The sequence below is a fragment of the Oryza glaberrima genome, chromosome 11 (genome assembly GCF_000147395.1).
Source record: "Oryza glaberrima chromosome 11, OglaRS2, whole genome shotgun sequence".
Lineage (NCBI taxonomy): Eukaryota > Viridiplantae > Streptophyta > Magnoliopsida > Poales > Poaceae > Oryza > Oryza glaberrima.
The window spans coordinates 20,385,270-20,450,547 of record NC_068336.1 but is presented as its reverse complement, the minus strand read 5'-3'; the positions used below and the strand labels follow the sequence as shown (position 1 = coordinate 20,450,547).

Sequence of the window (65,278 nt, the reverse complement as noted above, 5' to 3'; positions counted from 1 at the left end):
GAGGATTGGAGGTGGTGGCGGTGGAAGGGCAACTGGTATAGGTATATGCTGATCTCAATTAACTTTAAAACATATCGATAAAATTGGTACAAACTCATCCAAATCAAGACGGATGGACAGGAAATTTTAGCTAAGTAGAAAAAATACCCGTGCATTGCAACGGGTAAAGACTATATTAATCTTATTATTGTTCATTGTGAAATTCATTGTAAGAATTCACTTGGATATATATATTTTTCTAGAAAATCATGTCAAGTTAACATGCGAGTTTATTTTAAAGAGATTTCTTATATGACTCCTTCTGTATTTGTAAAAGTGAATGAACTTAAAACTCGACTAAAATGCAGATCTATATTTCCAATAGCGAACGAACTTAAAAACTGACTCATACACAGATGACTTACTAAAATATCGATAAAAATATCTTTAATTTTTGTAATAGTAGAGATTTGCCGAGGTCAAAAGGGGTCAGAGTTTTAATTTAGGAGCCCCTTCGATCATTTTCTTTTTACCAAAAAATATGATTTGGAATGAGGGATTCAAAGTAGAGTTATTCTAAGTAATAATAGGTGTAAAATGGTTTTGATAAAGTAGGCCAGATTTGGCTTAGGAGTGGCCCATTGACGCTTTAAATCACACTAGTGCAAGTAATAATATGTGTAAAAAGGAGATGAATGTGGGAATGAAGAGCTCCTTCCTTAGCCAAGTAGGCAAACTGCTGTTTTTGCTTGGTTGTTACATGGAAAATACATATTCTATCATCTGAACCGTGGTTTTGGAGTAGATTGAAAAGTGTTTGATACATCTAAGCAGATTAAAATCGATTTTGCGTACGCAAGTGGATGACGGATGAAAAAAAACTTTTGGAAACCTTACGTATTTTTTTTAGGTATATAGATATAGATATAGATTTCGTTGTAGTTTTTTCGAGATATGATACGTTCTTTTAAGGTAATGGAAATGCTATATATCCTCGGCCTGATCGATACGAGATTTACAGTGTGGTTCACCGCTTTACTGGTAATTTAAGATATTTGCACTAGTCCCGAATTAGATCATAACGACTGTTTGCAATTACCTGTAAGATGCAGATATATGTTGGAACTCGATCTAACAAAGGCAGCTTGTCTGATGCAATTTTTCTTTTTTCACATATTGTTTATGACAGGACTTGGATCAGTGCACCCCCAATTTCTTTATTTTCGTTCCTCCCTAATACCATGCACAGAAACACACTGCACTAATGAAGCGAGTAATTTATCAGGGAAATTTAACTATTTGCCACTTCAAATACCACTTCTATAGTTCTTCTCTATAACCACTGTGATTGTATCGATGCTATAGGACTTATTTCATCTGCATTTTTTCTCAGTTCTTGCAATCTTCTTAAAGACACAGAAGTGATAATCTCTACCTGTTATTTCCGTCCTGTAGACAATGTTGTGCTGAAGATATTTCTGTTAACCCAGAACACCAATCTCTCTAGGAACATGAAGGTAAACGCCTTTTGCTTCAGTGTCTACTGTCACTGTTTGAGTATAGAACAAAATGATTGACATTTAAAACCACCATACCATGTTCATCTGTGTCACAACTTTGGTTTGTTTTTTTGGGAATCAGGTACTTCACCATTGAATCTTGCAAACTTACGTACCAAGTCCTTTAATTTATACACCATGAACAAAAATTCCAGATCAGATAAATTGGACAAAAATTCCACGGTGGCGATGGCACATTTAGCTTTGCCCGTCGACTTACCACATGATGTGAGCACAAGAATATATTTTCCTAGGCCATAAGATGCCTCACACTCCATCTCTTGGCAACTCGATCGCTCCTTCTTGAGCATGAGTAGGAGCAGAAGGGGCTCATAGCACAAGCAGGAGCAGCGAGAGGTGCCAAGAAATGGGGAGGGAGGAATATGGTAAAATGGGGAAGAATTCATTTGTGTTTTCTAAACTAACACGCATTGACAACTTTGCACTAAATATAGGTGGTACGGTAAGACCGACCAATATTTATTCTCTAGAACCCAAAATAAGTAATAATGTTACATTAGTTCCAAAATAAATACCAAAGTAAAAAAGGTACATATTTTTAAACGATAATATTAAATGACAATGACAGGACAATCAAACCCACACCGTGCGTGCGTGATTTTTTCTAGTTTTATAGGAGTTTCTATGAGAGCCGTGTAAAATCTCACGCCCAAAGCCCTAAATCTAATTATTTTTCACCCTGAGTTTTCCATATCACTCATTTAACCTGCTTCTGCATATTCCACATAGCTTTACTCCACGGTAGCAATGGCACATTAGTTTTATGCATTGGCGTACCACATGACGTGAGCACAAAAATATATTTTCCTAGTCTATAAGATGCCTCGCATTCCATCTCTTGGCTACTCGAGCGCTCCTTCTTGAGCATGAGCATGAGAAAACGGGGCTCAGAGCGCAAGCAGGAGCAGCGAGAGGAGCCAATAAATGGGGAGGGAGGGATATGGTAAAATGGGGGAAGAATTAATTTGTGTTGTCTGTAGCAAATAACGGTCAAAACTAACACGCATTGCCACTGTGTACTAAAAATAGGTGGTATGGTAAGACCAACAAATATTTAATATCTAGAACCCAAAATAAGTAATAATGTAACATACATTTTAAAATAAATATCAAAGCACTAAAAGATACATTTTTTAAACGATTATATTACATGACAATAGCAACACAATCAAAACCACACCAACGTGCGTGCGCGATGCACTCTAGTTTTATAGGAGTTTCTACGAGAGCGGTGCAAAATCCCATGCCCAAAGCCCTAAATTTGATTATTTTTTACCCTGTGTTTTTTATATCACTCATTTAACCCACTTCTGCTCATTCCACACAGGTTTACTCTACAGTGGCGATGGTACATTTAGCTTTACCCGTGAACGTACCACATAACGTGAGCACAAATAAATATTTTCCTAGTCCATAAGATGCCTCACACTCCATCTCTTGGCTACTCTAGCGCTCCTTCTTGAGCATGAGTAGGAGCAGAAGGGGCTCATAGCACAAGCAGGAGCAGCGAGAGGTGCCAAGAAATGGGGAGGGAGGAATATGGTAAAATGGGGAAGAATTCATTTGTGTTTTCTGCAGCAAGTCAACGGTCAAAACTAACACACATTGCCACCGTGTACTAAGAATAGGTGGTATGGTAAGACCAACTAATATTTAATCTCTAGAATCTAAAATAAGTAAAAATGTTACATTAGTTCCAAAATAAATACCAAAGTACAAAAATATACAATTCTTTAAATGATAAGATTACAGGACAATAACAACACAATCAAAACTGCACCAACGTGTGTGCGCAATAGGAGTTTATATGAAAGCCATGCGTAATCCCGCGCCTATAGCCCTAAATCCTATTATTTTCCACCCCGAGTTTTTCATATCACTAGTTTAACATACTTTCACCCATTCGACGTAGCTTTACTCTACAGTGGCAATGGCACATTTAGCTTTACCCGTTGACGTATCACATGACGTGACAAAAAAAAATATTTTCCTAGTCCACAAGATGTCTCGTACTCCATCTCTTAGCTACTCGAGCGGTCCTTATTGAGCACGAGCAGAAGGGGCTCAGAGCACAAGGAGGAGCAACAAGAGGAGCCATGAAATGGGTTGGGAGCGATATGGTAAAATGGGAAAAAATTATTTGTTTTTTTTAGCAACTCGACGGTTAAAACTAACAAGCATTGTCACCGTGTACCTAAAATAGGTGGTCTGGTAAGACCAACAAATATTTAATCTCTAGAATAGAAAATAAGCAATAATGTAACTATTAGTTCCAAAATAAATACCAAAGTACTAAAAGATACTATAAATTTTTTAAACGATAAGATTACATGACAAGAACAGGATAATCAAACCCGCAACAGCGTGCGTGCGGGATGTACTCTAGTTTTAAAGGAGTTTCTACGAGAGCCATGCAAAATCCTGCGCCTAAAGCCTTAAATTTTAAATTCTTTATAACCCTGAGTTTTTCGTATCACTCGTTTAACCCACTTTTGCCCATTCCACATAGCTTTACTCCATGGTAGCAATGGCACTTTAGCTTTACCCGTTGACATACCACATTATGTGAGCACAAGAAACTATTTTCCCACTTCATAAGATGTCTCGCACTCCATCTCTTGGCTACTCCAGTGCTCCTCCTTGAGCACGAGCATGAGCAGTTGGGGCTCAGAGCACAAGCAGGAGCAGTGAGAGGAGGCCAAGAAATGGGGAGGGAGGGACATGGTAAAATGGGAAATGATTTATTTGTGGCTTTTGTAGCAAGTCAACGGTCAAAACTAACGGGCATGTCTACCATGTACTTAAAAATAGGTGGTGCGGTAAGACCGACAAATATTTAATCCGTAGAATCCAAAATAAGTAATAAGTAATAACGTAAGTGCTAGTTCCAAAATAAATACCAAAGTATCAAAAGATACATTTTATTAAAGACAAGATACATGAAAATAACAGCACAATCAAACCCGCAACAATGTGTGGGTTATAGTCTAGTTTTGTACGAGTTTCTACGAGAGCCATGCAAGATTCCGCGCCTAAAGTCCTAGACCCTAAACCCGCAAAAAATCACTCTGGCTGAACCTGTAGAACGCGGTCCAAGGCCGCCCTCGCCTCCTCCGTCTCCGGGTCATCGTCGCCGGCGACCACCTCCAGGATGTGGATCACCGCCAAGCTGTGGTCCTCGGCGAGCGTGAACTCGCCTCCTCGGAGCATCAGCTTGGCGCGGAGCTTCAGCAGCTGTGCCCTAGAATGTGCAAGCTCATGGTACAGAGCTGGGTTCTCATCGAGGCCGCCGCTCGCGACGTACCTGCTCTCCTCGCCGCGGACGACGTTGCTGGACTCCACGAGCAGGTCGGTGACGGCGGCGTACGCCGAGTGCGCAACCACGCCTCGCGCGGCGAGCGGCACGGCGATGCGCGTGACGAACTGGGGCAGCTCCTTCGTCGGCAGGTTGGCGGCGATGGCCGGCGCGATCTTGAACACCGACATGCACGCCGCCCACGCGTGTTCGTCGTGCACCTCCGCGGCGGTGATGGCGCGGACGGTGGAACGCGCCGCCGCCTCGCCGGAGCCGACGGCCTTGCGGCCGAAGAGCCTGAACACCCGGTGCACGGAGACGCACGGCGCCGGCTGCGTCGTGCACCGCCGCGCGATCCCGAGCCGCAGCAGCGCCACCAGCGCCTCCGGCTCGGCGGCGGCGGCGGCGGCGCGGCGGCGGGAGGAGGAGTCTTTGTCCAGCGCTCGCCGGGATGATGAGCAGGAGAGGCGCAGCGCGAGCTTCATCTGCTTCCACAGCGGCCTCTTGGGCTCGCCGCCCATGGCCGCCGCCAGCAAGGCCACCGGGATCGGCGACGGAGCGAAGAAGCTGCTGGTCTCGACCATCCTCACCGCCGCCTCGCCGAGGCCGTCCTTCTCCTCGTCCAGGAGCGCGAAGCACACGTCGAGCAGCTGCACCATGCCCGGGTTGTCCCGCAGCGCGGGCGCGTCGTTCTCCTCCCACGTCGGCGCGCGGTACGGCGCGTCGTTCATGGCTTGCCGGAGCTCCGCCGGGCTGACGGCGAGCTCGGAGAGGACCGCGCCGACGAGCGCGAGGGCGAGAGGGATGCTACCTACCTTCTGCTGGATCGCCCTGAGGGCAATGGTATCCTCCTCGCCGTGGAACGCGAGAGCCCCGTTCCTCGTCATCAGCAGCATGGCCTCCGGCGACTCCATGCTCGGCGCCAGCGAGAACGTCCTGACCCTCTGCAGCCGGCGCAGCCGCGTCGTCGTGATGATGACATGGCTGCGCGCGGCGGCGCCGGCGACGGCGCCGGGCAGGAGGTCCTGCACGTCGCGGCTGTCCCACCAGTCCGTCTCGCTCTCGAGGTTGTCGATAGCGAGGAGGTAGGGGATCTCGCGCGTGAGCTCCTTCCGGATCTTGGCAATGGCGTCGCTCTCCAAGCCGCGAAAGATCCACTCCTTCTCGGCCTTCTTGCTGCCGCTGCTGCGCCGGTCTCCGGCGGCGATGAGGGACAGGTCGTCGCCGACGGCGAGGCCGAGCTGGTCGGCGAGCTTGAGGTAGCCCATGCGTAGGTACCTCGCCTCGCCGCGCACCCACAGCACCTTCTTGTACTCCATGGCGTGGCGGTGCGCGTACTCCAGCACAAGCTCCGTCTTCCCGGCGCCCGACGCGCCGGAGATGCACACGACGCCGTTCATGAACGCCGGCTCGCCGCCGAACACCTCGACCTCGACCAGATGCATCGGCCTCTTCCCGAACAGGACGGCCTCGAGATCGAGCAGCTCGCTCTCCCTCCCGACGAAGCGCTCGTTGCGGGCGAAGGGAAGCTCCGGGTGCGCCGCCGCCGCCGCGCGCCATGACCGGACGGCGTCCGTCACCGCGCGCCGCCCAAGCCTCGACCCGACGATCTCGAGGAGATCGATCAGGCGGTGCCTCTGGCTCGCGGCGTCCACCTCCACGGCCGGATCAGCACGGGACAGCGCGCCAACCGCCTCCCTCCAGTCCCGCTCGCCGCCGTCGTAGACCTTCCACAGGTGGCCGCCGAACCTCCCCCACAGATCGCCGCGCTTCTCCACGACGTCCTCCGCGCGGCAGTCGCCCTTCCCGAGCCCGACGAACACCGGCACGAGCCTCCCCTTCTCCACGAACGCACGGATCTCGTCGACGCAGTAGGGGTTCCCGAGCGACGCCGGGGTGACGACCACGACGCCCGCCACCGCGGCGTCCATCGCGGCGCTCGCCGCCGCGTGCGACGGCGCGTCGCGGCACCGCCGCCGGTCCGCCGCCACGCAGCGCACGCCGAGCGCCTCCATCTCGGCGCACAGCCACGCCACGAACCGCTCCACCTCCGCCGCCGCGCCACCACCACCGCCGCCGCCGTACCCGACGTACACGTCGCACCCCCGCGCCCTCGCCAGCGCCGACGACGGCGCCACCACCACCTCCTCCTCCGCCTCCTCACCATCACCTACCCCGAAAGAGAACCCGGCACGCCGCGTCGGGATCTCCGGCGGCGCAGGGGCATCCAAGATCCGGATCCCTTTCTCCTTCTTGCTCGAGGACGACGCCGCGAAGCCTTGGAGGCCACCATTAATCCTCTTATCCCGCGCCGCCATCGCCGCCGCGCGATCTCTTGCCCGAAATCGCTCGACCAAATCTTGGGAGGGGATCGAGACGATCTCTCCACCAATCCAAGGAAAGGAATAATCGATGGAACTGGACGAGCACTTGAGATTATCTCACGCCGCCATCAAGGCTTTCCCAAAACGAGAGGCGACGCTGAAGCGGGAGGTTTTAAATGTACTAGGAACAGGGTTTACAATTTCGCTTTCGGTCAAAATTTCAGTGCTATACCGCAATTTGGAAATTTTCGGTACTTTTGGGCCGAAATTATATAAAGGTTTAACAAATTTCGACTGAATTTGGATAAATTTTGACCTTATTCACAAAAAATTGAGAAAATTAGAAAATTTCGGACGAGATAATGGCTTGCCGGTGGGGTCTAAAATTTCGAACCGGCATTGCAATCACTGACTAGGAATTCTTTTTTTTTTGTGTCCGTTTCTACTCGATCTGAGCCGTCCGTTTCAGCAACAACGGACACAACAAATCCACGAGGGATGGTGCAGCACGTACAGGTTTGTGAGACGCTGCGTGGTGGGGCCAGGGCCATGGAGGGTCAACTTTGATTTACCGTTTTTTTTTTGACAACTCACCAAGGAAGATACAAACTTGATTTAAGCAAATTCATTTCACTAGCATATTTAATTTTACGTTAGTATTTCTCTACTACTTAAATGATGAGCTGATTACAGATTGTTCCATGAAGATAAGTATGTGTGTTCTATGTATGACCTTTTTTTGGAAGAAAAAATGGTTACATCATCTAGACATGGATATACATCCATGGATGATATAGTTAGTTTGATATGCTTTCTATTTTAGTTTTATATTCTCAAGATAATTGTTTTAATATATATTTTTTCAATTGGTATATATACTTATCAGGCGTAATGCATGAGAACAATGGTAAGGATTGACAAATGGACCCATACTCCCTATAATTTGATTCAATTTTGCATGCAAAATTATAAGAAGGTGCATATAGACATCATATTAGCTGTATTTATTTTATATGCTTACTGTTTAATTAAGTGATTCAATACACTTTTGTCCAATTCTCAACAAAAAACAAAAATGCATAAAGTCAGTACTGACACACTCAATATGTAAACAACTCATCATTTAAGTAGTGGGAAAATAGTAACGTAATTTTTAATATACTATTGAAATAAATTACTGAAATCATATTTGTATCTATCTTGGTGAGCTGTCCCCAAAAAAAAAAGGGAAACCAAGTTAACCATCCATGGCCTAGGTCGGGAAAACCTGATGTAGCGTTTTTATGAAAGTGGATTTTTGTCTATCAAGGAGACATACTCTCGTTTTATACACATGTCGTTCAAAAAGTTATCAAAATTTTTTTAAAAAATTGTCAAGATAGATCAATTTATGATATATCTTTTCACAAACATGCGAGTTAAAATTTGACATATACAATTCGAAACAAAAAATAACAAATTTGACCGTGAATTACGCATTCACTTTATAGTCAAATTTGTTATTTTTGTTTTTACTTGTATAAGCTGAATTTGAATTTACATGTTTGTGAAGTGACATATCATATATTGATCTATCCTGTTAAGTTTTTTCAATTTTTTTTTGACTTTTTAAGTGATATGTAAAAATGAGAGGATATCCCTTTAAGGATGATTTGAGTTTTCTCGTTTCCTTTTCTTTTCAGCTATATCTAATCCAATAGTTGGGTCGGTCGAGTAGTAATCAACTTCTGATAATTGGAAAGCTACTCTTGATGGGCCTTATTCCTGTACAGGGTCCCGCCCCACTTCCCCACTGTTACCCTCACATTTTCTCAAAGGTTCCGCGGGTCAAAAATTGGATCTATTCTTAATTAATCTGTAAGGTGGGTTCCTGGATAGAGATTTTGCCACCCCTAGCACACTCACCCAGCGTCTTCATCTCAGTGCACAGCCACATCACATATTTGGTTTACTTTTTAACATGATAATCGAAACATTAAATGGAACACATATATGCGGAAGTCTAGCTGGGGTTTGCCCAAGAGGAAAATCAACTAGTTAGAAGCACCTACCTAATATGCAGTCATGCAGGCAACGTGAGATCATATTCCAATTTACCAGCAGAGGCCATGTAACCATAAACAATTAATCCATCGAATTAGTGTGGCGCCAACAATTGAACCATTAGTTAATGTCTTTACTGCATCAGGAACTAAGTGCATGCAGTACTGCCTCATCTGTTTAACCACAAAGTAATTGGGCCAACATTAGGTTCCGAGATTAACACATTATGAAATACAAGATTTATACATGTTTCTGCCTTTCTGAGCTTTGATCGTCTAGAAAAAGTTAGACCGTTCAATGCTGAGCCAAATTTATTTGACCAACCTAGCTTAATTAATTAGTTAGGCCTAAACTCGGCTGACATTTGTTTATTTTACCATGTTCGAAATAAAATTGTTGTTGTTTTAATTTCGGAAAAGATTATTTTCAGTTACTAATTAGTTCTAAATTTCATGAGTTCCCTAATTGGGTTTTTTTTTCAAAAAACAAGAAACCATGCTAATCCTATCTTACTGTAAAGTTATAACCCACGAATTTTAAAACTCAACATACAAACATGCCACATCATCATCCACTAGCAATAACTATATAAAAAACTTATGCATGCATGCAACATTATCTGTAATTCATTGAATTCTACAAATCAACACCCAATCATCTTTCTTCATATTATTCTTCATAATATTTTAAACATATATATATATCCATCATTTTTATAATATTCAACATATATTCATCCATATAATCAAAGTGTGGGATATCATATTTCATCTACAATCTCATATAGAGTATGTCTACTAAATTTATTTCTCTTTAAACATAGTTTGACAAATCAGTTTTATTTGTTGTTAATAACTAATTTAATTTTTTAGCTCGATTATTAAAAAATATTAAAAGTTGCTTAGTAATTTCTGTAGTAATACGCGGGGAATCATTTTAATTAAGGTGGGCCAACCATATGCCTCTCTGGCCGGATATACCCATATATTCGTGAAAAGTAAAATTCGTGTAGTACCGGCTAGGCCAAGCCGTGAGTGCAATTTTCGCGAGAATGCCTAATGGGCACTAATTAATGTATAGTACTCCATATGGTCATATATGGCCGTTTCCTCTTCACTGATGGACAAAGGTTAAGCAAATATCTATCTATCTATCTATCTATCTATCTATCTATCTATACTAATTATACTAATTAGATATTTTTTAGGAGCTCATATATCAACTAGAAAAATCTAGCAGTTGATTAGAATGATCGTAATATCACAACCGTAGATTGTATTGATGCATTCAAAATTATTTAGTTTCTATTTTTCCTATCCAGTTACGTACATGAAGAAATGGTTAAATCTGGTACGGTTTTAGTGAATGGGAAATTATCTCTGTTGAATAGATGTACGGTTTAAGCAATCAATAGAATCTTATACGGTTTACTGACCGGACTGGAAATTTTCTCTAACTGTGCTTGTTTTTCTTATCCAGTCACATATATTAATCGCTAATCGGTAGTAGAATCCTATACGGTATACTGAAATTGGAAACATACAAAGGTAGAGGTAGAGACTACCATCTTATAATAGTTGAGATAATAAGAGCTCTCATCATTAATGCACCAAAACATTTTTTTATTTACCATTTTTTATCTTCTCCACCCACATGCAATAAATTTTCGTTAAAAAATGTTAAGAGTTACTTTGTTGTCATGTGTAGTAATAATGTTTCTCTTTCCTCTTATTTCTCTCTTCTATGTTACCAAATTTATTTACATGATAACAGAGTGAGTCTATTATTAAAGTACATGCCCTAACAGAATAGATGTACAACCTGATTGATGTGCGAGCTGGTAGATTATATCCATAGTCATAGATCATTTATTTGAGGTAAATCCTTAACCTTTATCTAGAAAACAAACTATTTCTTGATTAGGTGATTGTGATGGTATTATCAAAATTTTATATCATATTGAGAAATCATCTTGAATAAAACATATTGTTGTAAATTCTATGGGCTCTTCAGTTTATTATATTAATTTTTGCATTTGACATAGACTATTGTCCAGATTATTGTTACGAATTATCTATTTTATTATAGGGATAAATTAAATATTTGAGAAAGGAACTTTAGAAATATCTTATAAAAATGGTCAAGCAATGTAGTGGAATAATGTTTTTTGAGAAAACATATTTTTAGAGGCGTTGACCAGAATTAGCTAAAATAACACCAATAAAACAAATATGGATATCTTTCTGAAAAAGAATAATTCCAAAATTTGGGCATTAGATAAATATATTGTATCATTTTGATTTTGAAATTATTAGTAAGTTGTAATTTATATAGACATTTTTAAATCTAAGCAACTATAATTTATAAAATAACCAATCTATTCAGTATATTATTAAATTTTAAATGTTTGTAATCTAAACAATAGCCCATGCAACACTAGTAGATTAATCCTAGAAAAGGTAAGGTACATAAATAGTAATCTCTATAACTATCAATTTCAACATATAATAAAATGTATAAAACACACAAGGAAAGTAAACACAAAGTTCTGAATTATTTTCCTCACTAACCATATGTAGCAAACACATATGGCTAGATCTGTTGTTTTTAACAAAAAAATGACCTCCTGGTCAGTATAAATAAGAGTAGATCTAAAAAGATTAGACCTTTATGTACCACCCACTAATCTAGATAACACGAAGAAACTTGAAAAGGCACATAAAAAAAGTAGTGGAAGAAGAAGATAAACAAAAGGATCTGAAGTACTCACCTTTTTTTTTCATAACTTCTCCAGTGGATGATCTTTAGACCAAGTTGATTCCTAACGTGAAACCCCTAGCCGTACCAATAATCATCTCAAACAAGACTGGATTGAAAAGAAAAGCATCAGATCCAAATGAACTCAACAAATTCCATAAGCGAAAAACGGGGGCAACAAGATTTAGAGATGAACAAGTATTACTTATTGATGTCGCCATGGCCGAGCTCACTCCAGCATCTGCTCCAAACATGCAAGGAGATAAAGGGGAACAAAACCCTAGAGGTAAAAAAGTCTTCATCCTTTTCTTTTGCAGCCACCGCAACTTCGAGCTAACCCTTTTCTTTTTTGCTCTTAGGACAGTATATATCTTGGGTTGACAACAGGGCGGGTCGGATCCAAGTTGGACAAGATTGGGGCGCCGGCATGGTAGCAGTAGAGGAGAGGGTCTTGGAGCGTCGATGAGAAAGGAAGATGGAGAGGGGCGGTGGCGGCCGGTCGGAGAGGGGGTGACTGCGAGGCCAGTGGGTTGCACAAGTGCTAATGGCCTGACGGCGCTGGCGGCTAGGAGGTTGGGAAGGATTTGATCTAGGGTTCACACCCTTCTATTTATAACTAGAACACCTAGGGTTTGGCCTGTAGAAATGGGCTTTCATAAGCAATTGTTGATGGGCCTTATATCCTAGGGACTGTAGTTAACCTATGGGTGAAAACTGTTACTCATTTGATTGGGCCCCACCTCGATGGACTAGCAAGTTGGAAATTGCACTTGCCCATGGGCCCATAGGGTGGGTATTCGGGAGGTCCGTGGCCCCTATGGAGATTCTGCCACCCTTCTATGTAGCCAGCCTGACATGCAAATAGTGATGGGATGAGTTTAGATGCTCATTGGACTTACAAGTTAGAAGTATATAGTGTTGAGAATTTTTGTGATCTCTAGTTGCAATATTCAAACAAGACCATATGCAACAAGACCATATGTTCTAGGAGATGCTTGTTGCATATGGTCTTGTTTGGCACATCTCTATCCAAGATTTTTTAGAGCTAGGTATTTCTAACTGCACATATTTATAAATCTGGATCCGCGATTACATTGAAAGCATTTGGATGAATCATTTTTTCTCCTATTTTAAGTGAAATATAAAATTTAAATTACTATAATTTAACAAACAAATTTCAAATCCAACATGGATGTAATATTTGGACTATGCCAAACAAGACCTATATATATGCTTATAGTGTGAAAATACCATAGAAATGGTCGTTTATTTAGAGGTGTGAGAAAAATGTGTTTAACATATTGTCGACGAACTATACCCAAAGACAATATTTGCAGGGTATGGGGATCGTTTGAACCAAGGTATACTCAAGATCAGATCAAACAGACAAAGGATAATGATTTATATTGGTTCATGTCCTCAAGATGAGTAATAACCATACTTCTGTTTATATGTATTATGGATAGGAATACCACAATACCACACAAAGTATAATGACACAAAGTATAATGGGGAACATGACGACTTGATGAATCTGTCGACTAGAAGCTGACGAGAACGACTTAACAAGATCTATTCGGCGAATAAGGCGCTGGCTTCCTCCGGATTACTTCTAAATGTGGCTTTGGCTATGGCTTATAATTCGATGCTTCTTGCTGGATGAGAGGGGGGCTTCTATTTAATACGTTGGTCATCTTCTTATCCAAGTAGAACTTGGAGAGACAAACCTTATCTCCCCCGACTAGACTCTTACACATTCCAGTCCAGGAAGATAATTTCCATCTTTATTTGCCTTATTTCCTTTAATTATAGAATACCTTCTCGTATACTATTAGATATATGGTATTGTCGTATTACATTAAACCATGTATAAACCATGTACAGAAGGTATGTTTTATCAACGGACACATATACCATGGTAAGGACTGTTAAAATTGTGGCGATAACCGCTCTGTTTTATTTTACTAAGCTGGTGTGCATTGATTGATAAAGCGGTTAAGTAGTATTTTTTAAGAAACTTCTAGAAAATTTATATGTATTTTTCCCGTTTTCACTGTTAACCGCGGTACGTGAATTATATATGTTGGCAACCAAATTTAGCACTGGGATATATTTATCGCAAGTTCAGTTCAGATTTGGAAAAGACCCAAGCCTTTTGCACAGGGCTAGACCGACTGGCGGCATGGGACCGAACCGATATACACTAGTAATACTAGATCCTTCTATCTGTGACGGGCTCTAATATGCCTAGAAATAGCGGGCCGTCACAAGAAAGTCATCTCAATCGGGCCAAAAAGTACCCGATTGAGATATGGTCGCACAGACATATTAGATGGGTATAAAACTTAAGCCCGTCACGGATGACACCTATCAGTGACGGGCCGTAGTTTAGGCCCGATTGAGATAACATTCCATATCTCAAACGGGCCTAAAGATGTGGCCCGTCACAGATGACCATCTGTGACGGGCGCCAACTTTAGGCCCGATTGAGATAACATTCCATATCTTAAACGGGCCTCAAGTTGTGGCCCGTCACAGATGACCATCATCCGTGACGTGCACCAACTTGAGGCCCGTTTGAGATAGCAACTAGGGCCGTCACAGATGACTCATCAGTGACAGGCTATATACTTAATCTCTATCGGGCATTAACTAAAGCCCGTCACCGATGACTATTTTTTTATTTTTCATATGATGTTTATATTTGTAAGTTGAACTATAGCAAAATAATTAAGTGAAGTATAATAATTCATTTTATTAGTCAAAATAATTTTACGGGTAGTAAATGATTTCAAATGGAAAAAATGTCAACAACAAAGTTGTATAACTTATCCAGATTTACAACTTTTAGTTTGGCCATTTTTCTATATAACATTTTTTTTGAACAGTTTGAATTTGAATTTGAAAATATAACAAATTCAAACAACATTTTCAAATACTAAATGATTTCAATTGAAAAAGTCATCAACAACAAAGTTGAATAACTCATCAAGATCTAAAACTTTTATTTTTGTTATTTCTTCATCCGACGAAATGTTAGTAATATTATTCATAAATTTTACATATATGTGTTATAGTTTATAAAACCAGATAAGAGATATGTCAATTTTATGAATAATGTTACTATCACTTTGTCGTATGAAGAAATGACCAAAATAAAAGTTTTAGATCTTGATGAGTTATTCAACTTTGTTGTTGATGACTTTTTCAATTGATATCATTTAGTATTTGAAAATGTTGTTTGAAGTTGTCATATTTTCAAATTCAAATTCAAATGGTTCAAAAAATGTTATATTGAAAAATGACCAAAATAAAAGTTATAGATCTTGATGAGTTATACAACTTTGTTGTTTATGACTTTTTCAGTTGAAGCCGTTCACTGGTCTAAAATTCTATTTGAACTTTTAAAACTTTGAATTTCGAATTTCAAATTGTTTAAATAGAGTTATATGGAGAAATGACCAAAATAAAAATTTTGCACCTCGATGAGTTCTACAACTTTGGTTTTGGTGACATTTCCATTTGAAATCATTTAATAACCCCCAATTTGACATCCTGGCCTAGGGCCTAATAAGATTAATAGAATACTTATATCAACAAGTTACAACTACTTTTCCGGAAGCCAATCTCCAAAGAACTTTGATGTTAAGCGTGCTCTGGCCTAGATGCCTGAGACTAGCCAAAAAATAAAATTTATTTATTTTTGGATTATACTCATTAACTTAGGCCCGATTGAGATGAGGGACATCTGTGACGGGCCATAGTTAATGCTGTCATCTGTGACGGGCTATAGTTAATGCCCGTCACAGATAAGGATCATCTGTGACGGGCGCTAGTTGTGGCCCGATTGAGATAGGTCATCCGTGACGGGCTATAGTTTGACTGGTCGTCTGGGTCAAAGCTATCGGTAACGGGCTTTAATTAGGGCCCGATTGAGATAGATTCATCCGTGACGGCCGTTTGCCCGATTGAGATAACTCTTCACATCTGTGACTTCTAGCCTGTGACAGACGTCGTGCCCGATTGAGATGGGGTTTACCACTCGATTGAGATGATGGTATCCCTTCTAGTGATAGGATCTGATGATCGGTCCAACCCAGACCCAGTCAAGTCCAATTAAGATTGTTCTCATGTTTTCTTGCTTGCAGCATGCCTAAGAGTACCCAAGACAAATCCCTATCCAATAATTTAAAGTTTTGTAAAATAAAAAAAAATCGATCCAATGATGACCCAAAATCAGAATTCCCATCTCCAGGTTTCTATCTCTCTACAAGTAAAGAAGCCCTCGTCAAAAATTTCCAGCCTGCAACTTCATCTTGCGGGGTTGTCCGTCGCCGCCGCCTCTAGCTACCCAACCGTCGGACACATCTCTCATGTAGTCGGCAGAGAGTCTTCCGTGGCGACCTACGCCGATGCGACAACGCACGGCTAGTATATGTTGCTATTGCTTCCTGGTTTAATTTTGTTGTTGGCTTGTTGTTGCCGCTGCTATGTGCTGAGGGAAAATAATAGTGCTCCGTTATGTTGTTGCTGCTGTTCCTAGTTCTCCATTCTGTGTAAAAAATGGCGGCGTCCTGACAGATGCCGAGCGCATTTCGGACGAAACCTACAGCGGAAATTAATGATTAATGGTGCTGCTGCTGATGATGCTGCTGCTAAAATCGCACCATTGTTGTCTAACAAGAATGCCAGGAATAAATAGATGGTTCTTGGCATGCAAATTTTGTATGTTAGTTTACCCTTTATTTTTTTGACATTGTATTGGTTCTCTATTTGTAGGTGCCAGTCAAATCTGTGTACCTGATCTGCTGCTGGTAGTGCTTATGCTGCTGACCGCTGAGTTGCTAACAAGTTTCTAGAGCTACTAATCTTCTGCTTGCTGGTTGGTGTTGATAGTTATTTTGCTAATGGCTAGAGCTGATTGCTGTTGCCGAGCTTTGATCACGTTGAGTGGAGACCGGAGAGGCGCGACACTGCGATCATCACAGGTCGCGTGGGCAAGCTCGATCGCAAGAGGGAGAAGGAAACAGATTTCAGTTGTAATTTTGTTGTATGGGACCCCACTTTTTTTTAATAAATGTTAAGAGTCAACTCCATGTTTCCCTTTTCTCCCCCCCCTCTCTTTTCTACATCACTAATTTTACTTGCATGATAACGAAGAGAGATCGTTATTACACATCATTGTACATGCCCCCTAAACAATATTTAAAGGATAGAATTTAAGGATACCGTTGGTGATGTTTAGGATACTGTTGTTGGCATTTGGAAGGAGTAAAACCAATGCATCTTCTGAAACAAGGAGCTAACGATGGTGGTCCTAATCCCGAAGATAAAGGAAGAGGTAAAATCTTGAGCTACGGCGGGAGCCAAACGCCTAGCAGAGATGTTACTTTAGTCCCCGACCGTTTTTTTTAAAAAATATTACTTTCTTTTCCTGACTTGTAAATTTGCCCTTCTATATTCAATGAATAGGCAAGCTTTGCCTTTCGCTCAAAGAAAAAAGTTTAAGTCTGAGATTTTTTTTAAGTCCAAATAATTGATTTGTAGGCCTATTATTTTACGTTTGGTCGGAAAATGCGTCAGTGATAATAACTCGGGTCAAATGTTTGGTCAATTCGTTCAAATCCCCTTTCATCATCCGGAGCAAAATTTATCTCCTCTCGTCGAGGCCATCATTGCCGGTGAGGCAACTGTAGTGGCCGGCCGAGGCGACCTCCCCGGCGGCGCGATGGGCACGAATGGGCAGCTACTCTCCGGTGACCTCCCGTGTGTCTCCACTACGGCAAGAGCTCGGGAGCGGCGATCATCGCGACGTACGTCGAACTGAGGTGACGAGGTGACTCGCCGGTGACCCTCGCCGTCGTCCCTCCAACGGTGGCGATCATCAACAAGGTGGGGGTTCATGAGCAAGCATCCTCCTCTTTTTCGATTTATGCAGAATCTGTCATTTTATTTCAAAAAGTCAGAAATTTCGATGAACCCAAGAGGTTTTTCCCTATCCCGGAGTTTTGAAGGCTGCTATAAATTGGACGTCCGATCTATTGCAAAAAATCAGACACCCACATCAGCATGACGTCATCATGCATGCATGCATGTAAAACTACTTTGAACTATTTTTTCTCTTAAATTATTTATCCAAATTATGACCCGATTACACAATTAAATTCGTTGCAATTAAATCTTCAAAATAAGACCACACATTGATATATTCCGATGAAAAAAATATTTAGCTTATTTTTGAATTATTTTTAAATGGTGCACGCTGTTGCACCAAATATATCAAAATTGTTTCACTAGGTAGATCGAAAATGTTTCAATCGTTTTAATCGGGCGCTATTTCACCTTATATGAAAACAATGTTTCAAAAAATAGTGAAAGGATTTTCAAGTCACTGCAACATTTGATCCATACAAAGTGAAACATTATAAGTACACTAGATCAAATATTTTTTGGTAGAAAAAAATAAAACGAATTCCCTTAATAGAGGGTTTCCATAATATGTGCATGATTTGCTACAAAGAATGTTTCAATTCAGTGCATTAGAGAAACTATTTTGGTGGAACAAAGAATAAAACGAATTCCCTTAATAGAGGGTTTCTATAATATACGGGTGATTTGTTGCAAAAGAATGTTTCAATTCACTGCAACATTAGGTCATGCATAGTGAAACATTGTACGTACACTAGGTGAAATATTTTTAGAGGAACAAAAAAATGAAACGGATTCCCTTAGTACAGGGTTTCCAAAATATGTTGGTGATTTGTTGCAACGGAATATGTGGTGGGGACACGTGGCAAGTGTGCAGGGCGACACGCGTCGTGGGGGGTGGGGGGAACGCCCGATTTTTTTTCTCCCTCCGGGCGCCCAATTTTCAGCATTTCTGCGGAGTTTTAGAGGGGAGGCCTACGCGTCGGACGCCCGATGCTGGGGGGGGGGATTGGGCGTTGACGTCAGCATGACGTCAGCGTCCGATTTACGTGCAAAACTACTTTAAACTGATTTTTCTCTTAAATTACTTATCTAAATCATGATCCGATTGCACCATTAAATTCGTTGCAATTAAATCTTTAAAACAAGACCAAACATGGATATATTCCGATGAAAATTTTTTTTAGCTTATTATTGAATTATTTTTAAATGTTGCATGATGTTCCACCAGGTATATCGGAATTGTTTCACTAAATAAACCGAAAATGTTTCACTCGTTTAAATCGGGTGTTGTTTTAGCTTATATAAAAATAATGTTTCAGCAAATAGCAAAAGAATATTTCAGTTCACTGCAACATTTGATTTATATATAGTGAAACATTATAAGTACAGTAGGTGAAACATTTTTCGGTGGAACAAAAAATAAACCAAATTCCCTTAATAGGGGGTTTCCAAAATATGTGGGTTTTTTTGTTGCAATAGAATGTTTCGTTCACTGCAACGTTAGATGTACACATAGTTAAACATTGTGAGTAACTAGGTGAAATATTTTTGGTGGAAAAAAAATAAACCAAATTCCCCTAATATAGGGTTTCTAAAATATGTGGGTGATTTGTTGCAATGGAGTTGTGTGTGTGAAAGTGGCAGGTGGGGGCAGGGGAGACATGTGGGTGTGCCCCATGGGGGAGACACGGGCGAGCGTCCGATTTAACGCACCCGCGCCGGTCGACCGAGAACTAGCATTCTCGAGTTTTAGATGGAATTTCAGCGAGAATGCTTCTCATCGGGCATCCGGGCCGACGCAAAAAATCGGACGGTAGTAACGGTGCCTCTTCACCCGAGACAATAGAAGTCCTCACGTGCATGCAGGGAACTAGTACACGTCAGGACACGTCAAGTGCATGCATCCATGCATATTCAAATATTCAAAATTTAAATACATGTTTCTCTACAATTATTTATCCAACCTACGATTTAATTATACCATTAGATTCGTTATAATTAAATCTTTATATAAAGATCTTATATGGTTATATCCGATCACACCGTTGTATTCGTTGCAATTAAATTTTTACAACAAGACCACACATGATTATATTTCGATAAAAAAATATTTTAGCTTTTCTATTGATATTTTTTTTAATATTGCATATGATCTCTTTTGATGTTTCAACCAGTAGTTTTACGATATTTCTGCTAGTGTACTTGCGATGTTTCACTATGTACGGATCAAATGTTGCAGTGGATTTTGATATTATGGAATGCGCGGTTGCAACAAATCACCCACATATTTTGGAAACCCCCTCTTAAGTGAATTTGGTTTATTTTTTGTTCCACCAAAAATGTTTCACCTAGTGTACTCACAATATTTCCCTATATATAAATCTAATGTTGCAGTGAACTGAAATATTCCATTGCAACAAAAAAAACCCACATATTTTAGAAACCCCTATTAAGGGAATTCGTTTCATTTTTTGTTCCACCAAAAAATATTTCACCTAGTGTACTTATAATGTTGTTGCAGTGAAATGAAACATTCTTTCGCTATTTGCTGAAACATTATTTTTATATAAGGTGAAACAACACCCGATTTAAACGAGTGAAACATTTTCGGTTTATTTAGTGAAACAATTCCGATATACCTGGTGGAACATCGTGCAACATTTAAAAATAATTCAATAATAAGCTAAAAAAATTTTATCGGAATATATCCATGTGTGGTTTTGTTTTGAAAATTTAATTGCAACGAATTTAATGGTGCAATCGAATCATGATTTGGATAAGTAATTTAAGAGAAAAATCAGTTTAAAGTAGTTTTTGCACGTAAATCGGGTGCTGACGTCATGCTGACGTCAGCGCCCGATTTTCCCCAAAACATCGGACGTCCGAGCCAGAGTTGCCTCTGAATTTCAGATTGTTTTTTTATTCAGAGTCCGATTCTTATCCTTTTGTTCGGCCTTATCTTTTTCTTAGCCCAGCCTATTCTTTCTTCCCCTTTTCAAGGCCATCGGAGGCTTGTTTGCAGCCTAGCCGGACCTCTTTTTTATTTTGGGCCGAATGAAATTCAGCCCAAAAGAAATAATTAGTCCCAAAAATTTGATAGCACGATTTTCATTTCAAAATTGATCCGGGAGTATATAAGTTTAGACCACAACTTGATTTTTGGTTTGAGATGCATTTAGATTTGATTGGAGGATTAGAATGAATATATGACGAATTTGAATCGCATTTGATTAGGATCGATTGAGATTACCAAATGAACTCCAAATCCAAGAAGAAAACTTATTGCATATCTTAAAATTAAATTTTCTTAAAAACCCACAACTAAGTAAATTACAGAGAATAGACTATCGCAGACAGTTCTATTTTCAAACTGCAGATGCAAGAGTTCACAGAAAATTCAAGACATGACCCAGAAATACTCGAGAGCATTAGTTGGATCCGGCGTACTGGATATCTAAATCTAAACAAGCCTATGATCAAAACAGAAAATCTAAACAAGCCTAAATAAGTCTGTTCTGACCACTGCATTTCAAGCACATGTCTTGACTCTGAAATCTGAATTCTTCCACCGAACAGAGCCTCACCTGTGTAATTCGTTGGATCTCATCAGATCACACATAATATTCTAATACAGAGCTACACATGTTTACTGGTTATTGACCATGTACAGTGCGTCCTTGAACACGTGAGTGGTAGGTATAAAAAGAATCAACTACTACGGAGAAAATCAGGCAGCAAAAATGGGCGAAAAAACGAGGCTTCAATTCTGAGCTAGATTATCATACCAAACCAACCAAAGAATGCATAGACAAAGGGGTCAAAACATATGCAACAACCAGAATGGATTCACATGCAAATGAGCCTTTTATGTCCAGAAAATAGCTCATTTGGAGGAGAGAATCGTAGGAGCGCCGCAGAATCTTTCCCTTGTTTGTGTGTCTACGACCAGTGAAGGCAGCAGCTAGCTTCTTTTGAGGTACCTTCTGTGCCTCTGCTTGGGGAACCTGTTCAGTAGCAGCATCAGGCCAACATTGCTCCCACACAAACCGATTGGGTACCTGCAATTGATGCCCAGTGCCAATGGTGGTTAGGTATTAAAAAAAACACTACCGAGAGATTAACCAACCGAGCAAGATAGGGCAACTCACTTGACGCTACATGATTTCCTCCGCCAGCTAAACACAGAGGCAATCCACTGGATGAAACATCAAATAAGCAAATCAGCAAAGAAAATACAGTGTGAGAGTAACATTTTAATATTAATGTCTTCTAGAAGCAATGCATGGTTCCAAAGATGGAAACAAAATGTAAATTTTAAGATTGTTCTAACTTAACTGATATGCCCTTCCTTTTTCTTATTCATCCACCCCTCCCAATCTCAGGCAGGTGGGATACTTTGTATAAAAAAATGGGCATAAATTGACTAAATTATTTTTTTACGAAGTACAATCATACTGAAATTTGCACAACTGTCAGGCACTGTCATAGACATGGCAGGCTCTAGCGCATATTGTCGGTCAAACCTTATCCTTATTAGTTAATTTTCAGCCATGATCCAGTTCTGACAGACCCATGTTGATTAAGTAAGGTCACATGCTTTCCTTCACATTTGGTAGCACACTTGGCCTCAAACTATAGTAAACACAGAACAACAGAATAAATTGAAAGAATAAAGAATCATCGTCTAGTCAGGTGATGGAACTTGATTCCTCGTTCTCAAAGCAATTCAGACTGTACTTTCTTCCAGGTGTTCGGTACTAAGGTAGAATAAAGAAACATTGTCGCAAAACAGCAACAACCGGCTATCTCATCAAACTGGAAATTTGCTTGCAAGGAATAGTTATTCATTTTTGACAGACAGCCATTTATGGTGGGTTATATCACTAGTATTTCATCAAATATCCTTTGGTGAAAGAAACAAGTAGGAAGCAATATTTCATAAATCTTGCACACAACTCAGGTGAAATAAGGAGCGTGAAAAACCACTGTTGACCATTGCATGATGCCCTAACTCACAATTTAGCAGCTTTAGTGTACTACTTCAAGGAACAGACAGAAACCTTATGACTACATAAGTACGTATAATGACTTAAGACATTAAGTTCATTAATTTTTTTGTAGCCCCCTTTAGTTTAGTAGCAATTGGATTATGAAAAGCATACCATGCACCAAATGACCATTTGACACCTAACTAAAGTTACACGGACATACGCAGCTAAAAGGGTTTTCCTTTCAGTGCATGATAATTATTGACTGAGATGAGACAACAAAAGGTAAAAACAAAAAGAAGGATAGTTAACTAACATTATAGTCACAGTCAATGAGTATTATAATAATGTCATTCAACAATACCATAGAGTTCTGATATGATATTCGGGCACCTATCACAATTATTATCAGAATGAAAATAAAATATGCAATGATCTGCAAAATTCAGTTTATCGCAGTTTTAACAGATAGTGTTTTAACATAATATGACAAAAAGGTTAAGCTAGCAAAATTGTTAAGGATGCTTCAGGTAAAATGCAATCGAGCTAATGATACAAACCTATATATTATATAATTCAATAAAGTAGTGCATTCAATGAGCAATTATCAAGCAAGAACACTCCATTTGTGACCAAATTCAAGCATAATAAGATACACTACTGACTCCTGCATGTCTAAATTATTATCTCACTATGTAAAGCTAGTATTAATTATTAAAACAAACAAAAAATGATTCTGTGATTCTTCCTCAAGAAATCAAACTCAGTATCAGCCCTAGAAGAACAAGATTGCACAAAGTTACCTTAATCACCGCGACGACAAAGAATTTCGCAAAGAAACTCTGCCTCTTCACCACCTTCCTCTGTGCCATAACCACTGGTTGTGGTGGCGACCGCACCTTAAATGGAATTACTTGCAATGGTGCTGCCTCCTTGCAGAGCTTCTGCGCGATTTCCTTGAGCAGTACAACCTGCTGCTTCTCAGATCCCATCGACATGATGGCATGCCGCATCGACTCCCGGTCTGCCTCCAGAGCCTGCAGTCTTGCACTGAGCTTCTGTATTTCCTCCTCCTCAGCCCGAGTACCAATCGTACCCCTGTGGCTCATTTCGCCACCAATTGGTGTTCCAAAGTAGCAAGGATTTTCAGGCTCAGCCACAGGCACAACGTGCACGGCATCCACAGTGTACACCCGGTGACAGTCATCTTCTTGGTCTGACGCCTCCCGGTCCACGACGAGAGGGAATTCATCATCCATGGCAATGCCACTGTCATCTGGAAACAAGTTTGTGCTGGATGAAGAGATGACTCCCTTATCGGCGGCCGAGGCTCGGCCAGGCATTCTGTTGAGCAGGTGGTGGGTGCGCGGGGTGCCCACATCGGAGGAGGCAGGTTGCTCGTCGCAGTTTATGGGAGGGTAGTCCTCGTCGAAGGGGTGGTGTTCGTCGTCGTCGTCGTCGTTGTACTGGTGAGCCTCGGCGGCGGAGGAGGTGAGCGATGGCAACGGGGAGTTGAAGCCGAGGTGGAGGAGGCGGAAGCGGCAGGCCCTGAGCTGCGCGGAGAGGGACCGGACGGTGGCGTCCCGCTGCTCGACGGCGTCGCGGAGCGCGGCGACCTCGGCGGCGTCGTGCGAGAACCGCTCCTCGGCGTAGCGCCTGAACTGGCGCGCCTCCATCATGGCCTCCGACTTCTCCTGCTGCAGGCGGAGGATCATCGACATGGCCTCGCAGGCGGCCCCCGCCGCGGCGCCCCGCTCGGCCTCCAGCTCCGCCTGCAGCTCCGCGATCCCGTGCTGCTGCCTCGCCACCGCCTCCCGCAGCGCCGCCGCCTCGTCCCCGGCCCCAACCCTCGCCACGGAAAGCGCACCCTCCGCCGGCAGCCTCCGCTTGTGCATCGCGACGCGCGCTGGCGGCCCGCCGCCTCCGCACAGCGGGCACGCCTCGTCCCCGGACAAGTCAGCCATCGCGGCGGCGGCGGCGGCGGCGGCGCCACGGCCGCGCGCATCCGCGGCCACAGCCTCCGGCGAAGAATCGAACACCCACCACACACGGGGGGGGCGGTCAAACCGAGGAGAGGACGGCCGCGAAAGGCGCCCTGGATTTCACGGAGGTGGAGGGGCGGCCGCGCTGGCTGGGTGAGGTGGTCCGCGGCGTGCGTCTGCGCGCGCGTCCTGCGGCGCCCGCGTCGTGCCAGCGAGGGCGGGCAGGGGGGCAGCGCAAGGCGGGTCGCGTGGGCGTGGGCGCGGCGCGGGATATTTGGGCGCGCGGCGAGGGCGAGGTTTGGTGTGGCGGCGAGGGGGAGGAGGAGGAGGAGACGGAGACAAGGAGGTGGGGTTGGGTGGGGCCAACCGTTGGTTGGAAATTGGACGGACGGGGGTAGCGAGGGGGGGGGGGGGGGGCGTGGGGCGCGATGTGATGTGTTTTTTTTATTTATTGAGACGTCGTTGTTTGGGTACATATGTACGGTTCAAATTTTTGGAAGAGGGTGATTGAGGTGTGAGTTTGAATTTTGAGTTTTTTGGAGAGGGGGAACGCCGAACGCGCGAGGGGAATTTTGGGGTTATTAAGCTGATTGGATTGGTTGTCTTTGTCTGATTTGATCAGTGAAGAGGATGTCTACGGTTTATCATCCTTGAAGGATTGTAGGCTGTGTTAGACTGCTAGTAGAAGGATCAACCACGGTAGATGTCCGGGAAAGGAAGAGGTAATAACACAAACTGTTCTTTCTTTTTTCTTTTGTCATCCTTTTTATTGCCCTTAAACTTAATTTTTTATTGACAGAATGTTTTTCTTAATTCTTATCCCGTATATCATCTTGCTCGTCACATCTGTTTTATACTATCTTTTTCAGTTTTCACTTATGGTACACCATTGGCCCTCAAGCTCCAAAGCCTTCTCTTTAGCACTAGTCGTCCTACAACGGGCCGGTATACTATACAAACAAATGGAATAGGAGATTCCACAAGAGATTTATTATGAGATGATGTGTTGAAGTAAAAAAAACTGTGTAATGGACTCATCAACATAACCTAACGTTATACGGAGTACAAAGGAGTAGCTCTAGACCAAACTATACGTAGATAGATCACAAGACATGAGAATGAGGTAAGAGGTACGATAACATGGCAATGCATGGTGAAGAGCTTACAAAACTATGTAAGCTATAGTAATTAATTAAGTATTAATTACTTTTAAACTTGAAAAGGGATTAATATGATTTTTAAAGCAACTTTTCTATAGAAACCTTTTTTTTCAAAAAACAAACCGTTCAGCGGTTCGAGAAACTTGTGCGTGACCTTCTCTTTGTTCAACTCTTAAATGCAGCCTAAGGGCATACTCCCTCCATCCAAAAAAAGACAAACCCTAGATTCCGTGCCCAATGTTTGACCGTCCGTCTTATTTGAAAAAATTATGAAAAAAATTAAAAAGACAAGTCACGCATAAAATATTAATCATGTTTTATCATCTAACAACAATGAAAATACGAATTATAAAAAAAATTTATATAAGACGGACAGTCAAAGTTGGACACGGAAACCTAGAGTTTGGATTTTTTTGGGACGGAGGGAGTATATCTTTCGCTTTGGTCCGATCGTTTGGTCATTATTGATGGTTTCTTTCTTAATAGTATTGAAAGCAAAACGACCTGAACAAAAGTAGCACCACTGCTTGGTCAAATTTGATGGTTCGTGGATGACGTAAGTAAAACAGACCAGTTGTTTGCTGATATTTTTTGAAAAATTCTAAACTCTATCGAGACAACATGCAGCCATTCATAGATACGTAATTATGGGCGGGCCCAGCTTAATTAATTCATTGGTATTTCGATGAATACCAGGAATTTTGATAAAAATAATTTAGATAATACACAGGAAATAATGCATATGTGTATAAAAAATTAAAAAAGAGACCATACCGGCCATTGCCAAGAGTTAGTATTAAATATATTATACCATGAGTACTATGTGCTATTATACATATCGATATTAGGTTTTTAAGCTGTCGAAAGAATTATTTTTACCCCTTAACATTTTGAATACACACTCTTAAATTTCGTCGAAAGGATCTTTTTTATCCTTTCACATTTTGAATACACACACTTGAATTTCTTAGCCCGCTCTTGCGGTCAGCGCATAGAGTCAATTTTCCCATTATTAAAAAAAACACTTAGAGTCAACGGCTAGCTGCCCCCGTGTTCCACTAGATGAGCCTTTGTTTTTTACTTGTGTTTGATCCGTTTTCCTTCTAATTGTGTGCTTGATTTATGCATTTGGCTATCCTTATGTGGATAGATATCGCATTTCTGTTGTACAATTTCAATGCATCTAATTTTTTTTTCGGTCCAATTCTCCTTGTGACATTTTGCTGCGTATTTTTCAACCCCGTCCAGCGCTCACCAGATGCCTTTCTCGCGAGGTTACCAGCGATGGCGCAGCTTGTTGGTGCCACGTCCTCACCAGCCACAAGAACATGGGAAGAGGGTGAGAAGGGAGAAGATAGAGGGATAACATTAGGTGGGGTCAAGATCCTCCACTTTTTATAGTCATGTGAGTCTCTGCACAGAGAAATTCTTGAAATTTTCACTAATATTATAGCGGGGTATCGATGCAATTTTCTTATCTAAATACGAGTATAAACCAAGGCCTAAACCATCCTATTCTAGTCTAGGTTAAATTTATGCTAGTATAGTGAAAACTCGAAATGTATATATAATGGGCACCTATTCTAGTCTAGGTTAAATTTATGCTAGGTTCACCTTCATGTGAAAGAAGTAAGCTTCCATGTAGGTAGTGTTTTAGGGACGGTTTTTAACTATTTGCCCTCTTAGATTTAGTGTTTAATTATTTTGTCATCCATGTGCCAATGACATGTGGATCTTCACGTGTCAATAACATATGGGTCTGGTGGGTGGCAAATAATTAATGTTTCGGCCTTTCATGGTGGGCATGGTGTTCACCGGAATTTACTGAATTATTTTATTTCAGATTTGCTAGACCTCGCTCCCGCAAACCATGCATGCTAGCCACTTATCTTTCTAGAAGATTAGACAAGTTACATTTCGGTTACACCTGAATTATAATATAGTTACATTTGAAATATTTTAGAGAAATTTTCTTTTGACAGTTTTATAGGTAGTCCCATTTTATTTTAATTTATTGCATAAACAAACTTATGACCCATACTGAATTATCACATTACACGAGAAGAGAAATGTTGCTAATTAAGGAGTATGTGTCCCCTTGCTTGCCCTTGTTGTATAGTATAGTGCTTGATCAGATGGAGGCGCTGTTGGGGATGCCCTTGCCGGTGACCCCGGTGTTGGCCTCCGCGTCGCCGGAGGCATAAGGGAAGAGCAAATTGTAGGGGATGTTGACCGGCCCTGTCCTGTTCTTGAATCCACTGCCCTTGTCGTTCTTGGCCACGATGTTCTTCTCCACCTCCAAGAGCCGTTCACGGAAGCGGTCGAACGCGTTCATGGCATCCAGGTCGGACGTCCAGTTCGGCGAGTCGCGCTGCCCGAGGTAGACCTCGTCATCGGAATGGCTAGATAGGAGCTCGACGAGGGCAATGCCAGCTATGGACAGGTCCTGCTTAGTGATGGTGAGAAGGAATTCCTTCTCCGGGTGGAGCTCCAGCTCCCTGTACAAGTCGGTGCCCGGCTTCGGCATCGGCCGCCGACTCACCGACGGCCGGTTCGGGACGTAGCTGGCGTACATGTACTGGCCGAAGTTGACGGCCGCGTGCAGCGCCGAGGCGATCCAGATGATGGTGGCGCATGACTGGACAAGCTCGGCCACCGTCTTCATCTCCGGCCACCATTTGTGGTCCTTGAGGTCTACGTGTCCTTCCTCGCGCACATCTTTCCACCACGACTGCAGCTCGGCGTCGCCCTGGACCGCGGCATCGTCCGCGTAGTAGATGGCACAATAGTCGCGGACCCAAGTCTCGATTGCCGACCAGATGGCGAGCCCATCGACGGCGTACGGGTAGTCCTTGATCAGCAGCTCCAGCTCGCTATTGGAGCGGCGCTTGGCGACGCCCCTCTTGATGAGGTCCTCCGGGAGCGCCTGCTCGGTGAAGTTCCAGTTCCTGTACACCTCCGATGTCATGGAGAGCCCATACTTGCCGAGGAAGACGGTGTTCTCGGAGCTACCACCGGCGTTGATCAGACTCTGGCGGCCGAGGGCGTTGATAAACAAGTTGTCACGATAGTGCGGGTGGAGGAGCTTGTGGATAGGGTGCGCCACGCTGAGCTGCCGGTGCGTGGCAATGGCGAACGGCTCCATCACCGCGTGCGTGTTGAGCCAGTGGCTGACGAGCTGGTGCCACGAGTAGTCATTGACGGTGACGTAGGCCTTGGCAAGCTGCCAGATATGTGGCCCTCCACGCCGTCTGACGCCGGCGTGTAGACCTCGCCGACGGACGAGATGAGTGTGCTGCCGGCCTCAAAGCGAGGTAGGCTGAGCTCGATTGCTGCAGGCTGGAGAGTGCCATCGTTGCGGGTGGAAGAGCAGTGTCCTCGTCGCGTAGACGAAAGTGTCGGGTTGATGGTTGGCATCGAGCAGGTACGGCATGAAGTGGTCGTGGTGGTCGAGGATGAAGAGGCGGCCGTCGGCTAGCGCCTGCTCGACGGTGAGGCCCTCGACCTCGAGGCACTTCTCGACGTGTGCCGCTGTGATCCTGCTGTTCTGGTTGTGATACTTGCTTGTGTCTAGCTTGCTCTTGGGCGGGAACTCGGTTTCCCCGAGCCGGCGGATGACGACCGGGTTGGTGCCGGCGAGCATCTCGCGCGCAAACTCTTCGTCTGTTTGCCATGCCGTCTTGTCCTCCCTGATGACCGCCGGCATGGGGAACTTGAGGATGAACTCGCTGTCGGGGGTGAGGACTTGCTGGAGCAACTTGAAGGGGATTATGCCGAGCAATGGTTGGAGGAAAGTGTTGAGCCATCCGGGCAGGTTGATGGAGTCCTCGTCGTAGAGGCTTAGCACGTCGGCGAAGCTGTCGAACTCGAAGGGGGTCTGCTGGTCGGCGTGCAAGAGAAAGGTGGCGTACTTTTGCATGATATAGAGCTTGAGGTTGTTGGTGTCGAAGTAGGCCTTCTTGCGGTCGTTGAACACCTCGTCGCGGGGCACGTAGAAATGGTTGGTTAGGGGGAAGCCGACGTTGCGGCTCTCGGAGTCCGGGTCGGTGTTGGTCCGCCTCCGGCCGGTGCGGCAGCGGCGAGGGTAAGGGTGCTCGTCGGAGCCACCCAGCACGGGGCGCGGGTTGCCACTGTCTGGCTCGCCGAGGTCGTTGTAGACGTCGTAGCGGTAGACACGGTCATGGTCCTTGTACGGGCCCGGATTGTCGTCGCCTCTCAGGTTCCGGAGCTCTTCCTCCCTATACGGCACCAGCGGCGCCGGCATTTGGTTTGGCAGGTATGGCTGTGCAAGTACATGTATGTCAGTTGGAAATTGCTTAAAGTTCTCGTGAATTTTTTAGGTAAAAAACTTTCAAATGTAATAACACTATAATTACATTGTAACTATAGTGTAATTACCTAATATATTGACGTGCAATCCTTTTGCGTGTTCAAGAAAAAAACTATAGTGTAATTACACCACATCTATATGTAACTATATTGTTACCTCTACATAACTTGAGTATAAAGTTGCATATATTTTTTAAACACTTATATATGTCCCAACTAGTTGGGTGGCCTGCGCAATTGCGCGGCTAGCACCTAAACAAAACATATATTTTTTACTATGATTTTACTTAAAATTTATTAAATAGCTATCTTATTGTCTTAAGACTTCGAAAGACCAAACCTTATCATCCCTGTATTTCTAATTATATAGTTTTTAAAAGTCACACCAGCTACTACCCCTTATGTCATCTCCTTCTTTATTTACTTGCTTGATCTACCGCTATTTCTATTCATTCTTCTTGTAACCTTTAAAAATTAGATTTTATAGTTTTTAAAGTTTATAGTCACGTTGGGTTTCGTTTTTATAATTTCTAGATGTCTCGTCAAACGTTGCCATTGTACTCCTCTACGGCCCGTCCACCGTCTCTTCTCTTTATTGTCATTGAGATTTAAAATTCGAACATAATTATTGTTTGGGTTCATTTTTACTTCCTACTTTTCAAGAAGTCTCGCCAAACCGTCAGCGGCTTTGCCATTGTACTCCTCTACGGCTCGCCTGCTCCCTCCCTTCTTTTTTTACTTTTTAGAAGTTTCGAACCTTTAAAAATTAGACCTTGTAGTTTTTAGAGTTTATTGTTTTGTTGGGCTCCATTTTTTATAACTTTTAGAAGTCCCGTCAAACGATATCACTATGTTCCTCTATAGCCCATTTGCCGCCTACTTTTTATTGTCATTGTGATTCTAAAAATCGAACATAACTATCGTTGAATTTCATTTTTTATTTTCTAGAAGACCCGTCAACCATCGGCGGCTCTGCAACTATACTCCTATACACCCTGCCCGCTCCTTCTTCTTTTTATTGTCATTGATTATCAATGGTTTTTTTTAACTTTATAGAAGTCCCGGCAACTGCCTTGTTTGTTTGTTTCACGGCCTGCCTGTCGTCCCTCCTTTTAATTGTCATTAGGATTCTATTTGGTGTTTTATTAACAGTTTTTATATGTCGTATCAACCGCCACCACTCTACTCCTTTATAAGCCCGTGACTTAATTTATCTGGTCATGTGTGTTTTAGATGGTCTTTTCTCTCAATAGTCGTTATTTTTATCACAAATTTGAGTTATTTATAAATTATATTCCTAATTGAAATCTTATTTTTCTTTTTATAATTTCAGAATTTTTTTCCAAATTTTAATTAATACCGTATTGTGTTCTTTTAATATTTTTATTTTCAATTTCAGTTGTATCAAAATTTTATTTCTACTTGAACTCTCTTTTAATTTTTTCTAATTTTGAATATTATTTTATTTTTTATTCTGAATTTTAATTAATCTCGTATTGGATTCTTATATGAATTCTTCTTTCAATATTGCTTATTTTCAATTCCGAATTTTAGCTAATTTTAAATTGTATTCCTACTTGAACTCTTCTTTTTTTTCTAATTTCAGACTTTATTTTTATTTATATTCCGAATTTTAATTAATCTCGTATTGGGTTCTTATATGGACTCTTCTTTTAATATTTTTTATTTTTAATTCCGAATTTCGGCTATTTTAAAATTGTATTCCTACTTGGACTATCATTTTATTTTTCTAATTTTAGATTTATTTTATTTTTATTTCGACTTTTGATTAATCTCGTATTGGGTTCTTGTATGGAAACTTCTTTCAATATTGCTTATTTTTAATTCCGAATTTCAGCTATTTTTAAATTGTATTTCTACTTGAACTCTCATTTTCTTTTCTAATTTTAGATTTTACTTTATTTTTATTCTGAATTTTGATTAATCTCGTATTGGGTTCTTATATGGACTCTTCTTTTAATATTTCTTATTTTTAATTCCGAATTTCAGTTATTTTTAAATTGTATTCCTACCTGGATTATCCTTTTCTTTTTCTAATTTTAGATTTTATTTTATTTTTATTTCGAATTTTGATTATTCTCGTATTGGGTACTTATATGGAAACTTCTTTCAATATTTCTTATTTTTAATTACGAATTTCAGCTATTTTTATATTGTATTTCTACTTGGAATCTCCTTTTCTTTTTTTCCTTTTCTCTGATTAATGTGAAAATTTCTAGCCTTCACAGCGAACGTGGTGCCTCCTTTCAAAGCTGTTTTAATAATATAATAGATAGATTGAACTGAATTAACTCTCTCAACCACAAAATTACTAGAAAGCCCTTTTCAATTTTCTATAAAATTTGTAATTTTGCCCGTCTATATACTGCCGGTATAGAAATATATTGAATTGTAAAAGTATACTGTTACATATAGTTTTGATCATTAATTTATATTATATTATTTAATCATATATAACGTTTGTAAACAACTTAACCCACGATCATATAAACAATTAAAGTGCCAAATCCGACGTTGTCATTTCAAAATCACAAAAATCGGTATACCAGTGACGACGTACGGACAATTCTCGATCAAAATTCACAAAGTACATAAAACATGACCGGTAGAATATTTCAAGACGAGCTTACTTGGTTACTGAAGAAGACACGGGTGAGATGGTCGTATATCTCGTCGGGGTAAACCCACGACTCAGCGGTGAAGACGATGGTTCCATAGCCCGGTACAATGTCGAGGGTGATGGTGTTGACGAAGAACTCGTCGCAATAGTTCTTGACGATGACCGCTCCGGGGACACCCTGTTTCTTCATGTCCCAGATGAACTCGAAGCTGAATGTGGAGGCCTCGTAGGGAGTTGGGTGTAGCTCCGAGTTGATATGGACGCATGCCTCCTGGCCCAACATCCCCCTGTTGCCATTGTCTAAAATGTGTGTACCATTGCTAGTGCGTTATACTCTCTTTGTCCATATATATAAGGGATTGTAGGTTTAAAATAGAGTTGAAAAATGAGTTGAAAGAATGTTGGTTTTTTTTATAAAAGAAATGATTATATTGTAGTGATGAGCTGAGCATATATATATTAACTGATCAAACATAACCACCGATCGGATCGAGTTAAAGTACTAAATTTGACATGAGTGCTCATGTTTCCCTGGGATATAGACGATGGTCTTGTTTGGATCCTCCGGGCTATTAAATAGTCCTCTGAAATCTTACTATTTAGGAGTATTAAACGTAGATTACCGATAAAACCGATTCCATAACCCCTAGACTATTTTGCGAGACGAATCTAATGATGTATATTAATCAATAATTAGCGGCTAATTACTGTAGCATCAATGTAGCAAATCTTGGATTAATATACCTCGTTAGATTCGTCTCGCAAAATAGCATAGGGGTTATGGAATGTGTTTTATCAGTAATCTACGTTTAATACTTCTAAATAAAAAGATTCCGGAGGGCTATTTTAATAGCCCTCCGGATCCAAACAGGGCCGATATGGATGCGTTCGGTGGTAAAATGTATATATTTGCGCTATGTATGTGTTGGCAACTTTTTTGACAAGTTGATAAGCACGATCGCAGCACCTTAAGCCTTGCGGTGATCCTAGAGTCGCCAACCACCTCGATCTAGCAAAGAGCTAAACTTAGATGAGTTTTGATAACTAAACCAGCTAGCGGAGCCGATTTCTAGATAACTACCCGTCTCGTGAGCAAAACGGAAGGTTTTCAGGACAAATCCCCAAAGAGATGTCGCACTCTCGCAGCAGCGGCGGACGGTTTACGGCGCAAACCGACAAAGATGGACAAACTAAGAGAAAACTAAAAGCAATATGAAAAACGATTCGATTGATTGATTGTAGATTGGTTTTTTACAATGAACTGGCCATGTCCCTTATATAGGGGTTGGACTTGCCCTCTATAGGCCCTCCTCCACGTCCAACTCGGGGTAGAAAACAAAGGAAACCCGAAACATGCCTTCCCGAGTAAGGAAACCTCGAGACCCGACGAAACACAGTCGGACTTGGACCTGCCGGTCAGACCGGCCACACACCACCGGTCTGACTGGCCCTCAACCGGCGGTCTGACAGCCCAACACACGGCGGTCAGACCAGCCCACTCGGAGGAAACCGGTAGACTTCCAAATTTTGGCAATATTTCCTATTTTAATCCTAGGTGCCAAATTTGGGTGTAAACACATGCACCCCCTGCCTTTTTGATGAACAACGTGAATCTAAAAGCATAGAACATGTTTTTGGTCTTAGGACGATAACCCAATTACCGGCCATAGTACTTCCTAAGCGTCTTGCCAAACGCTCGGAAAGTATTTCTTCAAGTATTTCCGTTGATTGCTCGCTGAAAACGCTCTCCTTGAAGTGTCTCCAAAAAGTATGCGTTCCCTCGAACAATGCCGCACACTCGGTAAGGACCTTCCCAACTAGGAGACCACTTACCGAACTCCTTGGATCGAGTACCCAAAGGCAAAATTGTCTTCCAAACCAAGTCTCCAACTTGAAACAATTTTGCTTTCACCCTCTTGTTGTACGCCTTAGCCACCCTCTTCTTCTCTTTCTTTATTTCTTATAATGCCTTCAAGCGCTTGTCGATGACTTTACCAAGGTTGTCTCCCATCAACATCTTGTAATCTTCACTTGACAAATCATCTTGCTTGATATAACGAAGAGAGCCAAGATTTACCTCCACCGGTAAAACGGCTTCTTGACCATAAGCCAACTCAAAAGGAGTGACTTTAGTGGCACCATGTTTAGATATCCTATGTGCCCACAATGCTTCAGAAAGCACCTCATGCCACCTCTTTGGGTATTCCTCAATCTTCTTCTTCACCAACTTCAACAATGTCTTATTACTCGACTCGGCTTGTCCATTAGCCTGAGCGTAGTAAGGAGAAGAACTCAACAGTTTAATACCATAAGATTCGGTAAAACTCTTCACTTCCTTAGACATAAAAGAAGCACCTTGATCCATAGTTAATGTTTGCGGAATACCGAATCTATGAATAATATGCTTCAAAATAAAGTCAATTACCTCCGTATGAGTCATATTCTTCAAAGGCACGACTTTGGCCCACTTGGTGAAGTAATCTGTAGCAACTAGCACGAACCTATGCCCCTTTGATGACGAAGGATAAATTTGACCAATGAAATCCAAAGCCCATCCTCGGAACGGCCATGGTTTGATTATAGGATTCAACACGGCGGCGGGCGCCAATTGAACATTGCTGAACCGTTGACAAGCCTCGCATCCTCTATAATATTTGAAGCAATCATCAATCATCTTTGGCCAATAGAACCCCGCTCTTCTAAGCAACCAATTCATCTTGTGGGCCGATTGATGAGTTCCACAAATTCCTTCATGTACCTCTCCCATAGCCACTTTAGATTGATCTTCATCTAAGCACTTCAACAAGACACCATCTATGTTTCGGCGATACAAATCTCCATCAAGCAATGTATATTTGAATGCTTGCCGCCGAATTTTCCGATCAACCTTAAGCGTGGGATCTTTCAAATATTGAATCAAAGGAATCCTCCAATCCTCTTCTGTATCCTGGGCACAAACGTCTGAATTCACAATTAATTCGGCCTCCAAATTGATTGAAACGTGCCCCCCAGCATTCTGCCCAGAACCGGTCAGACCGACCACGCAGGGCCGGTTAGACCGCTCGGGGTCGCCAGTCCGACCGGTGGCATGCGGCCGGTCAGACCGCTCCTGGTCACTGGTCAGACCGGCCGTGCAATGCCGGTCGGACCGCCCCTGGCCTCCAATTTTGCCAATTTCACACAAAGATTTAAAATCAAGCACCGGCTCTTCCAATATAAAAAATAATCCCCTCTTCACATTATAGCCAGATGCTTGTTGTGCCAAGTCATTTGCTCTAGAATTATCACGCCTAGCAATATGCCTAATAGCAAAATTATCAAAATTGGCAATAATATCCAAACATGAATCGAGGTACTTATTTAGTGATCCGTCCAAGCATTTATATACCCCGGCGACTTGTTGCACCACCAATTCCGAATCACCAAAAGCCTCCACGTACTTAGCTCCAACCATCTCCATAACTTGTAAGCCGAACAATAAAGCATTGTATTCAGCTTGATTATTTGTGCAATAATATTCCAAACGAAGCGATGCTTCGTAACACATGCCATTAGGTGAAAACAAAACTACCCTTATGCCTTGACCTTCTGTAGACCCCCGATTTTGGAAATCGGAAATCTTCTGTGTTTATCCGTACCAATCCCTGGATCAGTAGTTGGTACACACATACATAGTTGGATCACAACATATCACGAATGAATTCAGGCTAAAAGAGTTAAATACTTACATTAGGGCCAGGTAGGCCAACAACTATCAGAGAACAACAGCGGAAGACAAAATAATATAAGGGCCCGGTTAACATGCCACAGGCAGTCGACTGGGGAACGAGACCTAGAACAAGACCGCACTCCGATCATCTTGTTGGATACGCAAGCGTACCGACAAGGGCTTCTTTTCAACACTCCCCTAAAAGATATATAAATAGCAAGGGTGAGTACCAACCGTACTCAGCAAGCCACCACAACAACAATGCATATGATAGAGGGTATTCAAGGAATGGCTTCAGGTTCTTTTGCATAAAGCTGCGTTTTGCAAATATTTTCACAAGCCTAAGACCTATCATAGACTGATCAAATTTTAGTTCCAGTGTTCACATTAAACAACGACGGTTCTGTCCACCATCCATTGTGATCCCAAGGATAGCTTCCCGCCATTGAGTCGTCATGGTTTTCTGAGAACGTCCACCTTCCCTCCTCTCAGGAAGTGGCTCCATCAGTATAAAAATCATCATGCAATATCACATCCCACACAAGTTAAGAATTTAGAGTCTAGCCAAGTGTAATACATGTCCCGGTGCTCATTAACCGCGAGCACGGCTATTCGAATAGATTTGGTTTACTCACACTGCAGTGGATGTACACTTTACCCGCACTCCGCGACTGCCCAACACATGAGCCTCGTCCCAACACATGAGACGCGTCACGGCAAAGCTTTTCGATAACCTCGCATTGGCAGTACCCGCTCCATGAACTTAAATCCTCATGCACTCTAGGCGTCCATGTTTCTAGCAGTGAGAGGAGTTCTGGCGCTCCCGGGAAAGAGAAGTCTCACACACATATTAAATTATGGTTCAAGTTAAGTTCTCTCTCTCACACACTCATGGCAGTCCTACCAATGGCGACACAGATGTAGGGCACGCCTCTCGACCCTACCTCAACGGCTGTCCCACCGTAGCGCACCTGCCTCACTCAGGGGTGAACCATCTATGCAGGGATACTGCCTCCGCTCGGCTATCTAATCTGCTAGGTCTATACCCATACGAGAAGTGCGGTTGTACGGGGGTCGTTTCATGCTTAACTTCATGGCTCGGTCCTTAATTGACCGGGGACGGTACTAGCCTTTTCCAGATACCACCCAAATCCTCCGTCCGCCCCAGTCGAAAACAGTTGTTTAATTTTATTTCTCCTTTCACAAATCATGTCATCAACATCATGGCAATGTGGCGCTCATGTCTCCACATGCCGCATCTCAATTACCTTCCCAAAGGTAATTACCCAAGCATATAGCATTTGATAAATATGAGTATGCATGATTCTAAAATAGCATTTCTAAGCAATTGTCATAGTTGACTAGGGACTCATACGTAAACACGGTTACAAAGATTTAAGGGTAAACAATAATCAAGGCATGGCATAATCACAAGTGGGATGTTTATCATTGCATGCAATTTTATTTGTAAACAAAACAGTTTCGCAATTGGGATCAACATGTTCAATGAATAGTGATGACTTGCCTTGCTCAGGATAATCCTTATTATTGATATAATCTTGATCAACCTTCACCTCCTGGAAGTTGCAGACGTTGCCTCACGACTAACCGATACACAAGGTCTATAATACGCGAGAAAAACCAATATTCAAACAACAATCAAATATGCGCAACAAAATGTACTATTCGTGTTTGCTAATGGATCCCAATCATGCTAAGGCTAAAGTTTCTTAATCTTTCTATTGTCATCGTGGCCTATTTAGGAGTTAACCAACATAGCATTTATGGGATACATATATATTTGGCTAATCGGTGGTTTAGTCTATCAAATGGCTATGGAAGGGTTATGGCTATGTATGCATCTATCTAAATAGGACGGTTATATACTAGAGGTTCTGTTGTTAGATGGATTTAGGATCAATCAAACAATTACAGTGAATTATTTGTATTATTATTTTATTGATGGAAGCTTTACTTTAATTATGAACATATTTTACTTGCCATTATAAATTATAGAAGGGCTAATAATTATCCATGCTCTATATGTTAAATTCGGGAAGTTTATAATATTATAGTTACAGATTATCTCTTAATGAACAATCTGGAGTTACAATTGAACTATGAACATATTAGGTCAAGATTTATAATTAGTACTTATCTACTATTCATGTTTGTTACATACTCCCCAGTTTAATATATGAAAAAGATAAATTAATTGTATAACTATAATGGGATGTGCAATATATGTGTGCAACAACGTATAAAGTTTTGGTCACTTACTGTACATGAGCTTATTTAGAAAGTGTACTACCCAATGCTCCAAGTGATTCCTGAATATATTGTAGTTTAATTATACATTAGCTAGTTTCTATGAGTGATATTGTATATGTGATGCGACAAGTTTAAGCACTAGTTCTATTGGGTTACTAATAAGTGGTAATCAATTTAGGCATATATATGCTATTCTATATGGTATTGCATCGATTAATTTACTTAGTGATCCCTCCACATCTAGCTCTGTTATTATTCTCCTAAACAGGTTAAAGATTCATCTATGTGTGTTTATATTTTAGTTACACAATCATAAGGCTACACTTGATTTAAATAACCTATAAGCCATGGATTTAATTATATGGCCATCGAATATTAAATAAGTACTAGTATTTTCCTATACATCCATTCATTTGAGACATCACATAAAATTAGTTTGTGTGGTTGTTACAGTGGCAAGACATGTTAGAGACAAATATTATTACATCCACTCTACTGTACAATACTAAGCATATTTTTAAGTTGACTATTATGCATCATCTTGATATTAATTATTTAATATTTATAAATATATTTTATCAAATAGTGAATTATATATCATTGGAAAGCTTATGAATTTAGATGAATTTAGGTTCAAGTTTCACTCAAATCGGAGCTGAAATGAATAAGTTATGCTAGTATAAAGATTCAAATTTGAATTAATTCTAATAATTGCGAAATGGTACTGTTCCTAATTCATTTATTTATAATACAACCTTATCCACAAGCTATAGTGACTGACAGGTGGGGTCAAGGTCTTGATTTTCTTTTCTACAGAATTATTTTTCTAAGGGAAATTGGATGGAATTAATGACAGGTGGGGCCCACTCTAACCTCTCTCCTCCATTCTCTTTTCTCTCTCTCTTCTCTGTTTTCTCCTCTCTCTCTCACGGCCTCGGCTAGAACCGGCGGGCAGCACGGCGCGACGGCAAGCGGTGGGGGAGGGGGAGGCTCACCGGTTCGGCGGCGGGGTCGACGGAGCCGCGGCGGCGAGGTCGACGGCGGAGCACGGCGCGGCGACGAGGCACATCGCGGCGGCGGGGCGCGTCGGCTCAGCGGCGGCGGCGGCGGCTTTCAACGAGGCGGCAACGCCGGGGATGGGAAAGAGAGGGAAAAGGGAGGGGAGGTGGTGGGGGTAGTGTGGGGAGCAATGGGCAGCCGGGGAGGGGCTTATATAGGCGCGGGGGGGGGGGGGGGGGTGGCCGGCTTTAAACGACGACGGGACGGCGCGGCGGCGGAGGGGCTCGGGGCGGCGCGGGGCTCGGCGCGCGGTGAGGGCGACGGGCGACGCGACGACGACGGCGGAGCGTCGACGGGACGGCGACGCGGCGATGGGACGGCGCGGCGCGGCACGGGGCTCGGCGCGCGGCGATGGCGACAGGGCGGCGCGGGGCTCGAGACGATGGCGACACGACGGACGCGACGCGCGGGCGCAGGACGGCGTGACAGCGGCGGCGCGCGGCGCGAGGCAGTGACGGCGACGGCGCGCGGCGCGGCAGCGGCGACGCGACGGGCATGCGGCGCGGCGTGGGGCACGGGCGCGGGGCGGCGTGGCAGCAGCGGCGCGCGGCGCGAGGCAGTGACGGCGACGGCAGCGCGGGGCAGGGACGGCGATGGCGACGTCGGCGCGGTGGCAGGCGACAGGGAGAGAGGGAAAGAGGAGGGGCTGGGTTAGGGGACCACGTCGAACACCTGGCGGCCGATGAATAGTGTCTTTTCCTATTTAATCCCCATTTTAGCCTATTTCTTGTGTAAATTTGATTATATAATTCCTAGATTTTGTATAAATGAAGTTTACCCAATATTTGTGTCATTCCAACCAATGGATTTATTCTAGATTAATATTACTCATATTTTATTTATATAATTTATTTGAATTTTTAATTAGGGTTAATTCTTATTATTATTATATATTTTTCAAAGTTTTCCTATTTTTCTTCTTTTAGGGTTTTTGTTGATTTATAAATTGAGAAAAGTTGCAAATTAAATTTGTATTTACTCCTAAGCATTTGGGTGACCGTATTAAGTGTTCAAATGTGAATTTGCCCAAAATTTAATATTGTCCAATATTTAAGGTTCATTAAAGATTCTATAATTTTCTAATGAGACCGTTATTAACACAATAGCACATTAGCTCAATTTATTTATATGTTAGTTTATTTTATATGGAGGGGTTTAATATATCAAATTTCAATCCCTAAATGCAATTAGAAACTTGGTGCAATATCGATCTACATATCGAATTAAATACTCCCGTAATTCTATTATATATACAGAGAGCTCAGTTTATTTGAATGATCATCATTTCATGTGTACTCATATTATGGCACCCACCTACATTATTCAAATATTTTAATATTTGATAAAATAGGTTAATAATAACTTTTCTTTTATTTGATTTTAATATCTTGTGCATAATTATTTGTAGGATTAAATATATTCCCGTAAATCATATCTATTGCTTAAATGTAGTTCTTTTCTTTACTTTCTTGGTGATCATTTACGGTTTGGCAAGCAATAGCAATCATAACAACCAGCATGATGCAAAAGTTTTAAAAAGTTCGAAATTTTCGTGATTTTCATTGTCTTGAATTTTCAGGATGTTACACCTTCTTTGCAAGAAGAACCATCAAAATAAATTTCCAAGGTATAACTTCAAGTAAGCAAACCTCCCCCTCATAAGCAATATCTATATAATGGTCTACTATAAAATCACATACAATTTGGCCTTTCATAGATTTCAATGGTTCATAAGCCAAATCATATTCTATCAAAGCATATGCCCACTTACCAATTCTCCCACTTAGAATTGGCCTCTGCAACATGTGTTTAATAACATCGGCTTGACAAGCAACTACGCATGTACTAGATAACAAATAATGCCTTAATTTGGTACAAGCATAGTATAAGCATAGACAAAGTCTCTCTATAAAGACATACCTCGTTTCGGCATCCAAAAGACGGCGGCTCAAATATGTAATGATATATTCCTTGCCATCTTCTTCTTGCATCAAAACAGCACCAATGACTTTGTCTTCAGAGGCAATATATAACTGAAACGGCTTTCCGGCTTTAGGCGCTCGCACAACGGGTGGAGTAGACAAATACCTCTTCAACTCTTCAAACGCCTCTTGTTGTTTTGCCCCCCAAGTAAAATCGGCTTCTTTTTTCAGGCGAAGTATAGGAACAAAAGCATCGATTTTACCCGCTAGGTTAGAAATAAACCTCCTCAAATAATTCACCTTACCTAGCAACTTTTGAACCTCCATTTTGCATGTCAGCGCTTTGAAATCACGAATCTTTTCTATCTTCTTAGGATCAATCTCAACTTCTCTCTCATGCACCATGAATCCTAAGAACTTTCCCGCCGACACACCAGAAGCATATTTAAGTGGGTTCATCTTCAAACCATATCGACGCATTCTCTCAAAAGCTAATCTCAAATCGGCTATGTGTCCTTCTATACCATCCGATTTGACAACAATATCATCGATATAGATCTCTAAGATAATACTTAGCAAATCATGGAAGATCAAATTCATTGCCCTTTGATATGTTGCACCGGCATTGCTCAACCCAAAGGTCATGACAACCCACTCAAACAAACCAACAAACCCCAGGCACCTAAAAGCCGTCTTGTACATATCCTCTTCCGCCATAAAGATTTGATTGTAGCCGGCATTACCATCTAAAAAGCTAATCACCTTATGACCCAAGGCATCATTAATCATCATGTCGGCTATAGGCATAAGATACTCATCTTTGGGAGTGGCTTTATTTAAATCTCTAAAATCTATGCAAACTCTAATCTTACCACTCCCCTTCTTTTCCACCGGGACTATGCTAGAAACCCACTCCGCATAACGACATGGCCTAATAAACCCTGCCTTCAACAACCGATCAATTTCCTCTTTGACTCGGTCATATAATAAAGGATTAAAACGACGAGGTGGTTGTTTATAAGGCCTAAAACCCAGTTTAATTGGAAGCCGATGCTCAACAAGCTCACGGCTAAGACCCGGCATCTCATGATACTCCCATGCAAAGCAATCAACATACTCTTTAAGTAGCTCGATTATCTTAACCTTATAATCGGCTTTTATGTTTTTGTTTACAAAAGTCGGCCTTGGTGTAGTTCCATCACCTATGTCCACTTCCTCCAATGGATCGGCCGATGTAAACCCTTGTCCAAGATTCTCCACTTCATCAAAATCTTCAACGGTTTCACCAATATCGTTCTTTGTAGACCGATATTCTTGCACCCTTTTTCGTAACCACTCTAAATTAGCCTCTTTACTCATTATACAAATTTATATGGCTTAGCCGTGCTACACTAGCCGGCTTTACAGAGATAGGTACAAATTTGCCATCGGAGATACTAATAAAATCATAGCTAGAAAGATCCCTCCCCGATAAACATTGGATATTCCCATGACGCCACTCAAAAGTAGCATCGGCCATTGCAACCTCGGCCGATGTATCCGCTTGAACAATTTCAACATCATCGCCGTCCCATTGAATTAAACATTGATGCAAGGTAGAAGGCACACAACAATTGGCATGAATCCAACAACGGCCCAAAATAACATTGTAGTTACCTTGCACATCGACGATGAAGAAAGCGGTTGGTGGCGTCTTATTTCCCACGGTGAGCTCCGCCGAAAAGATACCCTTCGCCTCCGTTGGTTCACCATTGAAGCCATTGAGAATCATGTTGGTCTTCTTCAACTCATCATCCTCACGCCCCAACTTCTTGAATAACGAATACGGCATCAAGTTCACAGCGGCACCTCTATCCACTAGCATCCTAGAGACCGGCTTCCCATCAACATGGCCTTTGACATAGAGAGGCTTCATGTGACGGTTTGACTCATCGGGCTTCTCAAAAACCACGTCTTTAGGACCTAATGAGAATTGAGCAACCTCGGCTTCATTCATAGCACAAAACTCCATAGGCAACATACATACCATGTTGATATCCATGTCTTCTTTTGGAGATGACTCACTTTTATCAACCGATTGTCCTTCCTTTTCCTCTACACCAATCGGTTTTGCCTTCTCTATGGATTTAGGCCTCCATACCGGTGGGGGTCGCAACTCATTGAACCTTTTATCCCTTTGCTCTTCGGGCCCGAAGACGTTGCAACCTTCTCTTTTGAGTAGCCGTCAAATCCTTAGGCATCCACCTAGGATTCGGCTCTGTTCCAGGAGGTAAATAATGCCCTCTATTAACTTTATTTGAAGACGATGAAGCCCTCACATCGCCCTTTGCAATCCTCCTGTCAAACCGGCGCTGGAGCCCGGTCAGACCGGCAGTAGACCACCGGTCAGACTGGCCAAACGCGCCGGTCAGACCGACATCCGGAGCACGGTCAGACCGGCCTGAAGCCCCGGTCGGACCGCTGTCTGGTCGGCGGTCAGACCGGCCTGATGGCTCGGTCAGACCGGCCAGGAGGCCTGGTCAGACCGGTCGACTGCGAGGAGCTGGTACCGGCTTCGGATTTTTTGTTTGGGGACTCTCCAACTCCATCTCCAAAAGGTATAGGCACATCATGAGACCCCACTTTAATAGTAATCACTTCCGAAGTCCTTTCCTCCACCTTGATGCGCTTTCCTTCTCTCTTTTCTTCATTAGCCCGATTCTTACCATAAAATCGGCTATTGTTTGGTGAAGACAAACGCTCATGAATTGGCCTCCGTGGTCCTCCCCACCCTTGGTTGAATCTCATTGGAGGCATATGATTGAACATTGGCGGCGTTGCCCCCATGGCATAAAGCAAGGATAAGGATAACCCGGCGGCGGCATTGGATAAGAACCCCATGACATGTCTTGTGGATAATGATACGAAGGTGAATGCGACCATCTTGGTGAATGACCAAATCGCTCCCTAGGAGGTGATCTTGGTCTCTTCCCTTTGTTGCGAATTTTCTCGCCACCTTGCTTCTCATATTTCTCCAAAAGCATGTCAAAAGTCACCTTGGTCTTCCTAGGGGCTTTAGAAGTTGAAGCTCCACTCCTATTCTCCTTCCAAACGCCAATCTCCGGCTTCTTCGGCACCATCATCTTGGACCTTGGTTCACCAATGACCACTTCCTTCCCCTTAGTAGATTCGACTTGCTCTGGCCGAATCAACACATTCTTATCGTTGAAATTAATTGTATTCACCGGAAAAGGATCATGGTCAAGCTTCATCTTGGAGCCATCGGTGAACTTCAATCGTCCTTCATTTATAGCCGATTGAACCTGTCGTCGAAACACATTGCAATCATTAGTAGAGTGAGAATGAGAATCATGCCACTTACAATATGCTCGACGTTTCAACTCTTCTTGAGAAGGGATAACATGGCCTTTAGGTAATCTAATTTGTTTCTCTTGCAAAAGATAATCAAAAATCTTATCACACTTGGCCACATCAAAACTATATTTAACCTCACTTTGCCGATCTTTGAGAGGAGTCGGCATTAGATTAGAGCAAACAAAAGGCTTACTCTTATTAGTCCATGACCATTCAGCAACATAAATATCATAATCACCCTCTTCCTCACTATCACTAGCCTCAGGGCAATCAACCATATTAACATTAGATTTTTTGTCAAATGGTCTAGCAAGTTTTCTATTATCCTTAACCCGGCTTTCTTGAGCCAGAGCCCTTTGCATGAGTTGACTAACATCAAGAAATTGTTGGCCATCTAGTCTTTCTCTAAGAGGAGCAACTAAACCATTAAAAGCAAGACCAACCAAATCCCTATCAGTTATATTCAAAGTATAACATCGGTTTCTAACATCTCTAAATCTCTTAATATAATCAATGACAGATTCATTATACTTTTGCTTAACCGATGTCAAATCACATAACCTAAACTCAGTTTCTCCAGTATAGAAATAATCATGAAATTGTTCTTCTAATTGAGCCCAAGTATGAATAGAATTTGCCAGTAAAGAAGTAAACCATGTGAAAGCATTATCGGATAAAGATAAAGAAAACAAGCGCAATTTAAAAGTATCACTATTAGCCTCACCACATTGTGCCAAAAATTGACCCACATGCTCCCATGTGGTCTTACCATCCTCACCACTAAACTTGGCAAATTCAGGAACTCTATAATTTTGAGGAAATGGCACATTATCATAATAATCAGGATATGGCTTTTTGTAAGTTCTAGCACGATTCCTAGTTTTAATCCCGAATCTATTCCTCATAATATCACTAATTATATCCTCCATATTATTAGGCCCTTGTTGATTTGGCAGTGGGTTCGGTGGCCTAATAGGTTGTGTTTGCGGTGCAATATGATTATATTGGCCTTGTCTAGTATCGGGAGGATACCCTCTAGAAACATCATTATAAGCATTAGGAACATGTGGGGGAAATTAAGGACTACTTGCAGCAGTAGATACAGGAGGATCAAATGTTTTAAAGTGATACAAATAACTAGCATTAGTCATCGGATCTATAGCTTGTATTGGAACAATTGCGCCGGTCTGACCGGCCCAGGGCCCGGTCTGACTGGCCTCATGATGTGTGGTCGGACCGGCCTGAGAGCCGGTCTGACCGCTGGGGTAATACCCGGACTGACCGACCGTCTGGCCGGTCGGACCGACGGCTATTGCCAAAAATCGTGTTGGCAACTTTTTTGACAAGTTGACAAGTACGATCGCAGCACCTTAAGCCTTGCGGTGATCCTAGAGTCGCCAACCACCTCGATCTAGTAAAGAGCTAAATCTAGATGGGTTTTAATAACTAAGCCGGCTAGCGGAGCCGATTTCTAGATAACTACCCGTCTCGTGGGTAAAACGGAAGGTTTTCAGGACAAACCTACAAAGGGATGTCGCACTCTCGCAGCGGCGGCGGACGGTTTACGGCGCAAACCGACAAAGATGGACAAACTAAGAGAAAACTAAAAATAATATGAAAAACGATTCGATTGATTGATTGTAGATTGGTTTTTTACAATGAACCGGCCATGTCCCTTATATAGGGGTTGGTCTTGCCCTTTACAGGCTCTCCTCTACATCCAACTCGGGATAGAAACCAAAGGAAACCCGAAACATGCCATCCCGAGTAAGAAAACCTCGAGACCCGACGAAACACAGTCGGACTCGGACCGGCCGGTTAGACCGGTCACACACCACCGGTCTGACCGGCCCTCAACCGGCAGTCTGACCGCCCAACACACGGCGGTCAGATCGGCCCACTCGGAGGAAACCGGTAGACTTCCAAATTTTGGCAATATTTTCTATTTTAATCCTAGGTGCTAAATTTGGGTGTAAACAGTATGATCTAGCTCTTCAATTTCTCTAGCTGTGTGCAGATATGTATCAATGTATGGATGTGAATTTGGTGCGCGTACGTGCAGGATTCGACTTGTAAATTAAATTAAGAAAAAAGAAAAATGATTCCAGATACGCACCGGGGTCGCCGACCGTGGAGCTGACGAGCTGGCACACGTCGTCGCCGGAGTTCAGGTTGGTGTCGAGAGCCTTGCGCACGAGCACCATCTTCCCGGCGAGCACCGATCCCTGCAGCTGCCGCCTCCTCGCCGCCGCCGTCATGCTGCTCGCCTGCGGCTGCTGCATCGTAATTATAATGACCAGTTGACCACTGTGAGCTATACCTAGCTACCTAGCTTCTTCCCCCCTCTTGCAGTCTTGCTACTGCTGCTACTAGCTGTGGGTGACTGCACAATAGACGAGCCAGCTATTTATAGAGGCATATATATATATATGCGTCGACTACGAGGGTGTTTAGATCCAGGGGTATAAAGTTTTAGCTTATCACATTATGTATTATATATGGTGTCGCATGGGGTCGTCGAGCACTAATTTAAAAACTAATTACAGAATCCGTCACTAAACCGCGAGACGAATTTATTAAGCCTAATTAATCCGATATTAGCAAATGTTTACTGTAGCATCATATTATCAAATCATGGAGCAATTAGTCTTAAAGATTCATCTCGCAAATTAGTCGCAATCTGTGCAATTAGTTATTTTTTTAAGCCTATATTTAATATTTCATACAGGTGTTCAAACGTTCGATGTGACGAGGTGAAAAATTTTAGGGTGGAATCTAAATAGGGCCTATATTGGCACATTTCCATAAAATATGATGGACCAATCAACAGAAGGTCATGCATGAGATGTCTTAAGAAGAAAGGAAGAACGAACGAGAAGGGGAATTGGGGTCCATTCTTCTGAGCTAATGGAAGACGAATTATTGTGGGCTTAAACTTAATTAATATGTTTTTTTTAAAAAAAAATCACTAGCATTTCTTATAGTACTTCTTTTTAAATCATCATTTTGATGCTCTATTATTTAATTCATTCATTTAGTGCTCTCGAATAATTATCATAAACTCAGTTATATCCATCTCTTTTTTTACAAACTCAATTTTATCCATCATCGATCAACACCTTAATACTTACTAGCTTATAGCGGGTGTTATAAAAGTTAGTCGATATAGTGGAACGACGACTAACCTTCCCGATCGCTTTAGAAATTGATCACCCAAGATACGTCAGATGACGACACAGGAACACACGATATTTGTTAATGAGGTTCAGCCGAAGCCTACATCCCCGGGGCTCTGATTATGGGCACTCCTCCCCAATCAATATAGCTCCTGCCGCTACGAGTCCATGGCCACGCCGTCATCATCTCCCTGCGTGTCTAAGCTACATTGTAGTCACCATGGTTACAATGCCCCCCCTCTCTATTTAAGAGAGTTGCCGGGTTACAGAGTCCGACTCTAACTCAACCCCCTAACACCTATTATAACTCCAAGTCCAACTGTAACTAAATAGGATTAGTATATTCGACACCTATTCTAACAGTTGGCCCAAAGGGTTTAAAATGAACAAAGATGAATTGAAGGCAGCCATGCACCCTGTTCATGTACACAATCACTTCTTCCAGAGTTCCAGGGTTCACAATTCCATAATGTGAAAACTAAAATAAATTGGCGGGCCAAAATTCCGGGAAGAAAAACAAGATCAGAGTTGAATAGATTTCCGCTGCATTTTAACAACTGTTGCTAATATAAAGTCAGACAAATTTAAATGTTTATCCAGATTTCCAGAAGCGTGCAGCTGTTAAGCACACAGTAGGTATACCGTATACACGTGAGTTTCTAGTGCCAACTGCCAAGTTGGCCTATGAAGTCACTAAATTTAACGACACGCTGAAGGTTCGAACACTAGCTATATAAACTATCCAGTACGACAAATAAAATGCCTAGCACATTGCTGCATTGCAGCTTGTGGTTCTGGACTCAAAATATCTGCATGGAGTACAATTAAGCAGCCCCATCACATGTGAACAACCCAAAATCTTCGGATTAAAGCGACTGACTTTTGAGTTTTGACTGACAAATCCACTTGTGGATGGGTACCCAACTCAAATCTGTAGTTGACCATCAGTTCACGTTCATTACTGTCCTCCAGTAATATATCTCCGGTGCTCCAAGCTGCAAGGCATGGATCAAAATATGGTTGCTCGATCCATGTGCCATTCATGATATTCAGGATGTTTTTTTTTTCTTAAACCGGTATAGGAGCTTTGTCGCCGCATATATTGAGAAGAGGGAAAGTTACGCCATAGTAATTAAGAAGCGAAAGTACAAGGTAGCACGGATTACAGACAGATCGGAAAAGGCGGCAACTCATCCCCAGTTTCAAAATGTCTCTCGGAGCCAAATATTCGCCTACAAAAATGTAAACTAGGGTGAGAATTAGCTTGAGCGCTGGTAGGGGATCGAACTCAGGACCTCTTGAGCGCTGGTAGGGGATCGAACTCAGGACCTCGCTCCAGCAAGCTGTGCGTACTAGCCACTTGATCTGTTGCAAGTTTTGGAAGATTAGACAAGTCACATATTAGTTACATTCCAGTTCTGGGAGCTTAAAATTCTGAGAAGCAGCTGACGAGAAGCTAGTCGGTGAGAATTTGGAGAAACCAGAAAACCCAGCTTCTGGCTTTTAGTTCAATTTCTGGATTCTACAACTACGAGAAGCTAGTTGGTGAGAATTTGGAGAAACCGGAAAACCAGCTTCTGGCTTTGTAGTTCAATTTGGGACACCACCACGTCGCGGAGGCCGTACTTGCGGCTCAGCGAGCTCTCGTGCCCCTCCACGTCGTACTGCTCGTAGTGCAGCCCCATCCGCGCGGACGCCTCCGCGTAGCACTTGCGCGCGATCGGCGCCACGCCCAGCGGCGCGATCTACACCAGCGCCGCGCCGGGGCGGAGGAACAGGAGCTTGGTCAGGTCGGCGCCGTGCACCCCCACCACGTACGACGCGTACGACGCCGGGAGCAGCAGCCCATCCGCCGTCTCCAGGATGACCACGTCGAACCCCACCGTCCTCGTGAGCCGTGCCACCGCCGCCTGGTTCTCGATCACCCGCGCCCCCCTGCGCGACACGATCACGAGCCGTGGCCGCCGCGGCGCCGGCTGGGGAACGTCGACGACGACGGTGTCTCCTGCGGTCTCGTACACGTCGGCGAGAAGATCGTGGAAGTCGACGATGGTCTTGATGTCACGGAGCCTCGCCGGGTCGACGGAGAGGATGCCGTGGAAGCGTGTGCCGACGATGGCGCCGGGGAAGCAGTGCTTCCGCTTGTCGTGGAGGAGGTCGACGACGTGGTAGTCCGAGAGGCCGGAGATGATCTCGCCGTACGTGCCCGCCCACCACAAGTTGTACGAGAGGACGCCGAGCACGACGCGGCGGCGGAGGTGTTGCACCGTCAGCCACGCCGGCACGAACCCGTCGCTGAACGCGTGGAAGAGGTTGCCGGTGTAGCCCCCCGCCGTCATGACGAGGAGCGGCGCGTCGTGCCGGACGTCGCACCGGTGGCCGGGCTCCTCCTCCGGCGGGGCCATCCGGAGCCGCACCTCCTCGACCCTGCTCATGATGAGCGCCTCCCACTTGCGCGTGTACGGACGTATCCTCTCCTCCACGGTGGCGTTCGCCGCCGGCGGCTGCTTGGGGAACAGCAGGAGCGACAGGGACGACGGGTCCGTCCGCACGTCGCCGGCCATGAAGCAGACGTCGGTGTTGAAATCCGAGCGGTCGCAGCAGATGGTGTCGCCGGCGAGCGACGAGCACGACGAGCGCAGCTGGTTGTCAAGAACCACCACGTCGCCAGCATTATGATCTCCCACGACGCGGGCGGTTGAGGTGGTGTCGTTGGGCGGCGGCTGGGGGAAGAAGTCGAGGCCGGAGGTGTGAGTGAGCACGATGAACCGCGGGACGTAGAGGAGCACGTAGAGGACCACGGAGAGGATGAAGAAGAACTGGACGAAGCCCGGCCACTTCTTGCCGCTGCCGCCGCCCCCGTCCTCCACGCCGAAAGTCCCTGGTTTGATGATATTGTAAAGTAGATTTAGGAAGCCGATACCGTATTGGTTAAGGTTTCTATCTTGTAATTCTGTCCCCCATCCTATATAAAGTGGGCAGGAGGCCCTCTAGGGGTATGAGCACATATGATTGTCAGATCAATACTACACCCGGCGAATTCAAATCCCTAAACAGGAGTAGGGTATTACCTCTCATTGAGAGGGCCTGAACCTGTCTAAATCCTTATCTCCGCATCCATCTACTTTTAGGTCTTGTACGCTACCCTTTTTATTATTGCCGAATTCTTGTTTCGACGGTTCAAGCCACAGAAACCAGCTCAAGTAACATAGACCAACCCAGTCCACAAATCAAGTTTTGTGAATGATGAGACATGCTGCTAGGGGTAGGAGCGACGGTGCAGCGGCGCGGCTAATGCTATGGTGCGCTTCCATGGCCATGATGAGGCATTGCAGCGTTGACCAGCATCGCAAGCGGCAAGATGACGAGGTGCCCAATAGCATCATATGGTCTTCCCTCGGCGGGATCTAGGGGCAGCGATCTAGGCACCAGTGTGGTGGCAAGTGATAACCAGGATTTAATATTTCGGTTTGGATGTTTCTATCGGAGGGTGCCGATATAACGAAATTTTTGAACAAATTTTAGTCAAATTTAAACAAAATATTGCAAAATTCACAAAAATATGAAAAAATTTAAAATTTAGGCCGAAATAATATCATATTGGGGGAGGAGGGTTCCGAAAAGACCGAAACTTTAGAAATTTCATTCCGAAAATTTGAGCCCTGGTGACAACTGGAGGTGCCCGGCTAAGAATGAGATGATATATGGGTGGGATGTAAGAATTGTCACATCAGATTTGTGCTAAGAAGGAGAAGAGAGTATAAGAAATAAGAAAGAGAAGAGTAGCATATTACTAATTTATAGCTAACTGCACCATAAGGCATAAGCCTCTATAAGTTGTGTATGAGAGTTAATGATGTAGTATATATCTATAACTAGGTGGGCTATTAGGTTGTGTTGAGATTATAGGCATATAATGATTTAATCTATTCCATAAATAAATCATGACATTACAGATGAAAACTAGCATGAACGCATCATTAGATCTACACATGTAAATTACACAGTATAACATGAAAAGATCAAATATGCGCAACATACTGAACACTGCTCGGTCGAAACTTTTCGCAGGCGTCTACGAGGGCACGCAGCACGCGAGCGACGCCGAGCGGGATGGAGTAATCTACGAGCGACGGCGCAGCACAGAGTAGGAGGCTACATCTGCGCAAGGCGAGGAACCACTTTTGGCGGACCATTCGACGCGTACGTCGTGCACGCGCGCTGCCCTGCCCTACGAGGCGAGGCGAGCGCCCGCGTGTTCCCCCTCTTCTCTCCACCACACATGCTTCAAGTGGCTAGGAGGGCATCCTCCCTTTTAAGGAGGTCCTCCTCTCCTAGAATAAGCAAGGTGATACTAAACTCCACATGCATGCCATCCCATGAGGTGGGCTTTTGTGATTTTCCAAAGAATTAATCTTCGAGTGGGCTAAGGCCCATTCATTAATTCCAACATGTTGATGGTAGAAGATGTGTTAATTTTTAAAGCTAGCAAGCTATACTTTTGAATTTGTAAACAATATCTAGACATAATTTTCCACTTAATTATGTTTTTATGTCTTCTACCTTCTCTTCTACAATTCTTTTTATCCTAATTTTGTTCTATAGCGTGTACTAGGAAAACAATACAGTGTAGGTACTGAAACTTATAGTGTTAGGGCTGTGTTTAGATCTAAAGTTTGGATTCAAACTTCAGTCCTTTTTCATCACATCAACCTGTCATACACACACAACTTTTCAGTCACATCATCTCTAATTTCAACCAAAATCCAAACTTTACGTTGAACTAAACACAGCGTAGGTTACCGAGAGACCTCGAAAAGTATTGTAGCTGATACCATCTAAAACCTTAAAAAAACTATCGTTTTGCACATGTTTGTGCTTATCCATATGATTTATTAGAAAAAAAATTATGTGTAAAACTTTTTATCTACATCCTATTAATGACTTGCAAATAAAGATGAAAAAAATAAAAAAAATCAACTCTAATCAAATCTAAATGCATCTCAAACCAAAAATCAAGTTGTGGTCTTAACTTATACTCCTGCATCATTCCTCAAAGGAAAATCATGTTATCAAACAATTTCCAGCTGAATGTTCTGATTCTTTCTTTTGGGTTGAATTTTATTCGTGCAATAATTCGACTCCTTGGCTGCAAAGAAAAGGAAAATTAAGATGGGCTGATGCCTGGTGGGCCTTGAAAAGGGAAGGAAAGAACAGAGGAAATAAGGAATTTTTTATTTTTATATTTATTTGTTAAAAGATTTACAAAAATAAATTACCGTTTCAAAGTTTTGTAAAAATATACTCCTCCCTCCCTAAAAATCGCCCTAATAGAGGGAGATTTATGTGACGTGGCAACACGGGGTTCCAAATTATTTGCATTTAGTTCCTTCTCGTCCTCTAAATGTAAAATTTTAATTTTCTGCAGCAGATAACACACATTATTTGTACGATTTGTAAAATTATCATATGATGTTGGATGAAGTTAAAATTTACACAAAAATTGTAGAGCTTGACGAGATCTACAACTTTGTTGTTTATAACTTTTCCATTAGAATAATTTATGGGTCTAAATATTCCTTAGAATGTCTTAGATTTATTTTTACAAATTCTCAGACCTACATTTTAAATGACCTCCGATGGAGACAAGTTCTATATCAAAGTTGTGGAGCTCGATGAGATCTATAATTTTGTACTTGGCCACTCATTCATTTAAAACTATTTAGAGTATCAAATAATCAATATTAATTTTCAGATTAGTGAAAACCTCATGGGAGGAGGCTAAATATAAATATAAATATATGTACTAAGATTCATAAATTATTTTAATGGAAAAGTTGTCAACTGCAAAGTTGTAAATATCGTCAAGCTCTACAATTTTCATATAAACTTTAACTTCAACTGACATCACATGAGAATTTTACAAATTGTACAAATACTACGTCTTATGTGTTGCAGAAAATTTTACATGTAGGCCCTTCTCATCCTCTAGTAGAGCGATTTTTGCAAATGTTTGAAATGGTAATTTATTTTTTAAAATATTTTTAAAAAATAAATATAAATATAAAAAATTTCAAGAAATAAGGGCTGATTTGGTTTGAAACCAAAACTTGCCATACCAAAATATTGGCATTTTTAACAGTTATTTTGGTAATGTTTGGTTTGCTACCAATACTTACCAATATCATACAAATGTTGTCAAAATATTGGCATTAGCAAAAAACCTGGCCCATGATTTGGCATCGCCAATAGTTTGGTATGGTTGTAAACCAAACAAGCCCTAAGTGTACTTAGACTTAGAGTCGCTCATCTTAAACTAAAGTTTGAATTTCATTCTTAAATCACAATACTATATATATATATATATAACGCGCTTCTCAACTTGTAATACCGTCCGGTGGATAATATACTGTCCGATTTGGTTGGCACAGCAAGTTAACTATGATTAACCTAGCTAACTCAGCGTGCGACTCATGTGGACACACATGTCGAAGGCGAGGAGCAGCGGCCGGTGAGCCGCTCGTACCACCTCCGCTTGGGCACCGCCATGAAGGCCATGAGGTGCATCCTCTCGTTCTCAGCCTCCTCCAACAACACACGGATCCAGCCGTCGCTGTGCTTGAAGCCACGGAGCGAGCAGAGGTGGAGCAGCATATGCCGCCCACCATCCCCGGCGGCCGGCACCGCCGCCACCGTCTCCAGCATCATCGTGCGGCACCTGGATGGAAATCGATTAACGATGGAAGAAGATGTCAGTGAGCACGCACAATGCCTTGACGGTCCAGTAGGTGACCTTCGGCTCGTGGTGCTGATCTTCAGGTCAATCGTCGTGTCCAGCGTGTACATCTCCCATGGCTGCAAATTTTAGCAAGCACACACTAATTAATCAACGGCAGTTACACTAACTCGTCAGGGTAGTTAATTAACAGCGAACTCGTCCTTGGACGCGCTAGGAGGCCGAGTGAGATATGGGGAATAGAGAGGAGTGGGAGAAAGAGGAGGAAGAAGAGTAGGATATTGACTCAGCTGAATCAACTTGCCACGACAGTCAAAATCGGACACTATACTGCTTACGATCTCGGGTGCACCAGTATTGTAATTTGAGGAACGCATTATATCTGGTATTGTGGTTTAGGGACGAAAATCAAACTCGATGTTAAAATGAGGAATCAGAATAAACGCTACAGGGAAAAGACCAGGCCCAGTAAAAAGAACAGTGAGTTTAAAATTTTGGATAATTTTGTATTAAAAAGTTTTTTAATGTAATGGATTAACAAGATTGGAAACTCAATGTCCATGTTAACTTAGATTTCTTGAATTGAATAAAAAGGTGAAGGATAGAGATACAATAATATATGCATTTAGATTTGATTCAAGATCCTTCAAGATTTGGTTTGAGAGAAATTGAATTGGATTTTATTAGGATTGATTGAGATTGGGATTGATGTTTGAGCATGAGCGATGATTCTGAAACTTTTTTTTTCCCTGAAACATATATCACACTTTTTTTTGTGCTATATGGCATGTTTCTGGGTTCTGGCACAATTTCATCCTGAATAACAAATCAAACCCCTTTCCGATGCTGCATTGGACTGATGACTTGAAACAAATGCTCATGTTCATCTACTTGAATTCATCATCTTCAGAATGTGTTTTAAGTTCTTCCTTTTCTCCATGTATACTGCATTGGTGCAGCTAATCTGATACTCTGAATGTGTTCTAGTACCTGACAATGTTTTAGCGGTAAATAAATGGCAATGTGTGACAAAAAGATCCTGAACATTCTTCATCTCATACATGAAAAGCCCAAACTTATTCTTCTTCTTCTTAAAAAAAAAAGACTTGATCTGACGATCCACGTGGACTCGCCCATTTATATCTCTTCGGCTACTTCGCTTCTCCCCCTCCTCCCCCTCGACCCCTTCTGCTCATAACGCAACAACGGCCACGACTTCCGAGGCACACCACCGTGTGTTCTCTCTCACCGGCCAATCGGGAGACAAGAGGAGCTTGCCGGAGTCACCTGGCGCTGTCGCCGGCTACTACTCCCTCGTCTAGCTTCGCCGCGTTCACGAGCTGCTCAAAGAACCCATCGTTCGACGGCCATGGCGAGAGGCTCCAAGAACAAGAACAAGAAGCATGTCGAGGAAGACGCGGAGCCGGCCCGATCCGCTCCATGGCTTCCCTTCTCCTGGCCTTGACCCTTGAGTCCTCCATGAATGCTCTGTTTGAAGACGACCTCATCGACGGCGAAGTGCCCGCGCCCCCGGCCCCTCCTCCTGCTACTGCTGCGCCAAGAACCTTCTCCTCCAAGAAAACCTCACCGAGGGTGACAGGCCCGCGCCCGGGCCCCCGGCCTCCTCCTGCTGCTGCGGCGCCAAGAATCTTCTCATCCAAGAAAACCTTGCCGACGCGTCCCCGGCCGCCTCCTTCCGTCCAGCGCAGAATCTTGACTTGGAAGGCGACCTCGCCGACGACGATGCCCACCCCACCGGTTGCAGCAAATCCGACTTCCATAGGGGCAGCTGCCGCGCGACCTTATCAACCATGGGGTGCAGGTTTTCTCGGCGAGGCTTCTGGATTCAAAGAGGCAAGCCCCAAGGGAAGGTAGTGACCGGGCAAGGAAGCAAGCCTTGGAAGACGCGTCCACTTTCGCGTTAGTGCAACTGATTGCAAGCGTCACACATTTGCCGTAGTTCGTGTGAAGCCCAGGAGCATCTCCAATGATACCCAGTATTTCTTTGGTTGCAAGGATTCCGTCTTCTGAGGGGTGTAAGTAGACCATCACATCGTCGACGTAGAGAGACACCCAATAAGGGATCCCCAACAGGGGAAGAAGTGGAGAGGGCGAATAGAGCAGAGAGGGCATCCATCGTTAGGATGAAAAGCATCGGTGAGATTGGATCACCTTGCCGGACGCCACGGTGGTGGATGATGGAATTCCGTGGCGATCCATTGACGAGCACTTTTGGTGCTTGAGGTCCGGAAGAGGATGGCGATCCAGGCGCTCCATCTATGAATCGATCTTTCTGTGTTCAATGAGAAATGCTTTGCTTGATTGAATGTTCATGTTCAGAACTCAGAAGATTGTTATGATTGGACAGACCTTTACATGCTTAACTACAAATGCATTGTTTGGCTTTTCAGAATTCGGAAAATTATCACACATGGATACACCTCTACCAGCTTAATTAAAATTGCTCTAATTGAATATTCAGAAATCAGAAGATTTTTCTAACATGGATCAATCATTCCATTTTTAATTAGGAATGCTATGACTGAATATTTAGAAACTATGAAATTGTCGGACATATATATTTATCTTCTGCTTACTCGAATGTTCAATTGTGTGACACGGATTGATATTTACATGGTTAATTACAGATCCTTTGCTTGAATATTGATATTTACATTCTTAATTACAAATGTGCTGCTTAAATATTCAGATCAGAAAATTGTCTAAAAAAGATCTATCTTTCCCTTCTTAATTAATCTCTACTATTATAAAAATTAAAAATATTTTTTTCCGGTGCTTTGGTACGTCATATGTGTATGAGTCGGTTTTCAAGTTCGTTCACTTTTCGAAATACATATCCGTATTTGAGTCGTTTATTAAGTTAATTTGCTTTTGGAAGTAGAGAAGAGTCATATAAGAAATCCCTTTTCAAAAACTCACATGCTAACTTGAGACGATCGTACTCTAATTACAGCTCATGATTTTAAGCAAATTTCCACATTAAATTAAACCTTAATTAAACGTGTAACAATAATAAAATTAAAATAGCATCCACCCATCGCAACGCACTGGCATTTTTTCTTTGAAGATGTTTTTGCCAGTGCTTTGGTATGTCATATGTGTATGAGTTGGTTTTCAAGTTCGTTCACTTTTGGAAATATATATCCGTATTTGAATCGTTTATTAAGTTCATTTGCTTTTGGAAATGCAGAAGAGTCATATAGGAAATCTCTTTTAAAATACTCACGTACTAACTTGAGACGATTAGACTCTAATTACAGCTCATGATTTAAGCGAATTTCCACAGTAAATTTCAACTTAATTAAATTGTATAACAATAATAAGATTAAAATAGCATCCACCTGTCGCAACGCACAGGCATTTTCTCTAGTTAATATAAAAATTCTCTTCTTCTTCGATAGTAGAGGGTTAACTACAAAAGAAGAGGAGGGTGGTGGTCACTTTACAAAGTATAGCCATAAGCATGGCGAGGAGGGTGGTGGTCACTTTACAAGTATAGCCATAAGCATGACGCCATACCTAAGCTTGTACATCACTCTTTAGAAAACTCTCTGCACCAATTTCAGCATCTTAATACCTGACCCATACAACACCAAAGCAATCAAAGTCCTCTGCAAAGATAAATCTTATCCTATGACATTGCTCTTGTCAATTGAACTCTTTAATTCATTTTCAGATCCTCCCATCCATTTATATATTTTGGTTGACAGTATTTTCTTGTAGATCCTCCAATCCATTTATATATTTTGTAACTTTGAATTAGGTGCGCATCTTGGTGCACTGATTATTTTATAGCTCATATATACTAATTTATATATTCTTTTGTTTTGCATTTGTACTTAGAATAATAAGGTAAAAAATATTTAGGAATTTTTGTAGTATCGAATGGTTTAATAGAATTGAATGTTAAAATGAAATCCCAAAATGCAACCAAAATGAGCCACATCATCTATGAACCATTAGATACATAATTTGGATAAAATGAGGCACATAATCTATGAACAGTTGGATGCACAATTTGGATGAAGAGGACTGTTAGATCGGAAGAGAAAAAAATCAGTTATAAAAAACAAACAATAATTGGGTGTTCTGAACCTTCATCCACCTTCATGAACACAATTTGGATAATTATGCTCTCCTTTAGATTTGCTCCACGTGTCCGTAAATATAGGATCATCAACTCGCAGTATCCTTGCCAACTTTTAGATATATAAATAGATATCTACGTTGTTGTAATGCGTGAACAAATTGTTAACCATTGTTATTATTGTCTGTATTTAGGTTGGAGGAATAATATTAAATGGGTCTCTTCCTGATGATCACCTCATACCTTCAATACTGTAACCCTTAACCCTTAAGCTTACACATCCTCTAGTGTGACATCCTTTACTAGTGTGATATATAATTATGATATGAGAAGTTTAATGTTGTGTCCAGCTTTTTATAGCTGTTATAAGTTAGGCTTGTCCATCTTTTCCTATAAGTGATCAAAGTCAGATGGAGAAGATGAACTTATCTATATTTGCCCTAAAGATCTTACTCTTATTTTTTTTATAGTTATGAATTAGGCATGTCTCTTAGTGCACAGATTATTTTACAGCTCATATATACTAATTTATATAGTCTTTTGTTTTGGATTTTTACATAGAATAGTAAGGGATAAAATATTTATGGATTTTTTAGTATCGAATTGTTTAATAGTATAATAGTATTGAATATTAAAAGAAAATCTTAAAATGACATCAAAATGAGCCACATCATCTATAAACCATTGGGTGCACAATTTGGATGTAAAGGATTGTTAGAACGGAAGAAAAAAAATCAGTCATACAAAATAAACAATATAATTGGGTGTTCTAAGAACCTTAATGCACAATTTGTATAAGTATACTCTCCTTTAGCTCTGCTTCACGTGTTAGTAAATATAGGACCATCAACTCGCAGTAACCTTGTCAACTTTTAGATATATAGATAGGTATCTACGTTGTTGTAATGTGTGAATAAATTATTAACAGTTGTTATTATTTTTATATTTATGTTGGAGGAAAAATATTTCTATAAACTGATAAAAATGCACTGATACTCTTACTCTTGTATATTACATGCGTGGATATATGTGATATTATTTGATAACAAAATATGATAGCTGCTATATACGATTTAGTGACATATATTATTTATACTAATATAAGTATTATGTATAGAAAAATATAGCATCATATATAGTTTATGGAGAGTTGTTTTCTCTATCACAACAGAAATAAAAATTATTAGAAGATTCTTTTGAACATTAGATATAAACAAATAAGAATGTTATCAATAGGATAGTTATCAAGTCAACTTAAATTACAGCCGCTGAATATCGTATAAAGAGCAGACGGACAAGAAAACATCAAAACACATCTCGGCAACTATCATGCTAGAGTTAACTCTGACCATAACAATAAAATGTGAAGACCATATTTCTCTTATTCTTTTGCTTAAACAAAGATAAGTGCTCTTGCTGATGATGATCACCTCCTACCTTCAATATTTTAACCCTTAAGGATTGACATTCTAATGTGATATATAGTTGTGATATGAGAAGTTTGATAGAGTGTCAATCTTTTCCTATAAGTGATTAAAGTTTGATGAAAGGAGCTGTTGATATTTATATAAACTATAATGGATAAAAATGTATTACATGTTTGGATATATGTGATATTGTTGTGAGTTGTTTTATCGCTTAAAGTATTTTAAGCATGATTTATATCTTACACATTTTGCATAAAATTTTTCAATAAGACAAATAACCATACATGTGTTCAAAAGGCAACAGCATCATCTATTAAAAATGAGGAACTACCAATTAAGATAAGGTTGACGAAAGATAAGGTCGACGAGGCTGGTTCTGTTGGGCTCTAAGCATGACAATTTGTCAAATTATCGACTAGTGTTATACTTAACAACCAAACTAAACTTGCTATGCCCACAAGAATACTCATCACTATGTGTCTCTATTGGTTTATTGCCCTTGCTCGGCCTGATTGGCTGCTTGGGGTACACAAAGTTAGGCCGACGGGGTGCCGACATGGTAAAGATGGATACTTACAGCTTACAAAAATTTTTCAACCGGGTGCCTAGGAACCCCCATGGCTCTATGTAGCTCCGCCCTTGTGAGCACCCAAGCTATAGCTGCCTCACCGTGTCGAACAGCTGGTGGTAGTGGCGATGGCATGTCCATGTGTCTAGTTTCTTGATTGGCTTCTTGAGAGGGTGCTCTTGCCTCCCTCCCGTAGCGCGGCCGTGTTGATCTAATGGGAACCGGGCGTCAGTGCAATTGATGGCTGGGACTCGGGCGAGGTGAGGCGAGGCATGAAGCTTAATGGAGAAAAAAATGACACACGCTGCAAGGATATAAATAATCGCCATAAGAGAAGAGAAGGCGGCGCAATGCGGTTGGGTACGTTGTCTAGGCCCACCATTAATGTTGGGTGAGGTTGGGTTGGACAGGAACATCCCCATCCCCGCTTGCTTGCGGATTCACATGGCCCCAGCCAGAGGGGAGAATGGGTTGAAATTAGTCCCCACCCCTAGCCCCTCTAGGACCCCGCACTACGGCTGGGTCCCTACATACCTACAGCCAGAGGGGCAACTAGGACACCCAGCCCCTCCTGGAAAGAGAGAAGAACACCGAGGGGCAACTACAGCCAGAGGGAGCAACTAAGGGAGAGAAAAAGACATCGTGGGAAGTCGACCGGAGAGGGAGGGAAATGACGTGGGCTTCCGTAGTTGGCTAGCAGGATGGGGGAGACGCCCTAGGGCACCGGCGGGTGGCGAGTGGAAAGAAGCCGACGCGGTCGTCTTCGATCGCCAGATTGTGCCGCCGCCACCGGGAGCATCGTACTGAGATGGATTAGGGTTTGCTTTGGCCTTTGTTATTCTATTTATATCCCCTTCAAAGTGGGCTACTACTTTCTTTATGGGCTTTTGATGTCTAGAACGTAATAGGCTATGTTCCTTTAGAGGAGTTGGGAACCCTTCCCATCCGCACGCAAAATAGAGCGATATATTAACGCATGATTGATTAAGTATTAGCTTAAAAAATTTGAAAATAGAAAATATGTCTTTTAAAGCAATTTTTCTATTGAAACTTTTAGTAAAAAAAAGTATCATTTTGCAGTTCAGAAAGCGTGTGCACGAAAAACAAGAGAGGTGAGGTTGGGAGTTTGGTGGAAAGAACACAGCCATATGGTGTTGCCTCCTCTGATGGGGTTATGGTGGCTAGCTGGTATATGCATGGGCTGCCTCATTTGATGGCCAGTGGGCTGCATGTCTTATACTTCGAGGTCCTACGGGTGGCGAGGTCGCACTATAGTCTCGACCCTGCACTAAATCAGGGCCTCATCCCGTAAGCCCCGCTGGTGGATATTTGGCCCTACCCCTAGTCCTATAGGGGTAGTGATCCACTGAGGCCCCACCTCCAACGGGGAAATTGTCACCCCCACATGCACACTACATCGTTCAACCTCGACATCAGGAACGTGTCTAGCTAGCTCATCATCAGAGGCCGAGCTCGTCCACGTGCGCTGGAATAGTTCCATACACCAATAATGGACATGTAGGCGATGAACATGCTGAAGATGTTGGGCACACGTCAACGGATCACCGCATCGTGCTTGCCGCGCCATAAAGCAGCAAGTAAGTTGGCCTTGCTCCACCGGAGGCCATCAACACTACTAGACATGTGATTTTCTTGGACGCAGACCCCTTTAGGTTTCAGGCGGGCCGTAAGTGGCTCCGCCTGGAACCAGGCGATCCCGTCGCCAGGCTGTGGGCCGCACGGGATAATCGATTATCCCGTGCGGTCCACTTAAGACAACCGCACGGGATAATCCTTTTATCCCGTGCGGTTGTCTTATATCCCGTGCGCGGTTGTCTTAAGTGGACCACACGGGATAATCGATTATCCCGTGCGGCCCACGTTAGGCGACCGCTTGCGATGGTGGGGGAGCTTTATAAGCCCGAGCCCAACCGTTGCAATGGCATGCCGGCGATTTCTCTCTCCTAAACCTCCACAAATTACGGGGGAAGGTTTTCGACCTCAAATCTTTGATTGGGTTCCATATAAAAGGTGTAGAGCTTGTTATCCTCCTTCATAAATTTTTTTATTTATAAATATGTCGTTTCACTTTTTTCCTTCAATATAACAAAGGATGGAGCTGGCGATCTAGTTCACCGCCGGGCAACTCCCTACCACGGCGTACGCCACTTCACACAATGCATGTGTCCTCGCGCTTAAACTGCACACCTTATCTGGCCGCCGACCGTGAACTCCCATCGCCACGACTTCACTATCAGGAATCTCCCCACCGCAAACCTCTACCCCGCACCCAAACCGCACGCCCACCCCATCACCGTATGCAGCCTCGATGAACTGGTTCCCACTCGCTGAGGAAGAAACAAGAGAAGGGTTTTGATCGACAGAGAAAGAAGGGGGCGGCTAATTTGCGCTCGTGCAGTAGCAACGTTGCTGGCACGTGCCAGCTGGCAACCCCTCCCCCCATGAGGCGATTTTTATTTTCGTTTTTTTCACAATTTTTTTATTTCTTTTTTCTTTTTTATTTTTTATTTTTTTAATATGTAGCACACGTGTTTTTAAATGTTTTGTGTTGAAAGTTTTTAAATCTTAAATTTTAAAATCTTAACTTAATTTTTTTTTAAATCTAGACTTGAAAGTTTTCAAATATGAGTAGAAAGTTTTTAAATCTCGAGTTGAATGTTTTTAAATATAAGTTGAAAGTTTTCAAATCTCAAGTTAACAGTTTTCAAATCTAAGTTAAAAAATTTTCAAATCTGAGTTGAAAGTTTTCAAAATTTCTCTTGCAAATTTAAATTTCGAGTTGAAAATTTTCAAAGTTTGAGTAGAAAGATTTCAATATTTGACTTCAAAGTTTAAATCTTAAGTTTTTTAAACCTAACTTGAAAGTTTTCAGTCTATTAAAAGAAATCTAAAAAAGGAAAAATCTTATCTTAGTTAGCGCAATTATCTAAAACTAATTTAGTCGGTTAGATTTAACTGCTCCTGAAATGCGAGTTGCCAGCGCGCACGCGCGCAGTAGCTTTTCGGGAGAAAGAACGATGAGGCAAATCGTTGAAGCGATTAGAAAATTCAAACAACGATTTCAAAATGCAACGGTTCTGCCGTCGGTGGCATCGTGGTAGCGGCAGGACGAATTTGAAGGCTGCGCCCCACGGGCCTCATCGTCATCGGTAAGCAAGGTGGGACTAAAAATGTGCAGTACAGTGGCTGCACAATTATAACAAACAGACAGGTTCATAAATCTGCTCGCCACAACCACGAGATTTCACCGGGAAAGCGTGCTCGGAGCTGGAAAGGGGGAAGTAAAGGAAGTTGGAACTGAGCAGTAGTAACACAACATGTGTAATCTAAGATACAGAAACAGCCCTTGCAGGCACAAGAGATGATCAATTGTGTTTGTAAACAGAACGGCAAAAAAAAAAAAAAAATCAAAAACTAGCATCCAGCTAGCTTCTTCCAAACCGGACACGAGTGTTGCTGGCAAATCTCGACGACGAAAAGCTATGCTTCCTTGCGTTTGGTGAGTGGCTGCGTTCGTTTCTCCAACAAGAAATGAAATTTTGGATACTCATGACACGCTTTTCAAATTGCTAAACGGTACGTTTCATGCGAAAACTTTCTATATGAAAGTTGCTCTAAAATATCAGATTAATCGATTTTTCAAATTTATAATAATTAAAATATAATTAATCATATGTCACCTCGTTTTGCGTGAAACACTTGATCTTAATCTTCATCTTAAGTTGCGCTCGACGTTTCCGCTTACTTGATCACTGAGGAGTAGAGTAGTCACCGCCATAGGAAAACTGATGGTTACTGTATTGCTTTTTAGGGGTAGATGGAGAAGCCCACACATTGGGTTTGTACTTCTTTATGGCTGGTCATCTGCATCGTCTGCAATCCAACCATCCCTAGCTTTGGATTTAAAATGAGATGAGT

The 65,278-nt window shown here is 42.4% G+C and overlaps 2 protein-coding genes and 3 pseudogenes across 2 annotated transcripts; all 5 read right to left on the bottom strand.

Moving 5' to 3' along the window:
- Positions 1–4,622: 4,622 nt before the first annotated feature.
- LOC127754290 (uncharacterized) lies at positions 4,623–7,172 on the bottom strand. The gene has a single exon (XM_052279771.1). It carries the CDS (start codon positions 7,170–7,172, stop codon positions 4,623–4,625), a length of 2,550 nt encoding a protein of 849 aa, XP_052135731.1.
- Positions 7,173–21,451: 14,279 nt separating this feature from the next.
- On the bottom strand, positions 21,452–25,203 carry LOC127755437 (myosin-binding protein 7-like). Its single transcript, XM_052281116.1, has 3 exons — positions 23,701–25,203; positions 22,058–22,104; positions 21,452–21,967 (listed from the first exon to the last, which is right to left on the bottom strand). Exons 1-3 carry the CDS (start codon positions 24,859–24,861, stop codon positions 21,871–21,873), a joined length of 1,305 nt encoding a protein of 434 aa, XP_052137076.1. The 5' UTR covers positions 24,862–25,203; the 3' UTR covers positions 21,452–21,870.
- Positions 25,204–28,170: 2,967 nt separating this feature from the next.
- LOC127754940 (putative linoleate 9S-lipoxygenase 3) lies at positions 28,171–47,606 on the bottom strand (annotated as a pseudogene).
- Positions 47,607–49,238: 1,632 nt separating this feature from the next.
- LOC127755793 (xylan glycosyltransferase MUCI21-like) lies at positions 49,239–57,017 on the bottom strand (annotated as a pseudogene).
- A 7,768-nt stretch (positions 57,018–64,785) lies between these two features.
- Positions 64,786–65,278, bottom strand: part of LOC127755792 (uncharacterized) — a 14,225-nt pseudogene continuing 13,732 nt past the window's right edge.

What these genes read in the sequence shown, in the direction of transcription:
- LOC127754290 (XM_052279771.1), bottom strand. Translation starts at nt 7,172, where the DNA reads ATGGCGGCGCGGGATAAGAGGATTAATGGTGGCCTCCAAGGCTTCGCG.
- LOC127755437 (XM_052281116.1), bottom strand. Translation starts at nt 24,861, where the DNA reads ATGGCTGACTTGTCCGGGGACGAGGCGTGCCCGCTGTGCGGAGGCGGC. An exon ending in TTGTCGTCGCGGTGATTAAG is followed by an intron (nt 22,105 to 23,700) that starts GTAACTTTGTGC and finishes TGTTTCATCCAG; the next exon opens with TGGATTGCCTCTGTGTTTAG. An exon ending in AGGAAATCATGTAGCGTCAA is followed by an intron (nt 21,968 to 22,057) that starts GTGAGTTGCCCT and finishes CATCAATTGCAG; the next exon opens with GTACCCAATCGGTTTGTGTG.